Source organism: Protopterus annectens, chromosome 2.part1 (assembly GCF_019279795.1).
Source record: "Protopterus annectens isolate FY-2018-M chromosome 2.part1, PAN1.0, whole genome shotgun sequence".
NCBI lineage: Eukaryota > Metazoa > Chordata > Ceratodontiformes > Protopteridae > Protopterus > Protopterus annectens.
In genome coordinates, this window is record NC_056729.1 from 1,784,834,819 (window position 1) to 1,784,906,907 (window position 72,089).

Here is a 72,089-nt window from a genome sequence, read left to right on the forward strand (position 1 = left end):
ATGGTATAACCCACACAGTACATGATTCTCACACGCGCACACACACACACACACACACACACACACACACAGTTGCCAATATTGGGATGAGAACTCCTGCCTATCTAGTTATGTCTACTATAGTGTTATGCAGTTACTGCACACACTACAGAGCTTACTGGGCTTACAACTGGCCAATGGTGCTGATAACTGCACAGTTGAGTATTATAGGTGGCAATACGTCTGCCTTCATTTTCTACTATACATCTTGCTAGTTCTTTCTGTCTTGCACCTCAGATAGCATTCTAGCTTTGCACTTCAACAGGTTCTAGTATCAATAAGTGTATCACACCTGGGAGCCATCAGCAGTACTCATTCATCATGGAATTAGCCCCAGTACTTACTACTTATGACCACCCCTCCTGGCATGATTGAAGTGTGGTATTCTGTGCTTCCACCCATTAACCTGTGCAATTGTCCATTCCAAGGCACTGTTGCAACTGCCTCATGTACACAGATAACCCTCTCCTCTAAACTCCAAACACTCAGGCCAGTGATAGTTACCCCTATTTCACCAAATGTGGAAATATGCACTCTCCAGCAAAGAATGGACTAGCTGGTCAAGAGGATGAAATCAACACCTGCACCACACCAAGTGGACCACATAGCTCGCCACAACACCCACTATGACAGCCCAGACATACACCGAAAAGCCACACACCCACCTTCACAGAGGCACTCAATGGACCTTTACACAAACAGCACAGACCAACAATACAGACACCATGACAAAGCATATGCCAAAGGACACATATGTCACCTACACAGTGTGCCCCTCAGCCTAAGATCCTACGGCTGACGACCTTGCACAACACAGTGATCATGGGTGACTCAGTACTGTGGCACACATATGTCTCACTCACTATGTTGATTATGGAGGAGGTAACAGCCAATTGTGTATCACATGCCAGCAACCAGCACATGACACACCCAGTCAGGCCACTCCACAACAACAAGTATCACTCTGTCATCATCCATGTGGGTGTGAATGACTTGAGACACACCTCCCTGGGCTACATGATAAGAGACATGGTTGAACACTTGGATTATGTGGTCCAGGCAGTTGTGACAGTAGCCCTGAGCAGTATACTGCCATCGCCCAGAATTATGCTGCAGTACTATCAACAGATAATTGACTGCAACATCGTCTTATGTGCTGTGTGTCATTCTCAGGGAATCCAGTATCTCTCTGCTTGGGATAACATGATTGACAGACCTCAATGCCTTGCCAGAGATGTCTTACATCTGTCAGCCTTGGATTCTAGGTACAAGGTAAGTGTGTTGCTACCCCTATAATGCCTTATTAGGCAGTGTTCCAAATCAAATAACCACCATAATAGCTAGATATGTATGCAATCTGAGGGTCATCCTGCTCAACAGTAGACATTTAACTGTCAAGATGCAGTCACTCAAAGCACTCCTCAAAGTGGAGGACATTGACAGTTGTGCTGTAATGGACAGATGATTCACAGCAGCAGACAGCAGCCATGCACTAACAAGCTATGATGCATTCCACAGCTGTCAGCACCAAAAGATGGACCACACCTCCACAGGTGGTGTTGTCTCCATATCCATAATAGATATGCACAGCTCCAGACTAGTATCCCAGCATAATGCATCAGAGGTACTTCCTGTAAAACTGACTTTGAGGAATAGTGCAATCCACATCATAGCCTGCTATCAGCCCCCAGCTATGTCCCTGGACTGTCAATGCACATTCCTCAACACCCTGGCATCTATGAAGGTCCAACCCAAGACTGACATAGTAGGAGACTGCAACTACCCCACCATCACCTGGGGAAAGTAGTCAAGCACCAGTACACTGGCCCAGCACTTCATGGAATTCATCAGTTCCAATGGACTGAACCAACTCATACTGACCTCCAGTAGAGGATGCAACAACATTGACCTGTATTGATTACTTACATATGGGACTGTTGCTCGACTACAGTTGTCAATCCCTACCTGGTCAGATCCAAACATGATGTAATCATCATGGAGCTCAGCATCTCACCCACTCCACCCACAAAGGTAACCACCTTGCAAAACCTCTCCAATGCTGGCATTGCAGTCATACAAACAGGTATGGATGACTTCACTGCACCCATGCCAATGGGATATAGCTGCATGAATGTCGTATCATCCATATATGCACTGCACAAACATGTACATGGATGCATGGTAATAGCCATAGCCAACAGAACACAGACACTGTCCTCCAAACACTGGAAGCCATTGTGATGGTCCCCTATTATTACTAAAGTGTACAACAGAAGGAGGGCACTGCGAAAGAAAATGGTGGTGTCGCAAGACTGGTGAACCCCCTTATTAGCCTCAAACACAACTTGAGATCCTTCATGGAATCACCCATAGGCAGCTATGAAGGCAGATTTGCAGCAGATATTGATGACAATCACAAAAGCCTTTGATAGTTATACCAACAACCTCAACACCAATAACCACAAGTGCTGTGAGTTACCGCACAATGCTGATTCCTATCCTGACACAATAGATATTGGCCACAGTCTTGCCAACACAGTCAATGCCAGCTTTACCCCTCTCTCCCCCAAGGGGAAAATCAGAATGGCAGATGAATACGAGGCACCCAGCATTACTGCAGGCCAGGTTAGACCTGCATTGTCCACAGGCAAGGATACAGCTTCCATGGGACCCCAGCATATGTGTGGCTGTGTTCTACATGACATACAAGGAGATCTGGCACCATATCTGTGGGCCCTGGTCAGTCACAGCCTCACTTCAGGCTTTGTCCTTCCAAAATGGCACACTGCTACAGTCATCCCTCTCCATAAAGGGGTAGCATCTGCAGACCCTGGGGATTATTGGGCCCTTAGCCTGATGAGTCTACTATCTATGGGTATAGGCACATCATCAGCTGCCTGATTGACCAAGATATGGGTGACCTCATAACTCTGGACCCCACACAGTTTGGCTTTGTGAATGGCAGATCATGCCTGCTCAACCTGGTTGACATGTTTGAGTGAGTCACCAGGGCTGTGTATGACAGTAAGGCACTGCATACAGCCTACCTCAATCTGGCCAAGGCTTCTGATACCATTCCTCAGTCAGGGATTCTTGGTAAACCCAACAAACTAGGCATCCTCCCCTGTATCAATGGGTGGTTTGCATATTGGTTCACAGAACACACAGTGTGACAGTGGCAAACTCTAAGTCAGACTGGCAAGCAGTCACAAGTGGGGTCTCACAGGGATCAGTACTGGATAGTGTCCTGTCCACCATCTACTTCTCAGGAGTCCAGCCCAACACAGAGGAACATTGGCTGACCAAGTTCACAGAGGACTGCAAGCTGGGAGCTATCATGAACTCCATAAGTGATGCAGACATCCTACAGAAAGGCCTCACTGAGACCAATGAGTGGTATGGAAACCATGGCCAGAAGTTTAACACCACAGAATGCATCCTCATCATCCCCTTTGGTAAAACTCTCAGTTCCCATTAAGTTCCACATCAATAGGAGCCAAAAGAACACTGTATGCATTATAATAGACCTGGGGACACAGGTTAGCAGCAACTTCTCCTTCAAGCACCACATTGTCACCATGGTCAGGAAGTCCTTCTATATGTCACATTGCATTACCAAGGTCTTTGCATCCAGGAAGACAGAGGTAATGGTCTCTGTCTACTATTCCCTCATTAGGCCACTCCCCAAGTACTATGGCCCATTTGCCATGTACCTCACTAGACACCTGCTACAGCTGGGGAAGTTACAGAAGCTCCTTACAAATGGGTTTATAGGCATTAAACACATCCTACACAGACAAACTCATCAGACCCAAGCTATTCCCTGTGTCATATCATCTAATTAGCAGCTATATGTGCTTGACTTACAAAGCCATGTCTGACCCAGCTGGTTTAGAAATGCTACATAAAAATCCATCCACACCACACACTGTAGAAACCTCTACCTCAGTACCACAATCACCACAACATGCTGGTGGGACAGGTCCCTCACCAAGAGACTGCACATGCCCTGGAATACACTTCCCATACATGTCATGCAGAGCACCTAGCTGACCCTGTTCCAGAGAAATCTTGATGAGTGTATGAGTAATAGGCAGTTCAACCCAAGGATCACTGCAGTGGCTATATTTGGTACAGGCACTAGAAAGTAATATGGGGTGGCACAATGGCAGGGCCCTTCTATGTGCTAGGCATTTTAAGGCTCCTGGGCCATTACCTACTATACACTTGTAAACCTATAAAGGGAATGACATCAGCAGGACTGATAAAGTAGTGCAGTTTGTGTTTAACCTATCAAAATATTTTGTCCTACAAACAGACCCACATATACACACACACTTGCCACATATGAGAGTAGAACCCCTACCTAACTAGTGATTTGTACCATTGTGTTTTGCAGTTACCACACACACTACAGAGCTTACTGGGCTGAGAGTTGGCCAAAGGTGCTGATATGGGGAATGACATCGGCAGGACTGATAAAGTAGGGCAGTGGGTGGGAAACATATCAAAATACTTCTACTTACAAACATACATACCCACACACAATTGCTGGAAGAGTAGAACCCCTGCCAAACTAGTCATTTGTACTATAGTGTTAAGCATTTATCACATGCACTACTTAGCTTCACAGGGCTGACAGCTGGCCAAGGTTGCTGATAAGGGAATGACATCACCTGGACTGATAAGGTGGGGCACTTTGAAGTGTTGTGGGTGGTGATGGCATAAAACTGTTTCATCTCTAAACAAACACACGACTCCCTCAGTCTTGCACACACAACTGTCACACACACACACATACACACACACACACACACACACACACACACACACACACACACACACACACACACAAACTTCTACATTTGCCAGGACTGAGATTAGAACTCCTACCTAACTAGTTATTTGTACTATCATGTTATGCAGTTGTTGTGCACACCATAGAGCTTATGGGACTGAGGCCTGACAGAAGGCACTTCTAAGATTACTGATATCTGTAGGATTGCTAAAGTGGGGAAAGGGGTGGTATACTGGGTTTGAATGGACCCAAAAGCTTATAGTTGTGAATGCGCACACATACTTTTACCAGGACTGAGATTACAACTTCCTAACTAGTTATTTGTACTATCTTGTTATGCAGTTAAGAACTTCTACCTAACTAGTTATTTATACTATCTTTTTATGCAGTTATTGCACACACACACACACACACACACACACACACACACACACACACACACACACACACACACACACACACACACTTTTATATTTGCCTGGACTGAGATTAGAACTCCTACCTAATTAGTTGCCTGTACAATCTTGTTACAAAGTTATCACATGCACCACAGAGCTTATGGGGCTGAGGCCTGATGGAAGGCACTTCTAAGATGACTGATATCTGCAGGGCTGCTGAAGTAGAGAAAGGGGAAGTGCACTGAGTCTGAATGTACCCAAAAGCTTTTAGCGAACACACACACTTTTACATTTGTCAGGAATGAGATTAGAACTCCTACCTAACTAGTTATTTGTACTATCTTGTTATGCAGTTATCACATGCACTACAGAGCTCATGGGGCTGAGGCCTGATGGAAGGCACATCTAAGATGACTGATATCTGCAGGACTGCTAAAGTAGGGAAAGGGTAAATGCACTGGGTTTGAATGGACCCAAAAGCTTTTAGTTGTGAACACACACACATTTTTACATTGGCCAGGACTGAGATTAGAACTCTTACCTAACTAGTTGTACTATAGCGCTATGCAGTTTTTGCATGCGCCACAGAGATTATGGGGCTGAGCTTAACAAAAGTGACTTCTATGGTATCAGACATCTTCAGGACTGCTAAGGTGGGGCAATGGAAAGTTCACTGGGTGGGGAAGGCCTGTTCATTCCTAGATCCTACTGACATAGTTCTCTAAGTGTATGAGCATGCCCAGTGTGTCCTTCTGTAGTACATGTGAGACTCCATTCCATGGATTGTTGTACTCCAGTCTGGTTTGTTTTGTGCTATGGCCATACCTGACAACGTGTTGGTGCAGGATATCTGGAGATAGCCTATCAAAATGTGGAGACAGTGGGCCATACAATGATTGTAACAATTTCTCTCAGTAATGTATGGGTTTCAAGGGTTACAGGGATGGTTTTAGCAGACATCTGTCATATATGCCATTTGACACTGTCATGTACTGTTTCAATACCTGGTGACATACCTCCTCAGATCATGACAGTGATTTACCAGAGGAATACAGGATTGATTATGCACACACAAGGTTTATGGGTCAAATACTACTAATTCTTGCACTATCCAGCCTGTTGAGGGGTGTGCCTACAAGCAATTGACTGCTGGTGCTGTGGAAATGGTCCAGCACCTTGGTGATATATTACAATGGTGACATCTATGTGCATTTATGTTCTGGCCTGGTCTGATTTCCAGTCAACAGTTGGGTAATATAAGTCAGACAGGATCAGGGTGACAGGCAGAAACCAGATATATTTGTAGGGATAGGATATGTGGAGGGGTGTGTGTCCTGGGTAGATATGTTTGCATATTGCTACCAACACTTTGCATTGGGCTGTCCTCAATGGTTGACTGCATTTGGAGGGTCTTCTGTGTGTCAGACTGTTTGACCAGCCTGGAGGTGTGTGTTTGTCACACATATATGTATGGCCCACCTCATTTTGCTTGGATGGCCACATGTGTCGGTCAGGATGTTGCATAGGATGAATGATTAGGGACGGGTGTGTTACTCCCCATGGCTGTGGCCCAGGGTTCTGTGGGTACAGACATGTCACCATCTTTCAGGGTTAGGCCTGCCTGCAGTGGATGCATTCCCATGTTTAAAGTCCTAACTCTGCCTGTTGACTGTACAGAGTATCACAGAATGTCCACATCCATGACTCATATATCTTGTTGGTTACCTAAACAAGTGTGGTTTTACAGCAAACATGTTTTGCAAGTCACTCAGGGTTGAAGTCAGATATTGCAGACAGTCTACATTGCGGTTTTAGACTTCGTACCCATCAGACATTCCATGCTACTACAAATCATTCCATGAACTTTATAACATTATTAGAGCAGTATTTCACAGGTGCCCTTCTCTTTGGACCTTCATCACCCCCATTATTCATGGCTTTGTCCCACTTTCTGGCTCACTGAGGCTGGCAGGTTTGCTCCTAGTAGTTGTCAGCATGGCCTTTCTTTGCATTTTGTGGACTGTGTTATGTTGGTGTTGTGGACCCAATGACAATCCCTAAAGGGCACTGTGGGTTAGGCATAGGCATTTGCCAGAGGCCTGTAGGCCAGGTGTGACAGATGCAGGCCATCTGTAGCAGGGCAGTGCATTTTGACGATCATATGTTCCCAGGCTGCCAGCAGGAAATACCCCTGGGATGGCACCAGTAACTTGACTGTGGGTGTTACTGACAATTGCTTAATGTTACTATTGTGCCATCATTCTGGGTGACAGCTGGATGCTGTTTAAATCTAGGAACATCTTATTGCATTTCTATGGGACTATGGGGGGGTGACATGACTGTGCATGATACACATCTGCACAGACTGTCTTGATATTTGCTTAACATTTTGGTCCCATGTAGCATAGTGGTGTGCCCTATCTTTCAGACTACAGGCATAACAGCATCAACCACAGGTCAAATTGTTCTGGCATAGACATTTTCAGTTTCAGACTTCTTACCTTTTACAGCCATACTGCCACTGCTAGACCTGCTGTGATATCACTGTGTAAAACTCTGTGGGTGGGGATTTCAGGGATGCCACCATGTGGGGGCCTTTGCCAAGCATTTCTATATGGTTGTCTACAGCTGATCTGCTGTGTGGAGTTGGTGGTGGGTATGGGACCCCCACTTTGACATCCTTGCATGTGACCTATGATCCCCCCAGTTATTTGGCTCACCACATATACTGCAGTGGAATTTGTCAGCTATGGTGGTACTGCATGGTATGGGTAGAGCAGTACTGGAGATACACTTCCTGCTGTCCCATGTCAGTTGTCTGCTGCTATCCCAGTTAGCCACCCCATTACCTTACATGTTTGATCAATACCATAGATATGCTATCAGGAAATTCCACCCCATTATTTTAATTTGTTATGGTGACTGGATTACCTTGTGCCTGCAGCTGTTGTGAGGGTGGTGCTTGAGGACTGACTATGTCGGATGCACACAATACACTGCCAATACATGGTCAGGCATCCATTTTACTGTGTGTGTGTGTGTGTGTGTGTGTGTGTGTGTGTGTGCGTGTGTGTGTGTGTGTGTGTGTGTGTGTGTGTGTGTGTGTGTGTGTGTGTGAGTCAGAGAGAGAGAGAGAGAGAGAGAGATTGGTCTCTGTGGCTGTAGTGTCAGTGTATGTGCTATGCATTAAGGAGGTAAAAAAAAATGATCCCAACAGTCAACCAGGAACACACCAACTTTATTGACCACAAGAAGTTCCTGAGACTAAGCGCTTTCGCCAGTAATTGGCTTCATCAGAGTCAAAGAAAACATAATGATACAATAATATAAGTAGTTAAAACCATCAAACAATCAAATAATCAACCAATCATTAGCAGTATAATACATTGCAGTAACCAGCAACTATAAAGTGCCTAGTGCAAATCACTTCATGTATTTAGCAAATAAAAAAGCATTTTACAATGTGTGTAATGCCTAGTGTGATGTTGACATTTTCACAAGGTATCATAACAATGCAATTAGTTAAAAATATTGAATGAACATGTTTTAATGCTTAAAAAGAAGCTTCCTAAAAGTTAAAATTACTTTAATGTGGAAAATAAATGAATAACAATGAAGACAAGAAATGCGACTACACTTCATCAAACTAAAAAGATTTTTTTCCAGATAAACTCATAAACAATTTTAACAGCCCATTATTTCCAAACTAGATATTCACAAGGTTCCCACAAGGTACCAAACCTGATTCAAGTGTACAATAGACATCCTAGCCAATAACCTAAGTAAATTAAATTACATTAGATCTCTGCTTTAAAACAGGCATAAGAGAAATGCCTTCATTTAGTCCCGGTGGTTGCATGGCATTAAGCCTCAATTGTCACCTAAGTTCCTTGTTTTCAACCAGGAGCCTATCATCACCACCCCTATAGCTTGGTACCACATGATCAATAACAAAGAAAATAAATTTCATAAAGTCGGGACAGCCGACAGCTATGATTAAATAGTGCATTGTGTCCATCTTTCCTTCTAATGGCCCTTAGATGTTCCCCAATCCTGTCCTTTAACTTCCAGACAGTTTTTCCCACGTAGAAGCTGACACATGAGGCTACATAAATCAACATCGTGGTGTTGCAGCTACATCTACCCGGACATGACAAGGCATATTCATATCCATGAATCGCCACATACGGCCCATCGTTGATGTAGTGACAGAATTTGCATGTCCCACACTTGATCATCAATGATTTGTACCATCTGTGTTTCTTATCTTCAAAGATGTTTTTAATGTTTTTTCCCCTACTAAACTTTGTCTTGGTGTGCTCATCAAAGCATACCTGCCATAATTTACTAGTCGCTTCAATAAGTGGAGTACTCAAAGGATTGCATTTCAAAACAAATACATCAGAATTATCCCTGCTACAGCCACTCACAATTTTGGTACCTGATATTAAAATGGGAGAGAAAGACATAGACCTTTTAAACACCACTTCACGTTTTATAGATGAAACCAGCTTCAGTGGGTACCCTCTTTCCAGAAACATCCTTACTAGGGTATACATTTCATTCAGAAAAGTTTCGTCATCACTAACCAATCTTGACAACCTCACCATCTGACCTTTAATTATGCTTTTTCTCTGGTGATATGGATGACAACTATTAAAGTGTAAAAGAGATGGGTTTTATTCCTGTGTATGTTACTTTGCAACCCCATATCAGTGGTCTTAAGGTGAATGTCAAGATAATCAATTTCAGACCGGTGCCAGGTATACGTAAATTCAAGAAAGGTAGTGGTGTGGTTCAAATAGTCTACAAATGTTTTAGCATCTTCCTCACTGCCTTTCCACAAAATCAGGATATCATCAAGAAAATGATTGTACATCAAAATGTTTTGCATAAAATTTGTGGGAAAAATACAAGATCTTTCCCAATGCAACAAAACTAAATTGGCATACACAGGGCCACATTTGGCACCCCTGGCTACCCTAGCAATCTGATGAAATAATTCACCTTCAGACGTTAAATAGATGTTTCTGAGAACCAATTCCATAAGTTCCACCAATACATCAATCTTGTTTTTGTCTATCTTATCACATGTAAGCAATGATTCTCTAAACCATTGTAATCCCTCTTCATGAGGAATAACTGTGAATAAATTCACCACATCAACAGTAAGGAAAGAGTATCGAGTAGAGCTATTAATATGTCTCAAACATTCCAAACAATGCCATGCATCTTTAAGGATATGTTCAATGCCATTGACCACACATTGGGACCCTGCATCCACAAACGCCACCAGGAGTTCAGTCTTTGAGCCCCTGGCTGCCACTATAGGTATAAAAGGTGGGTTGTTGACATTTTTGTGGATTTTAGGAATCCCAAAAATGACCAGTGTGGTTGGATGTCAAAAATTTGATTTCATTCTCATCTAAGACACCTTGGTATAAAGCATCCATTAAGTACACCTCAACACCAGTGTAAGCTCTGTTAATTTCATTTCTAGATACTCTGTCATGTGTACTGGTGTCATTCAAAATTTCATGCATCCTAGATAAATAATCTATATGACCCATAATGACAGCCCCCCCCCACCCTTATCTGGCTTCATAATCCTAATATCCTTGTTTTTTGCTAAGTTAAATAAAGTTAATCTTTCCTCATGACTGAGGTTATCATGTTGTGTGAAAAGATTTGTGTTTTTATTCTGAATTATTTTTCTAAATTCTCTTTCACACATCCTTTCAAAAATGAGGACCTCCATGTGATTTGAGGGGAATAAACATACTTTTTCTTTTTAAAACACCAATATAATTATTGGTAGCATTATTTTGTTCAGAAAAAAACATCCTAAGGTTTAATTGTCAGGTGTAGAGTTTCAAACTGGTAAGAACATCTGCTACGTCAAGGTTAAACACTGGAACAAATGTAGCCCCCTTACTGATCAATTTAAAGTGTGCCTCGTTAATGTTCAAATTACTGAAGTTGTAAATACTAAAACCATTGTTCACAACAATTTCAGCCTTCATACCCTCAGAGTGCTTGTATGAGTTAACAAAATCAAAATTCTCATAGTTGTCCATAAAACTACAGTCAAACCCGTCAGACCAAGGGCAAAAATCTAAATTGTATGAATCTTCTAGCATCTGCTGTTCATTTGTCTTTGATGATTTTTGCTGTAGTAATTCCCGCGCTGATTGTGACCATTGTGTTGGTTTCAAGAATGCCCCTGTCTCTGATTCTTTATCCTCTCCGACCTCCTCAAGGGGGGTGTGGTTGGTTCAAAAAATGGTCACGGTCAGAACTGACATTGTTCAAAAAGTAACCCTCCACATTATCGCCAGTTTGTTCATAGTTGTTAACATTTTCACTAGAATGAATAGGCCTAAATCCCTCACTGGATAGGCACATTTATTTTTGTAGTCAGCTTGATCCCTTGCTAATTTCTTGCATTTCATGTTAATATTATTTTTGACAAAATCATCCACATTTTTAAGCAATTTCTGATAGTAGTGTATTGCGGAAACAGCAAGTCATTGACAATGCTAGTGTGTAAAACATTAATTTATTTTTACAACGCCGCCAACTTACTATGATTATTTCTAATGACAATGTCTAAAAATGCCAAACCTGTTTTGTCAAACAGCTTGACTAATACCCCAAATGCGCTGGAGTCGTAATCAATGCCAAATGGAAGCTTCCACAGCCTCAGACCTTTGGGCACTTGCTAAAGCACCAACGATTTATTTAAAAAGGTGTTGTCCAACTGAAGTGCTCTAAATTTCTTGCAAACCGTCTCGAAGTTGGAAAGTTGTTTTTGCAGTGTAGGTTTATCCTCCAACCTGACATTGCCTTCTGAGAAACCAAGCTCCAGCGTTCTGAACCATTCCAAAAGGTCACACCCTCGTAGTTCATCCCGAGTAGTTCCTGAAGTAGTCTGATTGGACCCACTTGCCACCAGTGAATGTAGCGTGAATAATTCGGCCTGCATGCTGGTTAACGTAGGTATAGAATGCTCACCAATCTCCTGACAGGTGAGTAAGGCAGTAAGCCTCTGTACAGAAGTAGTAAGTTCAACAATAGCTGCCTCCATGGGTAAATAAACAGCCGAGGTGCCCTGGGCTAAGCAGGATACTCTACGAAAAACAACAAAGAACAATTCCCAACAGGGAAAATAACTAAGAAGGTAAAAAAAAACGATCCCAACAGTCGACCAGGAACACACCAACTTTATTGACCACAAGAAGTTCCGGAGACTAAGTGCTTTTGCCAGTAATTGGCTTCATCAGAGTCAAAGTAAACATAATGATACAATAATATAAATAGTTAAAACCATCAAACAATCAAATAATCAACCAATCATCAGCAGTTTAATACATTGCAGCAACCAGCAACTAAAAAGTGCCTAGTGCAAATCACTTCATGTTCAGCAAATAAAAACGCATTTTACAATGTTTGTAATACCTAGTGTGATGTTGACATTTTCACAAGGTATCATAACCATGCAATTAGTTAAAAATATTGAATGAACATGTTGTAATGCTTAAAAAGAAGCTCCCTAAAAGTTAAAATTATCTTCTTAGTTATTTTCCCTGTTGGGAATTGTTCTTTGTTATGTGCTATGCATTGCCTGTTTGCCAAGGCCAGGGCATGCTGGGCACGCCTTCATCTGCCTACAGGGGCAGGCTCAGGATGTTCCTCCTCTGAGTCACTCTGTGGCTATGGAGGCCTTAGCAATGGTGGGGGGCTGTGTGGCCCTTCCCCATTTTGTTCCTGCTGCAGCTGTTTCCGCAGGATCTATTGTGTAGCATGGCACATACTATGACCATGTATGCACATGTGGCTGGAGAGTACTGCAAGGCTCCACTGGATATGTCAAGGCAGCGGAACTGTGACTTGAGCATCCCAAACACACACTCTACAATGATCCTGGTTTGTGCATGTGCCTCATTATGGTGTTCTTGTGTGGGTGCATGTGCATTTCTGATGGGTGTCATCATCCACGGCTCCAGTGCGTAGCCAGCAACCCCCACTAAATGGCCATATGGGATGTCCCCCCTGGCAAACTACTGATACAGCTGTAAAGAATGCTAGATGTGAGTGTCGTGATAACTTCCAGGGCAGCCAGCACACGCATTCATGATAATGCCCTGGTCCTCACACATGACCTGGCAGTTGACAGAGTGGACCCCTTGCAGCTTATGTAGACCCTACCCCAGTCACCAGTTGGTGCTTTGATGTGGATGTGCATGCAGTCTATGGCACCCAGTACATCCAGATAGTCTGCTACATGGTGGAAGAGGTGCATATTGCCAGTCAGCTCCTCACGGGTGCTGGGGAATTTAATGTGCTCCTTGGCATGTGGTCGCATGGCATCTAGGAACTGGAGGAGTATCCTGGATGCAGATGCCTGTGAGACCCCCATGATATCCCCAGTTGGTCTTTGGAACGTACCTGTAGCTAGTATTCTTAGAGCTACAAATACCTTGGTATCCACTGGGATGGGTTCCACTCTGTTTGCTCTGGATATGAGGCGAGGCCGGCACAGCTCCACAATTTGCTGCAGTATGTCCCTGTCCACCTTGTAGCACTCTACTATCTCCAGATCATGGAGCCCCTGGTAGGTTAGCCTGGGTCTGAACACTCTTCTCCTCCTCTTCATAAGTCTGGGGAGGTTATTAGCATTGTCCTCTTCACCACCCTCAGCCTCTTGCACATACTGATGTATGAGAGCAACAGCAGCCCCTAACATTTTGTTAGCTTTGTCAGGTAAAAATTCCCCATCTGTGTAGACCAGTGGTGTAGAGTTTGCGGGAAAAAACAGACTGAAAGGTGTTTGCATAGTTTATAGTGGTGTGCTGCAGATGCTGCCTGTGTGATTGGCTGAGTATGATACATTCCACCTGCCAGCTCTATTACTTGTATTTGAGTGCCTCTATTCTGCTATTTCCCTTTTTTTTCTTGTTCCACTTGCCATTTCCTGTATTTTTTTTATTTTTGTGGTTTAAATCCCAGTGCGTGCTGCGCACACCTGTTTAGGCAAGGTGAACAAGGCTATACAGCCTTGGACACACCCCCTTGCTTACATATACACAGTGCTACCATTTCCTGTGTTTTTTTTTTGTTTGTTTTGTTTTGTTTAAGTCCTAGTGTGCACCACGCAAACCTGTTTAGCTAAGTTAAACAGGTTTTAGCAGAAATGTCCCTCCCTGGACACGAACATGCTCTTCATTTCATGGTGTAAGACATTACAGCCTCAGACACACCCCCTTGCTTAGCTGTGCTTAGCTAAGCGCAATCCCAGGCAATAGTGCTCCAATGTGCTTACAGCAGGCATGACACACCCCCTTTTGATGTCATTTACCTCTCATGTTTATACGGCCATATTAGAGCACCTACATGGTTAGGTGCAGTCTGACACTTAGAAGAAATTTGTGATTCAGTAAGATTCCTCTCATTTGCATACCCCACTGCCTTACTCCATAGTTACTGCACTCACACTGAGCCTTTCCCCTTAGCAACTACTGTTCCCTGGTATTGTTTTCATTCAGCATGCCATTGACTATAATGGCAAAATGCAGATTTCCCTGAAAATTGCTTTTTCACATTTTTTTTTTATTTTCGGCATGATCCCATTTGTACTCCACTGCCCTACCCATCACCAGATCGGCCAAAAATAATAAAATTTTATTTTATAAAAATTTAATTATTTTTCATGACAATGGACATATAGTTGGCCATTAGGCATGCCTACTAACGATAATACATGCTTTCTTTCGAGCTGTCATGCCTTTTTTAATTTTCAGAAATGTATTCAGCTACTAGCTGAATATATTTCTGCTTTGTAGACTGTTAAGGTACTTACAACTGCCTGCTTCCTGGATTTCACCAGCAAATGAGGTAATTAGCATAAAGTAGTGGTGTCCATGCTGGGATAGTGTAGGAGCGCTCGTGCACATCCTGGGAACTCGGTCCTGGATTGCTCGGCGGCCATATTGCATGCAGCAGCTCCTGCACTATTCTGACACTCTGTGTAGGGCCTCATGAATCCAGGGGATAGTTTTATATTTCTTCTATTGCTGTTCTGCAGATCTTGGTGCCATAAATAAGGAATATTTATTTGGCATCTTTCCTTTCTGATAATAAAGCTATTAAGCATTAATATTAATGACATACACAAGATTGTCTATGTACATTGGACAGATAGCTCCAGATATTGCAATGCTCCAGCAGACTCAGCATTCTCATCTCTAATATAATAAACTTTCTCATTATTGATACACTATTATAGCATCTTCATTTCACACTTCTAATCAATCTGAAGATGTCTACAGCATTTGAAAATATATTAGTAGACAAATGCACTTGCCTTTCACTTTAGTAGCTGAATAACATTTATCTTTATTTCATCTAAACTGTGTTTTTATTAAAGTTTACTTGTTCAGTGATATAGACAATTATCAGTTGTTTTTCTGTTTTCTTCTTTACGGAAACGTTAGACAGCCACATTTCTTTATCGGGCCATCATATCATTAGGAAAATGATACATTTGCTACAAATGGCAGAATGCACAAATGAAAATATGATAAAAACTTCTGTTGCCTTTTTGTAAACTTATTTATGAACTATATTCAGAAACACTAACGCCCTGTACAGGCATAACATTACTTGTAAGGAAGCAGACTTTAAGTTTTGGAGTTCTTGTACAGGTTATACCTCATGAAAGAGGAGGTGAATAGAAGAGTAAACTGGAATACCGTAAACCTATTTGGCAGCTGTGGTTAGACGCCTACATAACCCTGGATTAAATGACCATCTATGCTAATCCCTGCCATTAAAATAAGAGCATTGAAATACTAATTCCTTACCCAAAGGTTTCTTTATGTGTTTCCTGATGTGTTTTTTAATGTAGTTCATAGATAAGTTTACAAAATGGTAACAAAAGATTTTATCATATTTTTATCATATTTTATTTTGAATTTTTAACAGATATCTATTGATAAACACAAGTTTATTACATTTAGAAGGTGGTAGATAGGAAAGTTGGAAAAAAGGGAGAAAATACACAAGGAAACCACAGATGGTTGTGATGGAGGAGATGGGAAAGGCTGGTACTTTTTGTTGGGTGCAGAACAACTTTTTCTGAAGTATATGGGGAAAGATGGGGACGGATAAAGAGTAGTAAGGGAAGGAATGATAGGTTGATAAGGGATAAGGGTATTGACAATAAACATAACTAGGCAGAAAAGACAGTCTGGAGTGGGTAATCAGCCAATAGGTTTGGTTCACAAATGGAAGAGAAGACAAACACAGGACTGACATATGGTGATAAGGATGGAATTGTAGAGTTGCTCTAATATGTATATTGTGCAACACTGTGCATACACAAATAATATGTGCAGGGCGGCATGGGAACTGCTACAGCTATCATTCTGTTCTTGAGAACCTCATTCACAGCATTGTTAAAGGGTGTAGGAAAGGGAGAACCTTATATTGAGGGGGTAGTGTCTGGTGGACTGATGGTTGGAACTTGCCAGGATATCGAGTCTTGCACCTATTGCAGGAGATATCTGTACAACCCTCTCAACTGCATTTTACATCACAGCCTGCAGCTACGGCTGCCCCAATTGATTACTGTTATGCTTGGGTCTGCCCCCAGGAAAGGAGTCATTTCTTATGCTTGGCAAAGCAAGCCCAGGAAGTGCTATTACTTGTAAGGCAAAGCAAGGTCAGGAAGTGCTAATATGTGTGAGGCAAAGCAAGCTCAGGAAGTGCTAATACATGTGTGGCAAAGCAAGCCCAGGAAGTGCAAATATGTGTGAGGCAAAGCAAGCCTAGAAAGTGCTAATACATGTGAGGCAAAGGAAGGCCAGGAACTGTTAATACGTGTGAGGTAAAGCAAGGGTAAGAAGTGTTAATATGTGTGAGGCAAGCAAGCCCAGGAAGCACAAATATGTGTAAGGCAAAAGAAACCCAGGAAGTGCTAATATGTGTGAGGCAAAGCAAGCCCAGGAAGTGCAAATATGTGTGAGGCAAAGGAAACCCAGGTAGTGCTAATACATGTGAAGCAAAACGAGCCAAGGAAATGCTAATACATGTGATATCAAATCAAGTTAGGAGTGCTAATACACATGAGGCAAAGCAAGACCAGGAAGTGCTAATACATGTGATATCAAATCAAGTTAGGAGTGCTAATACACATGAGGCAAAGCAAGACCAGGAAGTGCTAATACATGTGATATCAAATCAAGTTAGGAGTGCTAATACACATGAGGCAAAGCAAGACCAGGAAGTGCTAATACATGTGATATCAAATCAAGTTAGGAGTGCTAATACACATGAGGCAAAGCAAGACCAGGAAGTGCTAATACATGTAAGGCAAAGAAAACCCAGGACTGCTAAAATGTGTGAGGCAAAGCAAGCGCAGCAAGTGATAATACTTATCCCTGGCAAAGCAAGCCCAAGACTGCTGAGTGTGAGGCAAAATATAACCAGGAAGTGTTAATATGTGTGAGGCAATGCAAGCCCAGGAAGTGCTAATAAGTGTGAGACAAAGCAAGCCCAGCAAGTGCTAATACATGTGAGGTAAAGCAAGCCTAGGAGTTCTAATACTTATCCCTGGCAAAGCAAGCCTGGAAAGTGTTGATACTTATCCCTGGCAAAGAAAGACCAGGATGTGTTAACATGTGTGAGGCAAAGCAAGCCCAGGATGTGTTAATATGTGTGAGGCAGGCAAAGCAAGGCCAGGAAGTGTTAATATGTGTGAGGCAAAGCAAACCCAGGAAGTGCTAATATGTTTGAGGCAAAGCAAGCCCAGGAAGTGCTAGAAAACAAAATGTTAAAAGAGATATTATATTATTAGCAACATCTTAATACTAAGCAGTTGTGCAGTGCATGGAGTGCCATGATTACAGTCAAAAATGGTTAAATTACATCTTGGTTAAGCAGTACTCTAGTGCAAAACCCAATCTTAACAATGCTTAGAGGGTGTTTAACAATTGTTAAGCACCCTTTACACACTAAAAGAAACTGCACTAAAATCAGACAGCACCAGCCAGAAAATAGCAACAGCAGGACATGAAACAGCTTTCTTTCAACTCCTGTTTCTGCCTGCTGCCTGCTACATTACAACCACGATTTTGACTCAGACTGCTTCCCATAGACAGGGAATACATAAGCATGTTAACCACTTCCCACTGTTATACCAGCAGAAGACATTGCATTTTCTTTTTTTAATTTTGTTTTGAATGACTAGTAGTACATGCAGCAGATAAATCTTTATGCACTATAAAGAATTATGATTGGGTCTCTGATCATAAAGGATTATTATTTGTTCTCAACATGGATAAAACTGCGGTGGTGGTGCTGCGGTAGCATTGTCGCCTCATAGCAAGACGTTGTCCCATTCGATTCTCAGCTAGAGCGTCTTCTGTGTGGAGGCATACGTGAATGGGGCGTGCCTTCGTTGAAGGTTGTGCGTCAGGGCTGGTAACCCGGTACGTAAAAATCCACTACCAATCATTAGCGGACCGGAGTTCCGCTGTGGCCACCCCTAACTGGGAAAAGCCAAAAGACACAAACATTTGTTCTCCACATGGATATGAAGATTCACCTGTCAAGCTTTACTCGAGGTGAATTTCTTGGCATCCATGTGTTGAACGTCTAAGAATCTTGTTACAATCAGAGACCCCATCATGGTCCTCTTTATTTGCTGCAATAGACGCAGTCCTGCCAGGATACTTATTGATATTAGATAACTGTAAAAAATGGTGCAAACCATCACAGTATGCCTATAGCCCATGCCTAATTGTGAGAATACCCTTAACACTATGTTTAACATTTTAAACCATAGACATGTATACTTCTAAGTTAAATAAATAACTCTTACCAAAAGACAACTTATAACTAAACTATGTGAGGGGCTACGCCTCCTACACACCCCAATGTGGTGGGCTGTGCCCCTCACACCCCCCTTACTTTATATTCTAACTCCAGGATCGCACTACAGTGGGGAAATGGCTATATATAACTTTCGACGAAATGAGTTTCAACCAAATGAGTTTTCAGCGAAGTGAGCTTTCAGTCAAGTGTGCTTAGTAAAGTCAGTTTCGACCAAATGTGCTTTCGACCAAAGTAGACCCATTTATATATATATATATATATATATATATATATATATATATATATATATATAGATATATATATACAGACACACACACACACACACATATACATATGTGTGTGTATATATATATATATATATATATATATATATATATATATATATATATATATATATATATATATATATATATATATATATATATAATATATATATATTTTATATATACATATATACACACACACACACACACACACACACGCACACACACACACACACACAAACACAAGTAATTTTGATAATGAAATGAAACACATTTCTTATATTAGTGAGTACGCTATTTCCAAACCACATTTTCTACCACATATACAAGTTACACTTATTTGCTGTTGAAAAACTAGCATTTCATTTAGAAAAGAGCTTCAGAAATGTTTAGCAGAATCAGTGTTATGAGGAAAGGTATTTTCTACTTAACTAGCTCTCTGCACCATGCTCTTGACCCCTGCTGTTCTTAAGAAATTTCAGCTACCGCTGATAGTCATTGAATCCCTGCAGGGCTTATGTGCAGAACAACGAGACAAGCCAGGATTAGATAATTACATTTCTCCTCTTTTTTAAACTGCACATCAGCAGTTTTCACACTACACTTACATGCTTTTCACCAAGTGAAAGACACTACAAAAACAGTACACTCATCATATGTAAGGAGACAATTAAATTACACAATTACCCAAGCATTTATCATAATATACAACAAGGTTCTCTTTTCTGTAAATCACTATCACAAATTCTACTACTGTACCTGTTATAGTATGGCTAACAGTAAAATACCAAACATGTGGCCAATTTATAAACCAGTTAAATTAAATACTCTGTTGCTGTAAACTCTGAAGTATTAGTGACTTGATTTTTGTGTCAAGGTTAAAGCCTTTCAATTTTCTGGACTTTTGACTAGGCCTGTAGATGTCTGAAGACTGATTTTCCAATACTTACCTATGAACCTATAATATGAAAAAAATATTACCAGAATGTTATTGAAAGATTTTATTTTAAAGTTTACACAATAGGCAACACAACTACACTGATATTTGACCACTGTCTAATGCTGTTACAAATATATTAATTGTTGTTAATACATTATTTGTTTATATTGTTATAGTTTTCTTATTATCTAAATACCTCAACAAGCAAACAATAGCTCAGATGGTGTAGAGGTACATTGCTGTGATTATAGTGCACAGGGTCCTGGGTTCAAGTTTTGGTAGTGATAACTTTCCGGGGGTCCATTGAAAACAGGCTCTTCTTGGCCCAATGGACTATCCCAGTAAACAAACTAAAAATAAATAAAACAAGTAAGACAGACAGAACTGCATATCCTCATATGAAAGCTCACAGATTGTCATGTTAAATGCTGCTGTCAGTATGTGTGTAGCTATGGTAGTTAATGAGGAAACTTCTCTGTATTGAAGATTCCCTAGAGTTCAGGCACCTAATCAAAATTTAGGTGCCTGAAATCTAGATAATCTTAGATCTTGAACACAGAGAAGTTTCTACATGACTTGTTTTTGGACCCAGTATATTGACATACTGGGTTTGTAAGACTTCGAGGAACACCATTGAGACTGTTATTTTCGCTGCAGTAGTTACTGATATATTTTAAGTTGTTTATACATTATTACAAAATTAATATCTACATATGTATTATTAGTTTAAAAATCCAGTTTAATACCTATAATCTAATTAACCCTACCATTGTAAAGAGTTGTTTGTGCTAGACATTTTGCAATTTAAATTTCTTTACTAATCCTTACCCCTCCTTATATGTGAACATTTGTTTGAAGGCATATCTTCATAGGTTCATAGGTTCATAGGTTTATACTAGGCTATCTGCCCTAAGGCATTTATAAGCCTAGCCCAAATTATTGTGGCTTACGCCACCCCTTATATGAAAAAATACTGTGCCCATTAGTTTGTTGTGCCTCTGTCCAGCAGTGACCCATCTTGATGGCATATCTTGATTTTGTCAAATACCTCATGATGTAATCATTGGGAGTTAAGAGTACAAGGCTACAGAGCTCCCCTGGAGTGAATGAGTTAAAGTATACATTTCAATGTGGCCTTAACATTTCTAATTTTCAAGCTGTACAAGCACAGACACACACAAAATAAATTATGGCTGTAAGACTCATTTGTTAATATACAGTCATCCTAAGCCTTCTAACTACTGTGATATCATGAATGCAGGTTTGATCTTTGGTGTATTCATCCTTTTTATAACTATTCAGTTTCTTCTGTTTCTGTTTTATGCATTAGATTCAAGTAATCACTAATGTCTGATGATCATTCCATACCCACAGAGGTAAAATATTTCTACTAATGGTTTCCATATAATACACTGATATAGATTTCCACCATCTCAATGTCCACCTTGTAAAAAAAAAGGCAACTAGATACTTCTGCAGGGTAACCTACCCTGCACTCTAATTTATATACACTAACGTCACTGTAACATAAATGTAGTGAAAAGAGAAAACTGCTTTTTATATAACATTACAGCTTTGCACAAACAGCCATCATAAAAACAATGCTTAACCATACGTCTGCATGTACAAACACACACACGCACACACACACACACACACACACACACACACACACACACACACACACACACACACAAGCAAAAAAGAAAGAGAAATTTTGACAAGCAGACACCTCAATACCTACAACTTCATAACAAGACAAAAACAGTAAGATGGACCAAAAAAGCACAATAAATAATACAAATTAGACATGCAAAACAAAAATAAAGAAATTTTGACAGACACCTCAACACCTACAACTTCATAATAAAAGTTAAAAACAGTAACATGAACTAAAAATCAAACTAAATAATACAATTAGATGCTAAACGTGTAACTAAACATTATGAGAAAAAAAAACAAAGAAAATAAAAGATTCACTCTGAGAAAAATCAGTCCTTGCCCTAACAAATTTGGCCTAAAGTAACACAACCCTGCAAACATTCAGCAACCCATGACAATTGTGTAATTATTTTTACATACCTCTTCTTGCATGTGTCCATTTCCATGAGTGCATGTTTGTGTGTGTGTGTGTGTGTGTGTGTTTGTGTGTGTGTGTGTGTGTGTGTGTGTGTGTGTGTGTGTGTGTGTGTGTGTGTGTGTGTGTGTGTGTTTCTATGTGTATTCTTCATCTCAGGATATAATTGATCACTTCTTCCCATCAGTATATGCATGTTTTATATGTTTATATATACATGTGTAGTATAACTACACAATAGTACAGATATACTCAGGGTTCAGTGGGCATTTTTACATTTGTGAGACCAAAACTGGTGACATTATTCATTTTGGCACAATGGGTCTAATTGTTATAAATATTTCATTTACAGTTGTTTTTCTATTTTTTGAGCTGTTCTGTTCCTTTTTTCTTTAGCATATATTTACTAAATGAAATGCAGTTAGACAGGACTAGCACTGGCACAGAAGGTGTACTGTAAAATTGCATCTACTGACTTACAGTCAGAAATTATTTGTCATACCATTGCAAAAACTCAGTATTTTCTGCATTTACAAATCCTGGTTGTTTGTTTTTGCTTTTTGAAGTCCAAATAATGAGCCTTCAGTAAATCCAAATGACTTCACCATGACATTGTGAAGTTATTTGAATGAGCAATTGAATGAGACATTTATACTCTTTATGAAACAGGAAGAATGAGAAGTTTCATAATTTTTCTAAGAATGAATATATAGCTATGAACAACCTTGTTAACAATCAAAAATAGTAATCAAGCCAGCTGACAAGGGAGAAGGCATTGTGATAATGGACACTTCCTATTATTAAGAGGTTATGTTCAATAGGTTCATAGGTAGGTACTAGGCTATCTGCCCGAAGGCATTTATAAGCCTAGCCAAAGTGTGTCGGCTTTCGTCGCCCCATTGATTAATTAACTGAGCCTCTGTCAAGCAGAGCCAATGAAGTGATCCCAGGGGTGTATTTTCTGTTACCCATCCACTCGTCAAGGTTTCTCTTGAAGAGTGTTAGTGAGGGGCTCTGCCTAATGTAGTTAGGAATTTTGTTCCAAAGCATGGGGAGTCTCTGTGACATGAATCTATCCCTCCAGCATGTTCTATTTATTGTTGTGGTGAGGTTTAGCTCACTAGAGCGCGTGGCTCGCAGTGACTTGGATTTCTTTAGGTGGAGCATGTTTATCAATTCTGAGTTGGACATGGCTTTGTAAGTCGGGCAGAGATCATCTCTGAGTAAGCGATATGCCACTGAGTACAGCCGGAGTTTTTTCAGTCGGGCTGCATAGGACATATGTTTGAGGCCAGCAATCCTCTTGGTGGGGTGCTTTTGTGGTCTTTCCAGCTGTTGGAAGTGTCTTGTGAGGTACATCTCAATATGCTTTTAACACAAGATTATGCACCAATCATTATACATGATCAGAATATTGTTATTAAAGAAGTAAAACATAATTTATAAGAACTATATGATAATTAAATATCGGATGATTTATATAATTATTTAATGGTTAAACATCTGAAGGCTCCAATGATTGATAGTGTGCACAAAATCCATAAATCTATCACTGCACCACCAATGAGACCAATTGTCTCTGGCCATGGGTGGGTGACCAAACTTTTATCTAAATTTCTAGATTTTCAGTTGAAAGTGAACTTTGAGAAAACAACTATATTATGTGATACAAATGAATTTCTGAATAGCCTATATGTATGGTCTATCAACAAAAATTTAAATGATTGCTATGTAGTTACACTAGATTTAGAGTCTTTGTTCACAGTGATTCCTATTGAACTTGCAATACAACCAGTAAAGGAATTTCTAGAATTTACAGAATATGAACAATGTTACATAACCACCCTATGTAAATTATTATGATGTGAGCTTACTCATAATGTATTTTTATTTCAACACAAACTTGTATAGACAGATACAAGGTGTAGCAATGGGTACTCCAGTAGCTAACACGTTCTCCAACATAGTAATGTATATTTGGGAATGTGATTATATATTGTCATGTAACATTGTTCATATTCTGTAAATTCTAGACATTCCTTTACTGTTTGTATTGCATCGTGTTTTATTGTCATTTTCTGGATGACCAATTTCTAATTCGGAGAGGAGACAAAATTACTTTAGAGATTTTTTTGATTATATCAATAACACATATGACTTCTTAAGGTTTAAAACATCTGTTTCCACCCAAAAAATGGATTTTCTTGACATTACTATTGTTAAGAATTCAAATGTTTTTTTAGTTACATCTTTATATAAGAAACCAGTCAAGAAGAATAATTTACTACACAGAAACCACATGTATCCTTCCTTTATATTTAGAAATGTTTTCAGGAATCAGTTTCTCAGAACAGCAAAATTAAATACTATTAAGTCAAGTATGTTAAAACAAATGGACTATGTTATTGTAGAAAGAGGATATAGTCATATAGAAGTGAAAGCTGCATGTGATACCCTAGCAAAACTTTACTTTTCATTACAACAAACACATGATCAATGAATAAATAACCATAAAAGTAAAAAGAATAATATGAGATGCATTTTAACACATATGAACACTTTGACAGTCAAGCAGATATCTAAACATTGGCATATATTACAGGATATACTAGCACATAGGACTTATATTACTGATCGACCATTATTTTCTTATAAGAGGCATACTAATTTAAAAAAATATTTTATGTTACAAAGAACAACAAAAATAATGGTTTAATAATAGACAAAGTAAAAGTACATATAAATGTGGTAACTGCAAATTCGGCATATATACTGATATAAGGAGTAGCTTTTACCATCCAGTGTTTAAGAAAAAAGTACAACTGAGAGCATATGGAAATTGTAGTAGTTTGAATGTTGTCTATCATGTTGTGAATTATGTGATGCATTTTATACTGGGAAAACCAGTCAGAGACTTAAAGATCATATATGTACTCACATATCTGATATAAACAAAAAAGTACCAAATGCATTTTTTAAACACAAGAATGATAAAGGTGAAAACTATCATTTTAAATTTGTTAGGTGGGAGGTTGGTGTAATGGCTAAGGTGTTTACCTTACAGACAAAAGTTGCAGGGTTTGATTCTCACATGTGGTAATTGGCTAGGCTTAAAATGGTCCACAAGGGCAGTTAGCTTAGTACTAATCTATAAAATCTATGACTCTATAAGATAATATAAGAGGGGAAAGATATTCTACTTAAAACAGAACTAGCAGAATTAAAATGGATATTACGGCTTAAAGATCACATTACACTAGGACATAATGGTCCTGTCTCTTTAAAATCTATTCTGAAAGAAAAACATAATTGTGTTTGAACCAGGTTGTTTTAATTGTTTAATTGGACTTGAGTCTATATTTAAAGAGTATGATTTAGTGTTTTAATGTTGATTGTACATGTGGGCGTGAATGACCCGAGACGTACCGCTCTGGACTACATGAAAAAGAGACATGGAGGTGTTCTTGGATTATGTAGCCCAGGCGGGTATCACCCTAGTCCTGAGCAGCATCCTACCATCACCCAGAATGATACTACACTACAAGCAGAAAATGATTGATTTCAACAATTGGCTAAATTTCTGGTGTCATTCTAAGGAGATCCAATATCTGTCTGGCTCGGATGGCATGATTGACAGACCTCGATGCTTTGCCAGAGATGGCCTGCATCTGTCACCCCTGGGCATCTGGATACTGGCCAAGGTTCTTGCCACCCCTATAGTGCCTTTTTAGGAGGTGTTCCAAAGACCAAATTACAAGCATAACAGCTACAAACAAATGCAATCTGAGCGTCATGCTGCTCAATGCTAGAAGTTTAAATCTCAAAATGCACTCGCTCAAAGCACTCCTTAAAATGGAGAACATCAACATTTGTGCTGTAACAGAGACCTGGTTCAAGGCAGCAGAAAGTACCCCTGCACTATGAGGCTATAACTCATTCCACACCTTTTGGCCCCAGAACTTGGTCCGAAGCTCCAAAGGCAGTGGTGTTTCCATATTCGTAAAAGATGAGCACACCTCCAGACTGGTGGCCCAACATAACACATCAGAGATATCTGAGGTGCAGCTAACACTGGGTAAGACAGCGATTCAGGTTGTAGCCTGCTATAGGTCCCCAACCATGTCCTAAGACTCACACTCCATGTTCCTAAACACCCTGGAGAATATTAGGGTGCAACCTAACAATCTCATACTGGGCGACTTCAACTACCCCTCCATTAACTGGGAAAACTGCTCATGTACCAATACACTTACCCAACATTTCCTGGAATTCATTAATTCCAATGCCCTGGACCAGCTCATTCTTACCCCCACTAGAGGTAGCAATATCCTTGACCTGGTCTTTACTAACATGGGTGACCATTGCTCTACACCAATAGTCAACTCCTCCCTGTTTAGATCCGACCACAAACTAATCACCTTGGAAATGAAATCCACATCCCTCCCCACAAAGGTAACCATCATGAAAAACTTCTCCAAAGCTAACTTTGGGCTCCTAAAAGCAAGGTGGCTAACTTCACAGCACCCATGCAAATGGAGAATAGTTGCATGACCGCCGAATCATACACCAATGCACTGTATGAGCATGTATGCAAATGCATGGATCTCGCCATACCCAATAGAACCAAGACGCTCTCCCCCCAAAAAAAAGGAAGCCAATCTGGTGGTCCCCTGCCATAAACAAACTCTACAACAGAAGGAAGAAACTGATGCAGAATAAGGTGAAGTCCCAAGACTGGAAAAACTCCCTTATCAGCCTCAACAAAATGTTGAGATTCCTCATCAAATCCTCCAAAGCTAGCTATGAAAACAGAACTGCAGCAGATAGTAAAGACTACCACAAGGCCTTCTATAGTTATGTAAAGAATCTCCATTGCAAAACCCAGATTTTCTCTGAGCTACTGCACAAAGGTACCTCCTATACCGAGCCAACATATATTGCCGATATACTGATCGATAGATTCAGTGCCAACTTTACTCCTCTCCCGCCCAAAAGACCAATCACAATACCAGTAGATTGCCAGGCACTCAGTATTACTGCTGCACAGGTTAGAAAAGCACTGTCCAAGGCCAAGAATACAGCTTATATGGACCTGACAATATCCCTGGCTGTGTTCTACATGAACTACAGAGTAAACTGGCACCTCATGTGTGTGCCCTGTTCAATCACAGCCTCACCTCAGGCTTTGTCCCTACTGAATGGCACACTGCTAAAGTCATCCCTCTCCACAAAGGAGGAGTGACTACAGACCCTGGGAACTATCACTCCATTAACCTGATGAGTCTGATATGCAAAGCTATGGAACACATCATCATGGACCTAATAAACAAGGATATAGGAATCTCCAAACTCGGAATCTTACACAGTTTGGTTTTGTGAAGGGTAGATCATGCCTGCTCAACTTGGTCGACTTCTTTGAGCCAGTCACCAGAGCTGTGGATGAAGGCAAGGTGGTTCATACAGCCTGCCTTGATGTGGCCAAAGCTTTTGATACTATTCCCCACTCAGGAATCATAGAAAAACTCACTAAGCTAAGCATCAACCCCTATATCACCAGGTGGGTTGCAAACTGGCTCACAGATAAAACCCAGTGTGAAAGTAGCTGGATCCAAGTCAGACTGCCAACCAGTCATGAGCAGAGTCCCACAGGGTTCAGTCATGGGTCATGTTCAGTTTGGTATCTACTTCTCTGAAATCCAGGCCAACACGAAATGACTCTGGGTGACAGAGTTCATAGACGATTGCAAGTTGGGAGCTATGATTAACTACCCAAGTGGTGTTTACATCCTACAGAAAGGTCTCACTGAGACCAATGACTGGTGTCAGAACCATGGCCTTAAGCTCAATGCCAAAAAATGTGTCATCATCTCCTTTGGGAAAAACCCAGTTCCCATGAATTACCACATCAATGTTAGTTCACCTAGCACAGAATGCATTGTGAGAGATCTGGGAACATAGGTTGACAGCAACCTCTCTTTTGACCATCACATTGCCACTGTGGTCAGAAAGTCCTTCTATGTGGCACATCTCATTACTAAGGGTTTTGCATCCAGGAAGAAAGAGGTCATTGTCTCCCTCTACTCTTCCCACATTAGGCCAATCATCGAGTACAATGCCCCATTTGGCATGTACCTCACTAGACATCTGCAACAACTGGAGAGGCAGCAAAAGTACATCACAAAGAGGATCCTAAGCCTTAAACACTTGTCCTGTATGGACAGACTCAAAAAACTCCAACTATTCTGTCTCATATTGCTTACTAAGAGGCAACCACTGCTTGACTTACAAAACCATATCTGACCCAGCTCTGTTAGAAATACTACATCTAAAGAAATCCCAATCCCTCCACACCACACTATCCAGAACCTCAGCCTCATTACCACAATCAACATAATGTGCTGGAGGGACAGATTCATAACACAGAGACTGCCCATGTTATGGAAAAGACTTCCCATACATGTCAAACAGAGCACCTCACTGGCCCTCTTCAAGAGAAATCTTGATGAGTGGATGGGAAATAGAAAATTCATCCCGGGGATCAGTCCAGTGGCTCTACTCAACAGAGGTATTGGGAACTAAGGTCAGGTGGCACGATGCCAGGGTAATCCTATGGGCTAGGCTTTTAAAGGCTCCAGGGCTATTAGCCTAGAACACACCTATGAACCTATGCCTGAAGAAGCCCATTATGGTGAAAGTTTTAACTTGTACACTTTTATTTGGTTTTATTGTTTTAATAAAGTTTACTGCACATCCCTATCTACATGGTTCCAGTGGCTCTTGTGATATATGTTTTTGTTTTTTGATGACCAGGCTGTCCATCTTACAGTAAGCTTGTGAAGAAAAGTTCAACTATCTAGGAAACAGAATAGACTACAGAATATGCATATTATATAATAGTAGACATTACTTTGTAAGATAAGATTTAGAAGCAGTGGTACGGCTATAATGCTACAGACAGATCGATAAAAGAATGATTATCCTACATAACTAAACATAGAAAATATGAAACACAAACAGCAATTTATGTATTTGTTTGTTTATGTGTGCATTTATGTATTGAAATTAGTTTTTTGGTTAAAGTCAGGCAGAGCCCTTATCATAATAGACACTTTTCAGCTCTTCCAGATCATTACAGAAACCATTTTGAAGAATAGACAAATACAAGTAACTTAAAATGTCAACAAAATTAAATATTTAAAAAATTTAGTAATAGTAAATTGTTAAAAAAAAACAATTAAAAGAAAGCAAGCATTTGTTAACATCATTGTAGGATTGAGTTTATCTGCACTTCACCAACAGCAACCAGGATGACAGAACAGCAGATTTATTAAAATAAACACAACTTTACCAGAAAATATTAACACTTTTTTTCTTACAATTAAGACGTCTTCAGATATATACAACAGAACAAGTACTCAGCTTAAAAAGACCAGTAAAGTCACATGGTACAGAAAAGACAATGAACTAATAAGAAGGAAAGGAGAGGCAAAGCAAATTAAAGTGACAGGCAGTAATTGCAATGGAATTGCACAGAATACCTGCACAAACCATGAAACTGACACAAAGTGTAGCAGAAAAAAATACTTTAAATAATTCTTAAAAAAATATAAAAAAACAATAGTCAAGATTAATCAAAAATATTTCAGAATATATCACTATCTGTCCATCGCTGTCCTTTTTAGAGAGCAGTTGATACTAATAACATCATTCAAAGCCGGTGGCACAGATGATTTAAAATATCTGCCACCACAGCTGCCTCTCATCCAACAATAGGGACCAAGGGTCACACCTACGGTGATTTAAAAATATCTGCCACCACAGCTGCCTCTCATCCAACAGTAGGGACCAAAGGTCACACCTACAGTCTGATCTCACCTGTTCCAAGACCCAGAAATGAAATTTGTGCTCTGGAAATAATGTAATGTGTCTAAAAGGGCACTGGTTTCCTTACATTTCTGGCTGTCATAAAGGTGCTCATAGATATGTTCTTTTAAAGTTGTACTTTATTCTTGCAACATTGATGCTAGATTGCATATACCCACTCTCCTAAAAACCTGTATATCTTCATGCCTGACACTGTCTTTTTGCATATTAAATAGCATACCTATTTGATGCTAGAATTGTCTTATCTGCATTTTAACTTACATATCTATCTCACATCTGTGCTGTTGAACTGCCTGAAATACTACTGCATTGGCTGTGCTCAGTACTAAAGTGTGTTTGCCTGTTACATTAATATACAGTGAATTTTGTTCTTGTACTATATTGTTTGCCTGCTACACAAATATATAGTGCACAGTGTTCTAGTACTGTACTGTATTGACTTGGATAGTTTGCCTTGTTCAGTTAACTATTTAATCCTTTACCACTCCTTCTATACCCCACCTATTCCTAACTTATTCCCCACCCCTTTTGTTTTTCTCTGTGTTACTTCTTCTTCCCCTAATTACCCCTTCACTGTACTCCTCGAGTGCTGAAACACTTCTCCTTTATATCTGTATCTCTGGGTTACTCATATTTGTCCTTTCCCTCTTTCTTTTTCCTAGGTTGTAAGTCCAGTCTGTTCCTTACTGCAACTACTAGCTACCTCCCCCACCTTTCACCAGCCTAAACGACATCAGCATAACTGGAAAGCATCTGCTCCACTCTTTTCCACCTTTTAGTGAAGTATGTGTAGTTTATAAAAGTTCCCAGCTGTATTTATTTTACTGTTCCTTGTAAGGCCACCTGCACACCTCTGTACCAGACCTCTGCCTGGCCCCCCTCTCCTAAGATACTCCAGTGACTTCACTAGCTTCTATTATTGTTTCTCCACTCCCTCATTCCTGTATCTCTTCTGCCCTCACCTCCCAATCTTTCCAATTCTCAGTTTGCTTCCTTATGCCCACAGATGTGTTCTCACCTTAAACTAGCTCTGATCTCCTGACTCTGCCTGCTTTCACACTCACCCTCGCACTCTCCTCTTCTGTACTTTGCAACAGCCTTTTCAGCCTTCATGGCTGAACAACACATTGTCTTTCTTATCACCTGCTGCTAGCCGTTCCCTGGGTCAACCTGCTCCATTCTCCCTCACTGCGCTCAGGCTCACGCCACTCCCCTACCCTACCCATATTCCCATGCACCCCCATATCAGTTTCCCTTATAGCTAACCTCCACTTCCCCACCCCTTCCAAACCCTCACTTCTTGCATATTCTATCCTATCAGACTCTTTCCCTCCTTCCAGAATCCCTCCCTCTCCTACACATCCACATCTCTCCATCCTTCCAACGTTCACTACCCCTCATAGCCTTAACCTATCATTTCCCCTCCCACCCAACACCTCCTCCTGCCCTACAAGCCCACAGAACAACCTGCAGTCTTACTCTCCTCCTCCCCACCCCTCTCACATATAAGTGCACTCCCTCTTTCATCCATCACCATAACTCTATTATTTCCTGCCTCAATCACAGCACACCCACCACAATGCTCTATACCTCTCCCTCCTCCTCACTTCCCCCTCATCATTTCCTCCCTTCTACTACTGACCTCTTACCTAACCTCTTTTCACACTCATCTAATTCTGCATGCTAACTCTCCAATTTCCTCTTACTACCCTACACTCTCTTTCTCACAGTACTACTTTCCAATAACATTCTCACTAGTTTCCTCTCTTGACTTCTATGTCCCCAAAATCAAACTTCATTTCACAATTCAGCCACCCATCAGAATAAAACATAAACTCATCACCCCTACCCAGTTATATTTCTTCTCCCCATTCACTAAACACTCTCCTACTCTTCATTGGCATTCACCATAACCCCGACCCACCAATTATGTAAACGACCTCCTCCACTACTCCACAAATTCCCCTGGACAGTCCTAACCCTCCTCCCAAATGTCTCTTCTTCTACTGTATCAGCATTCACAGCATCCTAAAAAAATAAAATAATATCACTCCTGGATAGCTCAACACTCTGCTAACATAGTTACTCTCACAGAGACCTAGCTAAAGGCTCAGAATACAGACAAAGAAATCCTCCTACCAGGATACAACATTCTACACCTAGATAGACTCCACAAGAAAGCAGGTGGTGTTGCTGTTTTATATTCTAACCTCATGACCCTAACCCCCCTCCAAATCCTCCTCAGTCCTTCCACCCAGCTGAGCTCCTGATAGCCAATCTTAAACTCAACAATCACAAAACCATATCAATAGCTGCCATCTACATTCCACCAGGTGATAACATATCCCTATTAGAACAGATTCTCAACTGGCTATCTGACCATATCCCCAATTAAACTATTATACTGGGTGATGTACATATCAATTGGCTTACCCTTACCACTAACACCCCTACCACCAGCATTAATCTCTATGGTTTCACCCAACTCATCTCCTTTCCCACATTCCACAACAAATTCATCAATTCCAGCTCCATCATTGACTACATTCTTGTAACCAATCCCAACCTATAACTTCAAACTGAAACTCTACCCGACTCCATCAACGATCACTGTCCAGTACATACCCTCTAACTGTCCCCCCACATACCCAAATCTCACAAATTCAAAGACCTCACTCCAGAAATTATCCACTTTCAGCCCTGATACATTCAGTAACTCTCTCTCTCTGAAATAGACTGGTACACCTTCTTAACTCTACCTCTTGATGATGCTGTTTCATACTTTAACTTCACCTTCCTTAATATACTCAACTCCCTTTCCCTACCACATATTGTTAAAGTCAACTCCCACAACTTCCTCTGGCTCGCACACTCAACTCAGATACTTATTCAAAAAAGAGACTCTGCTTTGAAACTTTATTCCAATACTAAATCACCCTCCCACTTCTAAACCTATAGGGAACTCTGTAACATCACTAAAAACACATTAACCATGATAAAAAGAGTTTCTTCCATCAACCCCAGACCACTCATTCCAGAAACTGTAAAAAGTTCTGGAACACTATCAACCAAATCCTCCACCCAGGAAATCCATCCTCACCCAACCCCTGAACCAACAACTCACTTCTCAAAACCGCAACCATTTTTAACTCCTACTTTAATGACACCATAAGTAAGCTTACACAGACTTCTCTCCCTCCCCTACCCTCACCACCTACAACTCCCCCTCATAACTCCTCTCTCTCTAAAACCTGTCTCTACAAGCTACATTAAAAAACTCCTCCTCAAGCTCAAACCTTGCTCCCCATCAGCAGACAACCTGCCATCTCTCTTCCTAAAGCTCGCTGCTACATATGGAGCATACCCAGTTTCCATCCTAATAAACCACTTCATTGCCGAATCAACTGTCCCAAATCTTTGGAAAAAATTTTACACCATACCCATACTCAAAGGTGGAAATACCTTAAAACTCTACCTTTCAACCAATTGCAATACTTTCTCCCCTCTCCAAAATTTGAACACTGTGTACACAAACAAATCATGGCCACCTCTTACAAGATAACCTGATCACCCCCACCCATCACGGCTTTCGCCCACACCACAGCACCTCCACTGCTCTCATCTCCTTTACCAATATCATTTCCTGAGCCATAGACAACAACAAACTCATATTCGGTCTATTCTTAAATCTGTCCAAAGCCTTTGACACTGTCTCACACTCTATCTTCCTCTCAAATCTCTCTCAACTTAATATTTCCACATCTACTACATCCTGGTTTAGTAGCTACCTCTTTGACTGGCACCAATCTGTCAAATGGTTATCTGCTGTCTCCTCCTTTCTCCCCATCAAAACAGGTGTCTCACAAGGGTCCATCCTTGGACCCCTCCTCTTTAATATCTTAACAATAAACTCCACGCATCCTGTCCCCAGTCATCCCTCATACAGTACGCCGACGACTCCACCATTATCTCTATATCCGATAACCCAACCGACCTTCTAACCCTTGTACAAACATCATTGAACCACACAGAATCCTAGCTAACAAAACACCAATTCATACTCGACCCCAAAAAAACAAAACTCCTCCCAAAATCACTCAACCCTCTTAAATCCTCTTTCTCCATCTCTTCTGTTAGCAACATCATACTAGCCCGAGAAACTCTAACTAAGCTCCTCAGAATAATCATAGATGACCAGCTGAAATATGACCTACACATCCATCACAGCATTAAGAAAACCTATCAAAAGCTAGGTCTCCTTTACTGAAACAAAAAATTACTCAACCCAGAATCTAGAATAACACTAGCCAATGCCTACCTCCTTCCCAACCTCCTCTATAGCTCGCAAATCTTTACTAACCTCCAATCTACTCTACTCTCCAAACTAGAATCCATCTATAAAAAGTGGGCAGATTTGTTGTCAATTTGCCAGCCAAAACTCACCACTGCCTGGTTTTCAAGTCAATTAACTGGCTTGAGTATCCGAACCACCTCAAACTTACCCAACTTCTCACAATGCACTCCATTATCAACAAACCCTCCTCCTGCCCAAGTATTTCCTCACTAGTCTCACTATATACACCCACCTGACCTCTCAGGAACTCTGATCAATGCCTAATACATATTCACAAACCTAATAAAGCTGCAGGACAAAATTTATACAGCTATTCTCCTGCCACCCTATGGAACAAGCTTCCTTTGACCCTTAGAAGCATACCCCAGACCTACAAATTTAAGAACGCACTCAAACAATACCTACTCTACCTCAGGATTTGCCCCTGTAATCTCACCCCTTGAACCACATCCTAAGCAAATCTAGCAGAAAGGGTTCTATGGTCTCTCTCCTCCTTTATGTCATACTATCATGTTTCTTGTTTTTTTGTCTTTTTTTTAATGTAGCATTGTATTCTTTGACAGACGTGTATCTACCTTTGTTAACTGAACCAAGATGCAATTTACATTTGTTTGTATATATTTATCAAGCAATCTAATTGTGTATGTATTTGGAGCTTTTCTCCTCGGGTCTCCACTGAAAATGGGCCATCGGCTCAGTTAGACCAACCTGGTTAACAGATGTCAAATAAATAAAATAAATAAATAAATGTAACTTTCTTTTGGTCTTGCCAACATAAAATGGTTGTCACAGGGGATATCCCTTGGATCCCATTGATTCTTTCATGGCCGAAGTGATGGACAAGAGATGGAAAGGGATTTACATCCCCCTTTTGATGTCCAATAAGGATGTATGTGGTTACCCCCACATAGAAAACAATTCTAGGCTGCTCAACCCATGTGGGGACATGTTGGTGGATGGCTTACCTGAGAAAGATGATTTGTTTCAATTTACTCATCCTTTGGTCACCACTTTCAATAGTGACATTAAATATATTGAATCTATTGTTTACAAAAAACTGGACTTACATTACACAGGATCGGGAATTGTTGGAGAAATTGGGGGCCCAGCCAAAGAGGACATACTTTAAAAACTATCTTGATAGCTCCAATATCAGCAGGTGTAAGCCTATGTCTGGCAATATGTTCAAATGTGGTGCATGTGGCCATTGCAGCCACATATTGGTCAGTGACTGTATTCAGATCAATATTAAAACTTTATTTATCAAAGGGACATTTAATTACCAGTCAAGTGGTGTGGTCTACATTGCAGGATGTGGGTCTTGTCCTGCTTTTTATGTTTGCAAGACCAAGAGAAAGTTAAAATCATGCATTTATAAGCACCTTTACAACATCCAGAAATGTAAGGAAATCAATGCACTTTTTAGACACATTACATTATTTCCAGAGCACAAATTTCATTTTGGGGTCTTAGAACTGGTGAAACCAGATCCCAGGGGTGGCCCTTGGTCCTTATTGTTGGACAAGAGGGAGCTATGGTGGCAGATATTTTTAAATCATTTGTGCCACCGGGTTTGAATGATGTTATTAATATCAAGTGCTCTCTAAAAAGGACAGCGATGGACAGATAGTGAAATATTCTGAAATATTTTTGATTAATCTTGAATATTGCTTTTTTTATAATTTTTTAAGAATTAAAGTATTTGTATTTCAGTTCTGCTACACTTTGTGTCAGTTTCATGATTTGTGCAGGTATTCTGTGCAATTCCTTTGCAATTACTGCCTGCTACTTTAAATTGCTTTGCCTCGCCTTTCCTTCTTATTAGTTCATTGTGTTTTCTGTGCCATGTGAGTTTAATGGTCTTTTTAAGCTGAGTACTTGTTTTGTTGTATATATCTGAAGAAATCTTAATTGTAAGACAAAAGCGCTAATATTTTCTGATAAAGTTGTGTTTATTTTAACCCAGTTGCTATTGGTGAAGTGCAGTTTGGCTGGTATTGTTTTTTCATTTTGCAAGACTGCATTTATATTGTCTTTTTCTAAGGCTAATAACAATATTAAAAGTTCAGGTCTATAGTCATAGGCGGTTACTAAGCTATCGACCTGGAGGTTCATAGGTTCATAGTTAGGTACTAGGCTATCAGCCCTAGGGCCTATACAAGCCCAGCCAAAAAGGTATCCTGGCTTTTGCCACCCAAGAAAATTATTTTCCTGCGCCACTGTCGAGCAGAGCCACAGAAGTGATCCCCAGGGTGAATTTCCTATTTCCCATCCAATCATCAAGATTTTCCTTGAAGAGTACTAATGAGTAGCTTTGTTTGATATAGATAGGTAGTTTATTCAAGAGTATGGAAAGTCTCTAGGACAGGAATCTATCCCTCCTACGGTTCTGCTTATTGTGGTGACAAGGTTTAGGTCCCTAGAGCGTCTAGCTCAGAGGGATTGGGACTTCGTTAAGTGGAGGATGTCCAACAGCTCTGGGCTTGACATAACTTTGTATGTTAGGCAGAGATCACCTCTGAGTAGGCGATATGCGACGGAGTAAAGCTGGAGACGGTCTGCGTAGGGCATCTGTTTGAGGCCGGTAATCCTCTTTGTGAGGTATTTCTGCGGCCTTTCCAATTGTTGTAGATGTCTTGTGAGGTACATACCAAAAGGGGTGTTATACTCTATAATGGGTCTAATGAGTGATAAGTAGAGGGATACAATGACCTCTTTTTTTCTGGATGAGAAACCTTTTGTGATGAGGTGTGCCACGTAGAAGGATTTCCTGACTACTGTGGCCATGTGATTACCAAAGGAGAGACTAATGTCCACCTGTGTCCCAAGGTCTCTTATCACACTTTTGGTGTTAAATATACTACCGCCTATGTTGTAGTTCATGGGTACAGAGTTTTTACCAAATGGGATGACAATGCACTTTTTGGCATTGAGCTTGAGGCCATGGCTTTGACACCAGGCATCTGTCTCAGTGAGGCACTTTTGTAGGATGTCCACATCGTTAGGAGTTTCAATTATGACTCCTAGTTTGCAGTCATCTGCGAACTTCATTAGCCAAAGATGTTCTGTGTTAGTCTGTACTTCACAGAAGTAGATACCAAACAGGAGAGGAACCAGGAGTGAACCCTGTGGTACTCCACTTGTCTCTGGTCTGAATTCGGATATGGAGTCTGCTACTTTCACAGTGTGGGTTCTGTCAGTGAGCCAGTTGGCAACCCATCTTTTGACATAGGGATTTATACCTAGTTTAGTGAGTTTATCTATAATTCCAGAGTGGAGGATAGTGTCGAAAGCCTTGGCAAGATCTAGATAGGCTGTGTGAACCGCCTTACCCTCGGCTACGGCTTTGGTGACTGCTTCAAAGAAGTCTATCAGGTTTAGGAGACATGATCTGCTTTTACAAACCCGAACTGGGTGGGGTCCAGAGTTTGGAGATTACCAGTGTCTTTGTTTGTAAGTTCCATGATGATACGTTCCATGGCCTTGCAGACCAGGCTCATCAGGCTAATGGGGTGGTAGTTCCTGGGGTCCATGGTGGCTCCCCCCTTGTGGAGTGGGATAACCGTTGCTGTGCACCATTCAGCGGGCACAAAGCCTGAGGTGAGGCTATGATTGAACATGGTACTTAGGTGGGGTGCCAGTTCGTTCTGTAGTTCATGTAGAATGCAGCCTGGGATGTTGTCTGGTCCCATTTATGTTGTGTTCTTGGCTTTGGAGAGTGTGGTTTTTACCTGTGCAGCTGTGATTACAGGAACTTTGCATTCTTCTGATATAGAGGTGGGCTCTTTAGGGGGTGTGAGGGGTAAAGTTAGCACTAAACCTATCTGCCAGGATGTTGGCAATATCAGTTGGGTCTGTATATTTAGTGCCATCGTGCTGTAACTCAGAGCAGATCTGAGTGTTGCCATTGAGATTCATGACATAGCTATAGAATGCTTTGTGTTTGTCTTTAGAATCAGTGGCAAATTTGTTTTCGTAACTAGCTTTGGAGGATTTTATCAGGGATCGCAGCTTCTTACTGAGGCTGACCAGGGAGCTCCTCCACTCATGGGATTTTACTCTCTTTTGCAACAGTTTCTTCCTTCTGTTGTACAGTTTGTTTATCGCAGGGGACCACCAGATTGGCTTCCTTTTTTTGGAGGATAGCGTCTTGGTTCTGTTTGGGATAGAATGATCCATGCACTCGTGTAAGTGCTTATAAAGTGCAATTGTGTAGGATTCAGTAGTCGTAACTGTATTGTCCATCTGCATGGGTATCATGAAGTTCACCGCTTTATTTATTTATTTATTTATTTATTTATTTATTTATTTATTTACATTAGTTGACCGGGAGTGTCCGACTGGACGTAGGTCCATTTTCAGCGGAAGCCCAGGGAGAAAAGCTCCACAGTTAAAATGAACATATAGTAGTTACATTGGATTACATAGCGATTAACAATTTAACATAGCAATTACTTGCAACATATTTACAGATGAAGAACATAGTACATCAGTAGACAACTAGAATCTTTATCTGTGAAGTACATAACAGACATTAACAAATGTTACAATAAGAAGTTCCTGCTGTATAATAAGTACTAGGCTTATGAACATCTGAGCTTGCTATAATCAAGGTAGTTAGTGGAGTGGAAAGAAAGGTAGTATTTTGATGGAGTGGGTAATATTAGAGTGGGAGTTGCAAGTGCATAGCCAGCATGTTTTTAGGTGCGCTTTTAGTAAAGTTTTGAAGTGGGTGCATGATGGTATGGAGGTAATTGTGGGTGGGAGGGAGTTCCATAATTTGGCTATGGTGCAAGAGAATAGTGCTTCACCAGCAGAGTTATTGGCTTTAGTGATCTGCAAGTGATTTTTGTTGTGGATCTTAGTGGTCTGGTGGTGCGATAGGGTTGGAGTAGATTCTGGAGGGATGGGACATTTAGTGGATGGTTTACTAGTTTGTGGGCGAGTGAGAGTTGATACCATTGAAGGAGGTGAGGGAGTTCAAGCCAGCCCAGTTCAGCAAGTGAGAGACAGTGGTGACTATGGTAGGATGCCCCTGTGGCGAATTTGGCGATTTTGTTGTAGCAAGTCTCTAGCTTGTTTAGATCTCATTGCCTTAGGTTGATATATATTGGAGAGGCATAAAGTAGGGTGGAGATAAGGTGGGAATTTGCTATTGAAATCTTTGCTGCTTTGGTAAGAAGTTGCTTATTTCTGTATAACGCTCCTAGTTTTTTGTGGACTTTTTTATGGTCATGGATATGTGCATGTCAATTTTTAGTTTATTGTCTATTTCCACTCCTAGCAATTTGGTGTGTTCAGTTGGTTATATAGTGGTGTTGTCTTTTGCTGTGATGTTAAAGTGAGAGTTGTTTTGAGTAAGTTTGGTGGGTTGGAAGATGAGTAGTTTAGTTTTGTTAGGGTTGAGTATTAATTGGGCATCGGATAACCAAGTTTCAACAGAGGAAAAGGCTTCCTGTGTGATGTTTTGCAGTTTGGGTAGGGACTGGGCTGAGCAGATGATGGTTGAGTCATCTGCGTATTGTATGAGTGTGCCATGTTTGGTGGCAGAGGCTAGATTATTGGTGAAAACAGAGAAGAGTAGGGGTCCAAAGATGGATCCTCGGGGAACCCCTATGGAGACAGGTAGTTGGGGAGATATGTCATTCTGCCATACAATGGATTGTTGGCAGTCAGACAGGTAACACTGAAACCAGTTGGTGACTGATTGAGAGAAGGATAGGTTATTGAGGACAGAGATAAGTTGTTTGTGTGGGACCATGTCAAATGCTTTAGATAGGTCTAGGAAAGTAGCAGAGGAGAGATAACCATTGTTTTTATGCTGAAGGATAGTGTTAGTAAAGGAGAGTAAGGCAGTGGTGGTGCTAGGGTTTGGTCGGAAACCATGCTGAGTACTGGAAAGGAGGTTGTTAGTAAGGAGGTAGTCTGAGGCCTGAGAGTGTCTGCATCTCTCTAGTATTTTGGAGAGTGGAGAGAAAATAGCTATGGGGTGGTAATTGGTTAGTTTTGTGGAGGGTCCGCCTTTGTGGAGGGGAATTATATGTGATACTTTCCACAGTGTGGGAATGTAACTTTCTGACAGAGATTGGTTAATCAAGATGGATACTGGGTAGGCCAGAGCATCAGCTGCGATTTGTAGGTATTCACTTGGGAGGTTGTCTGCTGCTAATTTGGTGGGTTTAAGTTTAGTTAAGAGTTTTTTATGTTGGAGGTAGGTAGAGGAGAAAAAGAGGAGGCAGTGGGGAGATTACTAGTTGAAGGTGTGGGTTGGAGGGGATGGGGGTTGTATTGTTTAGCTAGTGATAGTATGGTTTGTGTGAAGTGTGTGCTGAATGAGGTAGCAATATTTTCTGAGGAGTGAGGGATGCTAGGAGGAGGGGTACTGACTTTACCTGGGTGGAGGATGGGGTTTATGGAGGACCAGAATTGTTTAGGGCTGTATTGGAAGGAGCCTAGGGCAGACTGGTAGTATTGGAATTTGTCCTGTTTTATTAGCTTTTTGACTATATTGCGTAGTTCTAGGAATTTCTGTCTAGTTGAAGGGGTTTTGGTTTTGCATCAGTGCCACTTCTGTCCTAAGAAGCATGAAGTTGACTTTGGAGAAATGTTTTACCGTGGTTTCCTTAAAGGGGGGTGGGGGCAGGATGTGGATATCTAGGGTAATTAGCTTACAGTCGGATCAGACCAATGAGGCTTTGACTTTAGGTGTAGAACACCAGTCACTCATGTTGGTAATGACTAGATCTAGGATATTGTTGCCCCTGGTGAGGGTGTGGATAAGTTGATCCAGGGCATTGGAGTTTATGAATTCCAGAAAGCGTTGAGCAAAGGAGTTGGTACATGAGTAGTTTTCCCAGTTAATGGTGGGGTAGTTGAAATCGCCCATTATTAGAGTGTTTGGTTGAACCCTAATATTTTCCAGTACATCAAGAAAAGAGGAGTGGGAATCCTGGGGCATGTTGGGGGATCTGTAACAAGCTACAATTTGGATTGCAGTTTTGCCCAGAGTTAGTTGCACTTGGATAACCTTGGCTGCATTATGCTGAGCAACTAGCCTGGAGGTGTGGATATCCTTAATGAATATAGACACAGCTCCGCCTTTGGTGTTGTGGTCCAGGTTACATGGCCAAAAAGTGTGGTATGAGTTATAGCCTGGTAGTGCAGGGGTGCTCTCTGGAGCCTTGAACCAGGTCTCAGTCACTGCACATATATCGATGTTCTCCATTTTAAGGAATGCCTCGAGTAAGTGCATTTTGAGATTTAGACTTCTAGCATTGAGTAGCATCACGCTCAATTTTTGCTTGCCTGTTCCTGTTACAGTGGTGAATTTGTTATTTAAACCTTGCCTAAAAAGGCACTATAGGGGCTGCAAGAACCTTAGCCAGTATCCAGAATCCCAGGGGTGACAGGTGCAGGCCATCTCTGGCAAAGCATTGTGGTCTGTCGACCATGCCATCCCAAGCAGACAGATACTGGATCCCTTTAGAATGACAACAGAAGCTTAGCCAACTGTTGAAGTCAATCATTTTGTCCTTGTACTGCAGTATCATTCTGGGTGATGGCAGAATGCTACTCAGGGCTAGGGTCATACCTGCCTGGGCTACAAGATTGGAGAGCTATTCCATGTTTCTTTTCATGTATTCCAGGGAGGTACATCTCAGGTCATTCACACCAACATGGGCAATGACAGAGTCATATTTTTACTTGTTGTGGAGTGACCTGAGTGCGTCGGTTATGTGGTGGATCCTGGCACCCGGCAGGCAGCTGACAGTAACCTTCTCCTTGTTTAGCCTGGTGAGTGGGACATCAGTGTGCCTGACTATAGAGTCACCTATGACTAGTGTGTTGGGTACGTTGTTTTGCCTTATTGGCTGTGGTTGAGTGGCACACTGAGGCTGTGGGCTATGTGTCATTTGGATTGTGTTGGGGGATGGAGGTTGCTTGCATTTCTGCTTTGGAGGTCTCTGTTGCTTAGACAGATTATTATTGAGAGCCTCCGCGAATGTTTTTGTTTTACTATGTGTGGATTTTGATGGTGTAGATTTAGTGAGACTATGTGGTGAGTGTGGTATGGTGAAAATGTTTACCTTCTCCTCTTGACTGTCAAGTTCAGTCTTGGTTGGAGAGAGCTTTACCTCCAGTTTGGCTAGATAAGTGCATCTCTCACAGGTTGTAGTGTTGGGTGGTAGTAGGAGAGGGTTATCTGTGTACATGAGGCAATTTCTACATTGCTTCAGGATGCCCAGATTCATCAGATAGACAGAAGAGAACACTGGGAGCTGACCCTTGGACATGCCTGAATAAAAAACTATTTTCCTCTACATATGTGAGGAAAGTGAGTACAAGAGCTGTTTTTCTCTAAGCAAGTGAGGAAAGTAAGTACCAAAACTGTTTTCCTCTAGGTAATGAGGAAGGTTGAGTGCTGTAGTAATTAGTGGGTTATTTAGTGTTTACAACAAGTTCTGAACAAGTGCTGATCACGAATAAGCAAATTCACGTGCTAAAACTAAGAATCTGTATCTGGACTAAACTAGTTACAGGAAAGGGGGGAAACAAGTGCAAATGTGGGCTTTTACATCAGAAAGATGAGAGAGATGAAAAAACTGACCAAACGGCCAGTAACTACAACTTCTGGGCCAGAACCACTCCTTATGTGGTAGATAGGTTACCTAGTGCTTACCACTCCCACTGATAAGCTAGAAGGCTTCCCTCCAACACAGAAAGCTTGGGGGGGGGGGGTGGGGCTCAGAAGCTGACATACAGTCCTGGATACAGCAAATCTGAATCTGGACTAGTTACAGGAAAGGTAGGAAACAGGCTTAGATTATTATTTTTTTTTATACAGAAAAGTAGCTAAAACAGAAATAAAAACAACAAAAACAATTCAAATACAGTGCAAGCTAGAACACTTGAGTATGTAGCAATGTTAGACCAAACAGTTTAAAAAATGCAATTAAATTAAAAATGACTAAAAACTAGTGCAGAAGGAGTCTATTAGGTAGAATGAGGTAAAGAGATGGGACTGGGGGGAGTGTCCCAGATCAAATCTATAGTGGGGGTGGGCAACTGCAAAAGTCTCCAAATTTAAACAACAAGACAGGAATAGGGAAGGTGGGTACGGGAAAACCAACACCTTCAGCGGAGATCTGAAAAACTATACAGTGAAGCAAACATAACAGTGCACAACTCTGAAGTCAGCCAGCAATGATATAAAATTAGTCAGGCAACAATTAACAGGTCATTTCAAGCCTAGCCATTTCATCACAGTGTAATACAATAGATAATCTAGTCCATAACCTGGATTGTATTTATTAATGACTGCCCACGTCCAGAAGGGTTGTGGGTGCTATCCCTGGTAAGAATTTACTGTGTCACATCCACTTGTCCAAGTCCCTTTTGAACAGTGTTATAGAGGTGCTCTGCTTCACATGAACTGGCAGCCTACTATTTCAAAGATGTGGCAGTCACTGTGAGACACGTCTGTCCCTCCAGCACATCCTATTCAAGTCACAGGCCATATTTAGGTCCCTGGAATGGGTAGCTCTTGTCTCATTTGATTTACGGATGTGCATCAAATTCATTAGGTTTGGGTCAGAGATTGCTCTGTAAGCCAGGCATAAGTCTCCCCTCAAAAGTCTATACAATACTGAGTATAATGACAGAGACTTTAGTAGGTCTGTGTAAGGCACATGCTGGAGTCCCTTGATCTTCTCAGATAGAAACCTCTGAGGTATCTCCAATTGCTGCAGGAGCTTTGTATGGTACATGCAGAAAGGGGCATTATGCTCAATTATGGGCCTGATTCAAGTATAGGGGAGCTATAACCTGCTTTTCTCTATAGGTCATGCCTTTGCGAATCAAGTGTGCTACACAGAAAGCCTTTCTTACTACAGTAGACACATAGTGGTCAAATTTAAGATCGCAGTCTCCTTGTGATCCTCTTACCACATCGTAGATACATAGGGTATTATATTAAGGTTTGGTTTGGTTTGTTGTTAATTTGATAGTGTGAAGGGACATTGTTTTTACCAAACGGAATGATGATGCTTTTCTTTGCAGTCAGTTTGAGACCATGACTAAGACACCAGTCATTGGTCTGCATAAGACCCTCCTGAAGTATACTGACATCATTTGGGGATTCAGTAATTACATCCAGTTTGCAGTCATCCACAAACTTGCTCAGCCACAGACCCTTAGTTTTGGTCTAAACTTCTGAGAACTATATACCGAACAGTAAGGGGCCCATGACTGACCATTGTGGCACCCCACTGGTGACAGGTCTCCTGGTTGATGTGGAGTCACCCATTTTGATAGCGTGTGACCAGTTTGTTTCGTAGTTGGAAACCCATCTTACAACAAAGAGATTTACATTCAGTTTGCTAAGTTTATTGGTAATGCCTGAGTATGGGATTGTGTCCAAGGCCTTTGCCAAGACTTGGTATGCTGTGTGTACAGATTTGCCCTCGTCAATGGCCCTGGTCACATTTTCGTAGAAATCCACCAGGTTTAACGTGCAAGATCTGCCTTTGTTGAGGCCGAATTGGGTCAGATCCAGGGTTTGGAGTTTACCTATGAGGTCCATGATGATTCGTTCCATGGCTTTACAAATGAGGCTGGTCATACATACGGGTCTATAATTCCCTTGGTCTGTTGCTAACCCACCTTTGTGAAAGGGAATAACTTCTGTGGTTCTCCATTCCACTGGAGCAAAGCCAGTGGTTAGGCTATGATTGAATATGGTACTTAATGGTCATGCTAGTTTATATTTTGGTTTATTTAGAAGACAGCTTGGGATGCCGTCTGGTCCCATACAGGCTGTGTTTTTTTCCAAGGATTTACTGACCTGATTGTTAGATAGGTAGGGTGGGAGAAGATGGGGGCAATGTTTATGATATGTTTGGAGGGGCTAAGGAAGTGAAATTATTTGCCAAATCTGTCTCCTAGCAGGTTTGCTATCTCTGCGGGATCAGTTTGTGTGCGATACTGTTAGTCACAAGTTCAGCACATGCATGGGCCCTACCTTTTAAGCTATGTACATAGCTGTAAAAGGCCTTATGATTATCCTTGGCTGTGATGGGTACATTTTTTGCTCAAAATTACCCTTAGAGGATTTAGCATGTAGTCTTATTTGCCTGCTGAGGCTGAGGAGGGTGCATTTCCATTGTTGGGGCCTCGCCTTTATTTTCTTAAACAGCAACTTTTTGCATTTGTTGTAACGTTTGTTGATGTTGGATGTCCATCGGGGTGACTTTTTTTACTTGGGGCTCTGGCTTTGATTCTCTCTGGAACAGCCAAGTCTATACACTTATACAAGTGTTTGCACAGGGCTTTAGTGTAAGCTTTGGTGTAGTTACTACTTCCAGCTGGGGGTGGGGCTTGGTATGCATTTACACCTTCCAATAGGCGGGTATAGTTTACTTTGGTGACATTTTTTAGTCTGACTTCACCCTTTGTGAGTTCTGGTGTTAGTGCCAGTTGGAAGACGACAGATTTGGGGTCAGATTTAACTAATGAGGGTAGGACAGTTGCGGTAGTACATCTGTTGTCATTTTAATGAGGACCAGATATAGTATGTTTGTTCCTTTTTGTTGTGGTTTGAAGTTCCAGGGCATTTGAGTTAACAAAGTCAAGGAACTTTTGCACTAGTGAGTTAGGGCTAGAGTAGGTTTTCTAGTTGATGGTGGGATAACTGAAATCCCCCATGACCAGAGTGTTTGGCAATATTTGGATTGACTCCAGTTTGGTCAAGTAGGCCTCATACACATCATAATCCAGGGGAATCTATAACAAGCTATGACTTGAATGAGGGTCTTACTCACAGTAATCAGAACTTGGAGTAACTCCATGGAGTTGTCCAGTCTAACTAGTCAGGAGGTGAATTTATCTCTAATGTAGATAAAAACACTGCCTCCTTTGGTTCTCAAATGTTCATTTTGTGGTCTGAAGGTGTGGAAGGCATTGCAGCCTTGCAACAATGGGGTACTCTTTGAGGCCTTGAATCAGGTTTGTGTGACTGCACAGACATCTACATCCTTCAGTGATAGATGTGAGTCCAGGGTGTGTAGTGTTTGGTTTAAGCTCCTAGCATTTGCAGTTGGCAATTTTTATATCAACAATTTGTTTTGAGACCTTGTCTAAAAAAGGCACTATGGGGGGGCAAGATCCTTTGCGAGCAACCAAAAGCCTATTGGTGCCAAGTGCAAAACGTCTCTGGCAAAGCAGTAAGGTTTGTCGACCATGTCATCCCAGGCTGACAGAAACTGGATCCCCTTTGAATGACACCAAAAACTAAGCCAATTATGAAATTGATCATTTTTTGTTTATACTGTGGCATCATTCTAGGTGAGGGTAAGATGCAGTTCAAGGGAAGGGAAATACTTGCCTGGGACACATACTCAAAGAGCTCAATCATGTATCTCTTCATATAGTCCAGTGAGGTACATCTCAGGTCGTTCACACCAGCATGAGCTATGGCAGAGTCATAATGACACTTGTTGCCAAGAGACAGGAATGCATGCATGATCTGATGAATCCTGGCATTGGATAGGCAGCTGACCATGACTTTCTCCTTATCTAACCTGGTGAGTGGAGCATCTGTGTGCCTCCCTATGGAGTCTTCAATGACAAACAAATGTGTTTTTGGAGTGTTATGCCTTGAGGTCTTGGTAGATGAGACACTGATGTTGCTATCTGTCTCTGCCTTGGGTGCTGTGGAAACTGTTTTAGTTGTAGTAGTCTTTTGTTTTGGAGGTCTCTGGTGTTTTGGTAAGTTTTTTGAAAGAACCTCCAAGTATGTTGATTTTATGTGTTGATGTATACTATGTGTATGAGAAGTGGTACTATGTGCATGAATAGTGATGGGTGATTTGACAACCTCTTCAGTGTTACTGTTTGGAGTGCAAGAGAACAGGGATTCAAGAGTCTTTGTGTAGATACATCTCTCACACTCTGTACTAGAGTGAGTTATTAGCAGAGGTTTGTTAGTGTACATGAGGCATTTGCTACACTGCCTCAGGGGACCCAAGAAACAAAGGCAGTCCAACCATCCATAATACTAGGTTTGAACAACTGTTATTACAAAGGGGGTGCTTTCAGGACTGATCTGGGAGGTGCTCTGTAGATGGGCATTTCTGACAGGGTTTTTGGCTAGTGGTTTAATAGATTACAGCTCACTAGCAATACTTCTTAGATCGAAGATGTACTAAAGATGATGACTACACTAATGTACTACAGCTGTATCTAAGGGAAAAATTGTCAAAATTATCTATCTGGCTATGGCACACAATTGGGGAGCAGTGTGCAATGTTACATGATGCACAAACAAGCAGAAACCCACTCAAATGTGGGGATTAAATACAATTAGCTAAAAACGTAAATAAATTAAAAAAACTCAAAAGAACCAATAAGGGTGCTTACTCCAAGCTGTAGACCAATCACCCTTCACCAGGCAGGCTCCAGTCAGCACACTTTTCTCACAAGGGTACAGAAGGGCCCCTTCCAATCAAAGATGGCTTGGAGAATGTGTTCAGAATACAAGAGACTCTACAAACTGACCCAGATGTAGCAAACCTGTATCTGGACTATGCTACAGCTACTAACTACACTAATTTAGGTGGGAGGTACTAAAAATGTTTTAAACAGCAGAACAACAGCAGTGAGACACTAAAAATGTTTTAAACAGCAGAAAAACAGCAAGGAAACACTAAAGAATGTTTTAAACAGCAACCAAATCAAACACTGCTTGGTGAGAAAACAGAACAAACAGAACAGATGCTTTGCAAACAGTGAAAAGTAGCAACAATTACTTTGCAAACAGTGAAAATAGCGAAACAAGCTATGAAACAGGGAAAACAATAAAATATGATTTAACAGGCATAGTAAGGCACTCAATGCAGTACAAATAGTGCAGTTAAGTTTACAGTATTAAAATACAGTATTAAACATGACACAATAAAAAGTTCAGTACATAGTATAATCAAGCAAAAAACAAATAACGTATTGTTTTTCGGAAGCTCAGAAGCCTCTAGTCATCTGGTATCTCAGCTCAGAGTTATGGCTGGTAGCCCACTTTGGTTAAGCTTGGTTCAAACAAGCAGAAACCAGCTAAAACACAGTCTATTTGCTTCTTTAGGGTGAGAGTTCTATTGTCAATTAATTCCTTTAAGAGGAATAAATTAGTGAACTCAGGGTAGTACCATCATTTTCAAAGGGACCAGAGTTTTTGCTTTATGATGCAACATTCTCCACATGTCCTTAAATGTTAACAACACACATACTTTTTATTTCTGGTGTTATTAATTGAATGATTGATTATTACCTTGTGTTTATAATTACAATTTAGCTTAATTGGTTTGACTCTGAAGAAGCCAGTTCAAGTTTAAGGGAAAAGCGCTCAGTCTGTTGATGCTGTATTAAACTGTTTGCTATACCTTTACTGCCTTGGTAGCTCAATTTATTATTTTTTTTAGTGTTTTTCTTAGATTATGTCCTTAAATGTTCTTCCTAGAGGGCTCTCAGTGGATAAAGGTAAATAATGTCAATTGTTATAATGAGTAATATAATCTTACAGATAACCCTGCCTCCTGGAACAAGCAAATATTACATGTTTCTGCGGTCCTGCCTTGGAAATTGGTGCACATTTTGTGGCCTAGGCACATGCCTCTCCCCCAGAAGAAAGAGAGAGAGAGAGAGAGAGAGAGAAAGAGAGACAAGTGGAACCAGTACCTTCACTCCTCACCCTTTCCAACCATCTCCACTGCTTGAGCCACTAATGTAACTCAGGTCACCTGGGTCATAATCAGGACTGTACCCCTGTGTGCCAACATAGCTGACCAATCTTTGTAAGATATAAGGTGAGGGTAGGGAAGGATTTCACTCAGGAAACTTTCAAGAAAAAAAGGAGAGAGAACTGGATCACATGTAATTTGAAATAAATAGAGGTTGTAGTGAGAATGACACATACTAACACTTCATGACTTAAAGTGTAACAGGGTAGCCATTAAGCTAATAAGAGGGGGAGGTCTTGCAGTTCCCACTTCAAGAAGTTTAAAAAAGATAGTGAACTCAGTGAAGTGTTGATCTGGTGTCCCAACCTGAAGCTTCGACAGTCTGCAGGACAAAGTAGAAGATTAGGAATAAGGATAACTGTTCAGAATGTCAGATCCTGGTTCCAGCTAACATAAAAAAAATAAAGTAATTTTTCTATTGGAAAAAGCAATTGAGTTAAGGGTTTAAGCTGATCTTTATTCAATGATGGACAAGTATTCTTGTGTAAGCAGGCAAGCCTTAAAATAAATGTTGGAGAGGAACAGCCTAAGTCTGGAAAATGTATAAAGTATCAGTAGGAATGGGAATGAGTAACTTAACCAGATCAGTGAAAAAAGGCTTTCATGGGAGAAACAGGGAGCAAAGCAATGGATAAAGTTCAAGGAAGAGTGCTAGCCAGCCAGCTAGACAGACAGACAGACAAAGTGTTAGCAAAGATAGAAGGACATCTGTAGAGCTACATTGACCCAACTCTTTTCACTCCTCAGGTTGAAGTGATTCGATACTTGAGAAGAGAAAGAGGGCCCAGCTGTCAAGGATGTGTCCATGATGCAACTCCTTGTATGATGACCAGTTCATGGACATGCCTTCTGCTGCCCCAAGATCCTTTCATAAATGTACTTGGTATAGTTATGCATTTCAAAGTTCTTTAAAAATGGCTCCATTCTTGCCTTCTCAGAGAGATGGTTTTCAGCATTTTATTGTACTTAGCATGCCATGGAGGTACAAACATACAACAGCATGATTTATGAGGGAATCAGAGAAGCTGTGGTAGTGCTTACTTATATCTGTTGGTTTTCAGGTCCTGCTCTGACACCCTTACAAGACCAATAAAGCTCTGAGGGGCCTTGGGCCCCATATGGTGCTATAGTCTAGTGTATCAACCAAACATCAGGGATATGGAGGTAATTAGGAGATCACTGACACCAAAAACACTTTGTTGTTTGATATGCACACTACCACTGGCTATACTCCTGTATGGTTCCAGAGTACTGGCGGATGTAAGTCATAAAGTGAACCAGGAATTTAAAACAAAATATAACAGAATACTTCATATTATCATTGATCTACCATCTAGTATGCATTACTGTCATCTGAAAAAACTAAAGGTGGTGGATATGAATCGGGTACCAGTAGCTCCATTGTTTTCTAATGTTGCAAAAATGGTATGGGTATTTGTTGATGCTAAGTCTGTTGAGGAGCCAAGCCACTTCAACCTAAACCAAGGGTCTGTGCTAATGTTAGGAGGGGTCTGTCTATCCCTATTTGTCAGTGTGTGCCTGCCATAAAGTCCAACAGCCCTGAGTCAATAAGCTACTGCCCAGATGGTGTCAAGTACCCCAGCCTGGGATACCAGAGAAAGCTCAGATGAGCAAAAGCAGGACGTAAAACTGATCAACTTGAAGAAAAAGGAATAAAGGATCACTGCCTTGAAGACAGGTTCACTGACTTGATGCAGCTTGGAAGTGGATGACATGATGGTAAGAAGAAGGCTGGACATCCTGTGTATAAAGTAGACAAGGTTGAAGGCAGTGCAGACATTTCACTTGGTTGATGATTCAGAGTCTACTACTCAAGGGGAAGACAGGTTATAAATGGTGTGGGAATTGTGGTGACAGAGTCTTCTGAAGACAGTGAACCATGTCATTAGCATTATTGACAGACTCAAGTGGTCTAGTAAAGATAGGGCAGTATTCATGATCTCAGCCTATATCCCCCCCGCCACGGTTGTGATGACAATGAAGAGGGCATTCAGGCAATAAATTACATGACCTACTAGATAAAGAGGGGCAAAATGAGTTGGTGCTTATAATGGGGGACCTGAATGCTCATATGAGCAAACAGAACAGGATATGAGGACTTCCTAGGTCCCTGTCAGTGGACCATCAGGAAAAAGGAGATTCTATTCCAGCTTTTTGTTTGGCAAATTGTATTTGCTTAATGATATTTATTTATTCTTTGTCAGCCACTTTAGTTCCACTAGGCTAGAAGCCTCTTTTCATGGTGGTATTTATACTTCTAGGGAAAATTTGGCCAGGTCATTGGTAAAGTTCCCCTATACTTTACTGTAGATGCCATGGAATTCTTTTAAATCTACCTGAGCTTCCACAAACTTTTTTAGATGGGACCTCAGTTTAGTATCTAATTTGAAAGCTTACATACTCAGAAATACAACATCCCTCCTATGCTGCACTGCAGTGTCAGCAACCCATTGACCTGGTGTGGGAATAGAACCCACAGTCTTCTGCATCTGTTGTGCCATTGACACTGCAGCATAATAGTTCCTATTCATAAAAAATGAACTAGTCATAGGTGACTCGATAGTGAGGCACACTGATGTCCCACTCACTAGGTTGAATAAGGAGAAAGTAACAGTCAGCCGCCTGTCAGGCGCCAGAATCCACCACATAACGAATGCATTCAGGTCCCTCAACAAGAGGTACAAATATGACTCTTTCATTGTACATGTGGGTGTGAATGACCTGAGATGTACCTCCCTGGACTACAAGAAAAAAGAGACATGGAGGAGCTCTCGGATTATGTAGCCCAGGCAGTTATGACCCAAGCCCTGAGCAGCATCCTACCATCACCCAAAATGATACCACAGTACAAGCAGAAAATGATTGATTTCAACAATTGGCTAAGTTTCTGGTGTCATTCTAAGAGGATCCAGTATCAGTCTGCCTGGGATGACATGACTGACAGACCTCAATGCTTTGCAGGAGATGGCCTGCATCTGTCACCCCTGAGCTTCCGGATATTGGCCAAAGATCTTGCCACCCCTATAGTGCCTTTTTTAGGTGGTGTTCCAAAGACCAAATTGCCACCGTAACAGCTACAAACAAATGCAACATGAGGGTCATGCTGCTCAGCGCTAGAAGTCTAAATCTCAAAATGCACTCACTCAAAGCACTCCTTAAAATGGAGAACATCAACATTTGTGCTGTAACAGAGACCTGGTTCAATGCAGCAGAAAGCATTCCTGCACTACCAGACTATAATTCATTCCGCACCTTTTAGACCGAGAACTTGGACCGAAACTCCAAAGCCAGTGGTGTATCCATATTCATAAAGGATGCACACACCTCTAGACTGGTAGCCCAACATAATGCATCTGAGATACTTCAGATGCAACTAACATTGGTTAAGACAGTGATTCAGGTTGTAGCCTGCTATAGGTCCCCACCATGTCCCGAGAATCACACTCCACATTCCTAAGCACCCTGGAGAATATTAGGGTCTAGCCTAACAGTATCATACAGGGTGACTTCAACTACTTCTCCATTAACTGGGAAAACTACTCCTGTACCAATACACTTGCCTAGTTTTTCCTGGAATTCATTCATTCCAATCCTCTGGACCAGGGCATTCTTCCCCCTACTAAAGGTAGCAACATCCTTGACCTGTTCATTACTAACATTGTCGACCGTTGCTCTACACCAATAGTCAACTCCTCCTTGGTTAGATCCGACCACAGACTAATCCCCTTGGAAATCCACATCCCTCCAACCCCCCGCAAAGGTAACCACCATGAAAAACTTCTCCAAAGCTAACTTTGGGCTCTTAAAAACAGAGGTGGCTAACTTCACGGCACCCATGCAAATGGAGAATAGTTGCATGACCACTGAATCATACACCAATGCACTGTACAAACATGTACACAAATGCATGGATCTCGCCATACCCAATAAAACCAAGACACTCTCCTCCAAAAAAAGGAAGCCAATCTGGTGGTCCCCTGCCATAGACAAACTCCAAAACAGAAGAAGGAAACTGATGTGGAATAAGGTAAAGTCCCAAGATTGGAAAAACTCCCTTATCAGCTTCAACAAATAGTTGAGATCCCTCATCAAATCCTCTAAAGCTAGCTATAAAAACAGAATTGAAGCAGATAATAAAGAGAACCACAAGGCCTTCTATACTTATGTAAAGAATCTCCACAGCAATACCCAGATTTGCGCTGAGCTACTGCACAATAGTACCTCCTATATAGAGCCAACAGATATTGCCAATATACTGGTTGACAGATTCAGTGCTAACCTTACCCCTCTATCCCCCAAAAGGACCACTCACAATACCAGTAGGTTGCCAGGCACCTAGTTTTATTGCTGCACAGTTTAAAACAGCACTGTCCAAGGCCAAGAATATAGCTTCTATGGAACAAGACAATATCCCTGGCTGTGTTCTACATGAACTACAGAGTGAAATGGCACCACACTTGTGTGCCCTCTTCAATCACAGCCTCAACTCAGGCTTTGTCCCTACCAAATGGTGCACAGCTACAGTCATCCCTCTCCACAAAGGAAGAGCGACTACAGACCCTGGGAAATATCACCCCATTAGCCTGATGAGTCTGATATGCAAAGCTATGGAACACATCATCATATTTATTTATTTATTTAACATTTGTTAACCGGGCTAGTCTAGCTGGATATATGTCCATTTTCTGTAGAGGCCCGGGAAGAAAAGCTCCACAAAGAACAGTCAATTTAAAACAAATCAAAGTTTTTGGGTATGTATAGACAAAAAGACATAGATAATAGTTTACAAGTGACAACAACACAGCAAAAATAAAAAGAAAAAAAACACAAACTTTTTTTTTTTTTTTAGGAAAGTACAAGGAGTAGGGAGGGGAGTAATAGTGGAAGAAAAGACACAAGGAAAGTGGGGAGAGAAATGTAGAGAGGTTTGGAAAAAGTAAGGTAGAAAGGAGAAGTAATATCTTATATGAGGAGCTTGGAGAAGGTACTTCATAGTAAGATTTTAAGTGACCGAAGGAATGAGAAGAGAGTAAGGAGGATGTGCTTAGGACGCGAGAAATAGTGATAGAAAGGATGAGAGATTTTAGTCTGGGCTGCTGCATGGGCAGACCAGTGGTTAGTGAGATGAAGAGTGAGGAAGAGGAGATCATAGTGAGGTCCTTAGGAAGAAGGTTCCAACTTTTCCCCACTGTGTAGGAGAAAAGTGAGTCACCTGCTTTGTTATTAGATTTGTGTATGGATACTAAAAGTTTGTGTGAAGAGCGAAGGTTAGAAAGATTTTTATAGGGACTAATAAGTTTGGTAAGGATAGGTGTTTTTTCAGGGAAGTAAAGGATTTTTTGGGTGATTATAAGTTGCTGAGATAAAAGCTGATTATCAAGTTCAAGGCAGCCAAGTTGTTTTAAATTTAGGCAATGGTGAGATCTAAAAGGCGAGCTGGTAGCAAATCTGGCTATATTATTGTAGGCGGTAGTTAATTTGTTCAGGTTAGTTTTAGATAGGTTTGTGAATAAAGGTGATGCATACAGGAGAGTAGAGATAAGATGGGTGTGAGCAATGGTAATTCTGGCTGTAGGAGTAAGGAAAGGCTTGATTTTGTAGAGAGAGCCAAGCTTTTTGTTAGTAGATTTAATGGTGGTATTAATATGTGTCATAGTTTAGGTAATGATCGATAGTAACACCTAAAAGTTTGGTTGTTGTGTCAGGAGATATGACTGTGCTGTTTTTAGATATGATGGAGAAGTGGAGTGGTGGAGATTTTTGTGTGGGTGTGAACAACAAAAGTTTAGTTTTTTTAGGGTTAAGGAGGAGACATTGCTGTAAAAAACACTCTTCCACAAGCTGAAATACATTTTGGGTGAGATTGAAGTTCAGATGGGTTAGAGGCTGAGGAGACTAAGGTGGAGTCATCTGCATACTGAATGGTTACAGCTTGGGGGATGCTAGAAGCAAGATCATTGATAAATATGGAAAATAAAAGGGGACCTAAGATAGATCCTTGGGGGACTCCAAGGGAGACAGGAAGAGGGGAGGATAGAGTGTTTTCCCAGAGGACTGCCTGTTTTCGATTGTCTAGGTAAGACTTAAACCATTGTAGTGCCAGAGCGTCAAGTGAGAGTGATTTCAGAAGATTCAAGAGTATTTGATGATTAACCATGTCAAATGCTTTGGAGAGATCTATAAAGACAGCAGAAGAGAGGATATTATTGTTGCGTTTTTTATTTATGTGATCAGTAAAGGAAAGAAGGGCAGTAGTAGTGCTATGGGAGGGATGAAATCCATGCTGGGAGGGAGCCAGTAGTCCATTAAGAAGGAGGTGGTCGAGCATTTTTAGGTGAATACATTTTTCCATGATTTTAGCTAAGGGAGAAAGTAGGGCAATTGGATGGAAGTTTGAAAGTTCTGACGAGGTTCCACCCTTATGAAGGGGAATAATATGGGAGATCTTCCAGATGGAAGGGATAGTGTCTTCTTTGATGGTTCTGTTTATAAGAATAGAGACAGGGTAGGCGATTGCTTTGGCTGCAGTTTGTAGATATTGAGCAGGTAATAAGTCAGCAGAGGGGGTTGAGGGTCTGAGTTTTAGAAGGAGGGTACAGATGAGGGATGTAGAGACAGGTTGTAGATGGAAAGTGGGAGGAGTTGGAAAGGAGGAGAGTGGTGAAAGAGATGCCACGGGAGGAAGGGAGTTAGCAAGTGACTGGATAGCTCCAGTAAAGAAGTCGTTAAAGGAGTCAGCTATCTGTTTAGGAGTGTTTTCAGTAGTAGTGGCAGGGGTGGGTGTCTTAGTTGTGCCAGGGTGAAGTAAAGTATTGATACCTGTCCAGAATTTCTTAGGGTTTTGGTGGTTATTTTGTTGGAGGTGAAGGAAAAAGTTTTTTTTGTCAAGTTGTACAGATGATTTAGTGGAGTTTCTAAACTGTTTAAATTTAGTGTGATCAGAAGGGTCTTTAGAAGCACGCCATTTTGACCAGAGTTTGTTTCTTAGCAACATTTTGCGCTTAGTTTCTTTTGTAAGCCAGGGTGCAATTTTTGCTCTATTTTTAAGAATGCGGATAGGGCGTGGAGGTTAAGAATTTCAAGGAATTTTGAATTAAAGTAGGCTACTGCTTCATCAAGTTGTAGGTATTTTAGGGGTGACCAGTTACAGAGTCTAAGTTCATTTTGGAAGCATTCAGGGTTAAAGTTTTTGTTGGAGCGTATGGTTTTGAGACTTATAGGTCTAACTATATTGGACTTATGTCGAAGTAAGTAAGTTAGAAAGTGATCACTCATATCTTCTGGGAGGGTGCCTACTGAGTAGAATGTGGGGGAGGTATTTATTAGAATACAGTCAAGGATGGATTCTTTTTTGGTGGGTTTGTGGATGCGAGTGGGTGAGGAGACAATTTGAGTAAAGCCATGCAGATTAATGTGGTTAGAAGGGGCACTGTCATTACAGATATTCCAGTCAATGTTATAGTCGCCAAGTACTATGGTTTCTTGTGGATATGAAGTGGATAGCCAGCTAAGGATATTTTCAAGGAGGTTGATGTTGTTGCCAGGTGGAATGTAAGAGCACAGAATAGACCTAATAAATAAGGATATAGGGAATCTCCAAACTCTGGATCCTACATAGTTTGATTTTGTGAAGGGTAGAATATGCCTGCTCAACTTAGTTGACTTCTTTGAGTCAGTCACCAGAGATGTGGATAAAGGAAAGGTGGTTCATACAGCCTACCATGATCTGGCCAAGGCTTTTGATACCATTCCCCACTCAGGAATCATAGGAAAACATAATAAGCTAGGCATCAACCCCTATAATTCAAAGTGGGCTGCAAACTGGCCCACAGATAGAACCCACAGTGTGAAAGTAGCTGACTCCAAATCAGACTGCAGACCAGTCATGAGAGGAGTCCCACAGGGTTTAGTCCTGGGTCCTCTCCTGTTTGGTATCTACTCCTCTAAGTCCAGGCCAACACGAAGGGATTCTGGCTGACAAAGTTTGCAGATGATTGCAAGTTGGGAGCTATTATTAACTCCCCAAGTGATGTTGACATCCTACAGAAAAGCTTCACTGAGACCAAAAACTGTTGTCAGGACCATGATCTTAAGTTCAATGCCAAAAAATGTGTCATCATCTCTCTTGCGAAAAACCCAGTTCCCTTGAATTACCAAACTGATGGTAGTCCACTGAACACAGAAGGTGTTATAAGAGATTTGGGAACACAGGTTGACAGCAGCCTCTCTTTTGACCACCACATTGCCACTCTGGTCAGAAAGTCCTTCTATGTGGTACATCTCATTACTAATGGTTTTGCATCCAGGAAGAAAGAGATCATTGTCTCCCTCTACTCTTCCCTCATTAGGCCAATCATTGGCCTCATTTGGCATGTACCTCACTAGACACCTGCAACAACTAGAGAGGCTACAAAAGTACCTCACAAAGAGGATCCTAGGCCTTAAACACTTGTCTTATATGGGCAGACTCAAAAAAATCCAACTATTCTATGTCTCATATCGCCTAATTAAGAGGCGATCTCTGCTTGACTTACAAAGCCATGTCTGACCCAGCTCTGTAAGAAATGCTACATTGAAAGAAATCCCAATCCCTCTGCACCACATGCTCCAGAGACCTCAACCTCATTACCACAATCAACAGAACATGCTGGAGGGACAGTTCATAACCCAGAGACTGCCTAAGCTCTGGAATAGATTTCCCATACATTTCAAGCAGAGCACCTCACTGGCCCTCTTCAAGAGAAATCTTGATGTGTGAATGGGAAATAGAAAATTCACCCCGGGGATTACCTCAGTGGCTCTACTCGACAAGGGCATTGGGAACTAAGGGCGGGTGGCACGATGCCAGGGTAATCCTATGGGCTAGGCTTGTAAAGGCTCCAGGGCCATTAGCCTAGTACACACCTATGAACCTATAAATAGAGCTGCATATTTATCAATTTATACAATTGCTGGATCCTTCACTCAGACTATTTATTGTTGTTGTAATGCAACAACTAAAAGAAGAACTAAGTAAAGTAGCATATCTCCGATATCAATTTTGCCCATGTAAATTATAGATCATAGGTTAGTACTAAGCTAACTGCCCTTACAAGCCTAGCTAATTATCTCTTGTGAGACTCAAACCCTGCACCTTATATTTGTAAGGCAAATAACTTAACCATTAGGCCACCATCCCAACACCCTATCAACACACACAGATTAGCAACCTAAACAGGTTTCTTAGTTGATTTTTTAATATAAAAATATGTCAGGCTTAGAAATCAAGGATTATTTGCAGCTTTTGTGAACTTGGAAGCCACCTCTGATAACATGAAAGCAAGGTGTGATGGGATATAATCAGAAAGAAGTGTTTTCTCCAGTCTTGATAGTAGTGATATTAGCTATAGGACAGTAAGACTGCTCATGTATGAATAACTAAAACAGCTCATTATTTATTTATTTATTTTACATGTGTTTACCAGGAAAGTCCGACTGGATATATGTCCATTTTCAGCAGAGGCCCGGGGAGAAAAGCTCCAGTAAGCAGAGTACAATTACACTAGGAACAATAGAAACATTTAGAGATAAGTATAATTTGCAGTTTTCAGTATGGTTACAAACATAGATAAAACATAGTTGACTAAATCAGATCAGGCAAGTTTCAGACAATAATACACTCAGTTATGGGCTATGATTGAAATGCTTAGGGAGAGTTTGCAGGATCAACGGGTGGTGATTAGTCAGGGTTTAAGCAGGGGCATTACCAATGCTGCTGGAAGTGTAATTTGAGGCTTTTTTTGAACTAGGTTAAAGAGGATTGGTAAGTAAGTTCGGCAGGTAGCCTATTCCAAGTTTTGCCTACTGAGTTGGAGAATAGAGAGTCCACAGCCACATTTATGGTCTTACTTGTTTGTACCAGCAGTTTGTCAGCAGGGAGTAGTGACCTCAGGTTGCTGTATGGTTTGATGATCTTATTTAGTGCTCGTGTTTTTTCAGGTTGGTATAGGATTTTGTGGGTTATTATCAGTAGGTTGTATTGGAGAAGACTGTGCCATTCAAGCCATCCTAGTTGAGTTAAGTTGATACAATGTTGGGTCTTAGAGGTAGTACCTGTAGCAAATCTAGCAATAAGGTTGCAACAGCTAGCAGGTTTGGTAAGGGTGGCTTGATACAGGTTAGTGAGGAGGGGGAGGGGGAGGCATAGAAGAGGGTAGATAATAGGTGGGACTGAGCAATAGTAGTTCTTGCAAAAAGAGTAAGGAAAGGTTTGATCCTGTATAAGGAGCCCAGTTTTTTGTTGACAGATTTGATGATTTGATTGACATGGATATCATATTTTAGGGCGTTATCGACTGTGACGCCTAGGAGTTTTGTGGGAGTATCTGGGGATATAATTGTGCCATTGCTGGAACTTATAGTAAAGAATGGTGAGGAGGATTTGCAGGTGGGGAAAAGATGAGCAGTTTAGTTTTGTTGGGGTTTAATAGAAGCTGATGGTTTACAAACCATTTTTCTACATCACTGAAAGTATTCTGGGTTAGGGTCATAAGCTCAGTTAAGGAGGAGGCGGTACAGATTAAAGTTGAGTCATCCACGTATTGGATGCAGGTGGCCTTGGGAGTGATGGTGGGTAGGTCATTGATAAAGACTGAGAAGAGCAGTGGCCCTATTATGGAGTCTTGAGGGACTCCTAGAGTAATGGGTAGATGACTGGATAGGGTATTCTGCCATAAAACTTCTTGTTGTCTATCAGACAGGTAATATTGGAACCATTTAATTGAGCTGCTGTTCAGTGACAGTTCCCTCAGGGTAAGGAGAAGCAGTTGGTGACTGACCATATCAAAGGCCTTTGAGAGACCTAGGAAGAGAGCTGAGAGTTAGAAAAGTATAGTAGGGCTGATGTGGTGCTATGGTGTGGCCTAAAACCATGTTGAGAGTTGTCCAATAGTTTATTTTGGGTGAGATAGTGCATTAATTGCTTGTGGACGGATTTTTCCATAATTTTGGCCAGTGGTGATAGTATGGCTATTGGTCAGAAGTTTGAGAGGTTTAAAGAATTCCCTCCTTTATGAAGGGGAATGACATGGGAAACCTTCCAGAGAGAGGTGATTGTAGCTTCAGTCAAGGTGCAGTTTATTTTGATCAAGACAGGGTATGCAATGGCATCTGCCTCTTTTTGTAGATATTCTGCTGGGAAAAGGTCAGCTGCTAGGGTAGTGGGCTTTAGTTTGTTAATTAGAGATTAGATGGTAGATGTAGATACAGGCTGGAAGATAAAAGGGAATGGGGTAGTGGTTGTGGAGGAATTATGAAAGGAGCTGGTGGGGGTAGTTGGCTAGCTAGTGATTGGATGGTTTTGGTAAAAAAAAATTGTTAATGATGTTTTCAGTTTCCTCTGGAGTTTTAAGGTTACAAGTTGAGGGGGTGGGTTGGTTTGGCCAGGGTGGAGCAGTTTGTTTATACCTGCCCCAAATTTTTGGGGTTTATTCTGGTGTGCTGAAGGTGTTGATAGAAGTTTTTTTGTCTAACAATGTGGCTTTCTTGGTATCATTCTTTAGAATTTAATATGGTCGAGTGGGTCTTTGGAGGTACGCCATTTGTCCTATGCTTTGTTTCTTGCTATAATTTTGGTTTTGGTTACTTTAAAGACCCAGAGAGTGGTGATAGTTTTGGCTCTGAGGGTGTGGATAGGAGCATGGGAATCTAGAATGGAGAGGAATTTAGAATTAAAATAGGCTACAACATCATCTAGCGAAGTTCTTTTAGTATGGCCCAATTGCATGCTCTGAGTTCATTCTGAAAGTCAGTGGAGTTAAAGTTCTTGTTGTTTCTGATAGATTTATAGAGAACTTGGTGGTGGTTATCTACTTTGTGTTTAATGATGTAAGTGAGTAGGTGGTCACTTACATCATCTGGGAGGGTACCCGTGTTATACAGGTCTGGGTGATTGTTGATAGGAATCCAGTCCAGGATACTGCCTTTGTAGCTGGATTTATTTATTCTGGTGGGTGAGGATACAAGTAGGGTATAGCCGTGAAGGTTTATGTGGGTGGTGGGAGATTCAGATGAACAATTGTTCCAGTCAATATTAACATCTCCTAACACCATACTTTCATGGGAGTATATGTTGGAAAGCCATTGAAGGAAGTCCTCTAGGGTATTTGCATTGTTGCCTGGGGGGGATATAAATGCAGGCAATGATTATAGATTTATTTTTGTTAAGCTGTTGTTTGCTAACTAGAGCTTCTGCATTACTGAACAAGGGGGTTGTTGTCGAGCTAGAGTGACATCTATTGTGTTTTTAAATAGAACTGCTACTCCTCCACCTTTCCTAGTGTTACAGTCTAGTCTAAGTATGTTGTACCCTGGTGGGATAACCTCATCATTTCTAGTTCCTGGTTTTAGCCAGGTTTCTCTAAGACATAGCACATCAGGTGAGTAGGTAGCTAGGAGGGCATAAAGATTATAGACGTTTTTGTCAATACTCCTGATGTTTAGGTGATAGGTCAGGAGAGAGTTAGGAGACCTTGTATTTCGCCATATGCTGAAAGTGGTAGTGGGCTGGGAGCTTGTGTGAAGGGTGGGTCCAGGGTTAGGGTGGATGTCCCCATCCCCCATCAGAGTGAGTTGTAGAGTGATTATTAGGTTTAGGACGTTACTTATTATTTTATGATAATATCTAGATTTGGGGGAGATGAACCATGGTCTAGTTAGTTGATGGTTGTTAAAAATGGAGAAGATAGGTTTGTAGTAAGCTAGGGGTTGATCTGATTCATTCAAGGTGGGAGCAGAGATGGTTAGAGATAAGGGGTGGTGAAAGCCAAGATAGGGCTGATTTCCATTACATCATTGGGTAGAGATTAAAAATAGATTAAGACAAGCATGGTTGTTGGCACCATGGTTATTCTTAATATACATTGATAAGGGTTTGATAAGATGCTGTAACAAACTATTATGTCAGGACAGAAGACACAGGAGAAGTGAGTAAGGTTGAGTTAATGAGCAGCACTGTGCAGATGATAAGAAAGGGATGTACAAAATTACAGAGAAAAGCTAGTAAACCAGTGGAAGTAGAAAATCAAAAACAAAAATTGGGGTAGAAAAATAAAGATAGGAATACAAAGAGACCTGAGCCTGCCTTCACTAGATTTGCTGAAGGAGAGAGGAGACTAAGGGAGTTGTGTATTGAACAATATGAATTATTTTATCTCTATATTTCATCTAATATCTCATAAACTCTCCACATTTTAATCAGACCATTCTAAATCCTATTTATTTATATATTATTCCTCATGATTTCCTTTTCCATCCCATTTTTGTATTCATTTATTTACCAACATTAAACCTGTACATTGTTTTAATGTCAATGGATAAAAGGTCACTTTCAGTCCTGCATTACACATATAATTTACTTGGATAATTAAAATCTGGAATAACAATGTCTATGACTAACTTACCATAATGTGATATAAATGTATAATTTCTATGTTACTCTATTCCCTTTAAAGATTCACAAATTAAATTTTCTTGTCCACTTTAATAAATTCCCTGAATTTTGATTTACATATTCGTCTTGTGATTGCCTTATTTTCTTCTTTGCTAAGTAGTCCATACAAATATTTGAATATCTTGTTCTTGCATTAAAATCTCCACAGATAACCAGGTTTGCTTTTTGGGTTTCTCTTTCAAGACATATTAAAATATTTTCAATTTCTTCACACATTTCATCCGTTTTAACATCATTTATCTCACTTGGAATATCTCTCTCTCTCTCTCTATATATATATATATATATATATATATATATAAATGGATCTACTTATCTTTGTCAAAATTTCATTACTTCGAAAAAGAAAAGTAGATGCCCACTTCAATGAAAGTGCATTGCACCAAAAGTGCACTTTCGCTGAAGTCTAGTTGCTGGATCGGCTGACTAAAAAAAAAACAAACACAAAAAAAATCTTTTGCAAGAGGGCAAGCCCCTCTGCACCCCAGCCCCCCACACCCCCTCTACTTAAATATACCAACTCCGAGATCGCACTACAGCAAGGAAAAGGGAATATTCCCATTCCAAGCTGTATTGTGATCTCATAGTACAGGGTTTTCAAATTGTCAGTACTTCGAACAAGTGGTCTCGCAGAAGTGAGTTTCAAAGTACTAAAACTTCAACCAACTGAAGTAGACCCATATATATAATGATCTATTGATCTATGATATTTAATTAAACAGTCAAATGTTTGAAAATGCAAAACTTCAAAACCAATAGATGAAACATCAAATTATCAAAAAAAAAAAACATATTTTATGCCCACCAACAAATATACCTGCTTTTGTCTATCTGTCTATCTATCTATCTATCTATCTATCTATCTATCTATCTATCTATCTGTCTATCTATCTATCTATCTATCTATCCCTCTATCTATCTGTATATCTATCTATCTATCTATACCAATGCTGAAATATCACAACAAGGAAAAGACAAATCCTTACCCCTACTGTACCATGATCGCCTACATACGGGCATTCTTATTTTTTTAGGATTTGTTTGTCATTCCAAATGTTCAATCAAATGAATATTTGAACAAATGAATGGCTCCTCTCTCTCTCTCTCTCTCTCTCTCTCTCTCTCTCTCTCATATATATGTATCAAACTGTACTTCCTATTCTCATACTCAGCATCTACTTTTCTCTCATTTATAAACAAGTTTTAAATCTATTGATATTTTTATAAATCATCATCCCACCTTTTGCTCCTCCAAAGATTTTTCTAGCTTCTTCATACCTCTCATCTTCTTAGTGCAAGAATTCTGGACAAAGCCAAAAATAATGGGTTGGACAAAGCCCAAAAATTATCCAAATAGAATATATACATAGTAATAAAAGACTTGAATGAACATTCCAAAGCAAAACTTTTTTCCTAGTACTACATGATCATATTTGTATACACTAGTGTACATTTTGCAAGCATTGTCACACCTTTGTTTCTCGTGGAATTATTCAACTTCAAAGATCATAAAATTGTTGACCAAAATAAGATCCTTTGCATCATGAAGTAAATCAATCTCATCTGACATAAGGGTTGTGTTATTAGAAATGGCCTCATAGAACCACTCTAAACCAGTTTTGTGTGGAATCCCTAGAAAAGGTCTTTAACATCAGCAATGAAAAAAACATCCATCATTCACTACAACACCTGCCAGTCATTCCAAGATCTGCCAAAAGTCCATTAAAACATGAGTTTTGTAATTAAACATTTTTTCAGTTTTAAATCAATCCATGTTGCTAAACCCTCAGTCTTGGAACCGTGTGATGAAACAATCTGTAAGGCAGGTTACTTTACCTTTGTGAATCTTAGGGATTCCAAATAATGCATGTAGCACAAGGGATTCAACTATCAAAAAATCAAATAATGTCTTATCTATAAAACTTTTTGAAAACAAAATTTTAAGCCACATGTCCATCTTTCAATAGGCAGTATTAATATGATTTCTAAAGGTTGGTTTGAATGCTTCATCATTCAGCAATATGCTTGAAACATTTGAAACCTAATTATTATAATCAACCACAACCTGCTCCCTGCATTTGTCCAGTTTCCAAATCCAGACATTCTTATCTTATAATGCAGAATTAAGAAATTGCTTGTCATGGTATCTCAATTTAAAACCAGAATACGTACTATTTATGTATAACTTCCTAATGTCTTTCTCACACAGTTGCTCAAAGATAGCAAGGACAGGATTCAATGGTTGGTTAATTATACTTTTAAGTTTAGAAACTGTGTTAGAAAAAGATAAACTGGTTCTTCTATGAAACATCGGTTTGAGGTTTAACTTCCATACAAAACATTTAAGTTCAATCAAAAAGTTTTATTTGTTGGCAGCAATGAATTAATAATCAAAAAATAGTTGATAGTCAGGAAATAAAAAGCAAATATAAACGTTCATCTTCAGATTGGCTGATTCTTCAAAGTGTTATGATATAGTCACAAGATCTATGAAGAATAATAAATAATTCTCCATTTAAAATCAGACCTAAATTTATAAAATATTTAGATGAAATCGTATATGATAACAATAATTGGAAGAACATAACCTCGAAATTATACAAATTATTAATAAACTATAAAATTAAAACTCAGCAAAACTATCACCAAAGGACATTCAATAAATCTAGCCAAGGAAAGCAAAACAAATCTATTGTATTCTATCAAATTAACATCTAACACAATATTGGAGAATATACAAGTGGAAATTTCTGCATAGATCATTTTATACACCCAATAAACTAGCCAAATTTGGCTCTTCTAACAATGTTATCTGTTGGAGATGCTTACAAGCATGCACGGCAGACTGTGTACACATATTTTATTATTGTATTAAAGTAAAAAAATATTGGGAAGATATTGGCAACTTTTTACAAGCCATATTCAGTCTTTAATTTTATTGAATATTAATGAAAAAAACTGAAATTAATAATAAAGATTTATGTTTATTATAGACTATACTAACAGCTGCTAGGAAGTACATCACTAGAAAGTGGAAATCCACTTCTGTACCTTCATTTGAAGAATTTTTAAAACTACTGAATGAAACTGCAACAGTGAAAGTCAAAGAATTAAGGATTACTCCTAAAACATGGACCAACAACCCTTGGAAGAAGATACTATCCCTTATCGAGATATTAAAAAAGAACTCAGACTCAAAAGAAGAAATAGAGGAAGACAAATATTTGTTCAAATATCATACTAAATGGACTCATTGATTCATTTTATAATCCAGCTTCAGGCCAAATGTAAATAATGTATATAGTTTGTTAATCTGTTTGAACTAGTAGATAAATACCAATTATGCCATTTATTACATTTTGAAGAAAATCAATACAAATATTTTGAGTAAAAAAAACATTTAAGTCCATTTAGTATATCTGTTATTATTGATAGAGTCATTATAATAAAAGTAAATAGTGTGGGAAGAAATAGCCAGGTAATTGTTATGGCTAGGCTTGTATAGGCCCTAGGGCCGATAGTCTAGTACCAACCTATGAACCTATGAACCTATGAAAAGCAAGCCCCTTTGATAATATTCCTTTTCAGACAGATATGGTCATAAGAAACCCTAATACTTATGTCAACAATTCTCAGTGTCTTTCATTTTCTCTCTCTCTCTCTCTCTCTCTCTCTCTCTCTCTCTCACACTCAATAATCATGTTTCTACCATAGTCAAGAAATCCTTCTATCTGTCCCAGTTTATTTTAAAGAGAATATATTCAGGATGTAATAAGTCATTATCTCTTGTCAAACTCATCATCAAATACAATGCCCCCTTTTGTATGTACACATCACATCATATTGGTTAACTGGAAAGGTCCCAGAGATTTCTAAGTATAAAAATGAAAGGTCGTAAACACTTCAACTATCCTGAAGTTAGTAGCCTGCTAGCTCTTCCAAGGGGATCTATGTCTTGCTTTCTGAGACAAGAAAGACCTATGCCTACTTGGCCTCTTTGCAAACCTAGTAACTCTGCAAACACATGCACTTGGGATCTACATCTGCAACAACCAATAAGATCCACTAGATGGACAGTTTCCTGACTCAGTGTATTCCCAATCTGTGGAATAAGTTATCACTACAAATCAAGCCAAGTAAATTTTATCTAACTTTAAGACAAATCTTCATGATTTGATAGGTAGACACAATTTTACTCGAGGGTTATCCTGTATGGCTCTGCTTGATTTGGGAGGTGAGCACCATTAAGTGCTTGAAAAGTGTGGTGAAAACTTTTAATGTGTCTACTTAAAACTGTACAGAGCTGGACATTCCATCCAAAAAGGTTTATGTTGATAGGGAGGCTTAGAAATAGATAAGTTTCATGAATGTTTGGATTACAATGTCGATATAGCATATATATTGGAGGTACAGAACATATTTTCTTTGAGAAAGAATATTTTGAAGTAGAAGTTTGGACATTGTTATAATAATTGTTTAGAAAAAAGGAAAAATAAATGATAGTCCATTGTTTTAACAAAAAATAAAGCATGACCGATGATATATGGCTGTTTTACTGAAGAGGAATAGAAACTGATTTGAATTTGGAAGTGGTGTGGAAAATTTTCATCTATATCTAAGGAAGTTCTTATCCCTCTATATTCCACATTGGTCAGACTTGTTATAGAACACAATGTCCTTTTTGGGATGTATTTTACGAAGCATATCAAGCAACTGGAAAGATTCCAGTGGTTTCTAACTAAAAAGATCACAGGTAAAAAAGACACGGATACCAGGATTTTAAAGTTATTGAGTGTCTTACAGACTCCTTAGGGATTACTAAGGATCCATGTACATGAGCATTTAATTCCTGAGACAGTGGAAGAAATGTCTTATTAATATATTTCAGGGATATTTAGGGAAAAAGGTTAAGCTTTCTAAAAGGAGAATACTAGGAAAACTTTGATTCAGGAGTTATTTGTAATTCTGAGGCTTGTTTTTTTTTTTTTCTTTTCTGTGGTTGTGTCTTTTCAGTCACTACTGAGATGAAATTATTGAGCTGGGAAAATTTTCTCAGTGGAAAAATAAAGATATTCAGACATGGTACAATAAAAAGAGTGGAAATCAGTAGGGCTGATGTTAAAATACTGGAACTTACAAGGAAAATACAAGAGAGGTTAGAATTAAATTAAAGAAGATAATTATAAATAAGAAAGGATTTAATAGGATATTTGAAGCAGAAAAGTGTAGTCTGTGTATATTACATACAGATTTTATAAAGAAAAAGGATTGAACAAATGTAGTGGAAGAAATTCAAACACTGTACAAAGGCAGCTACCAAGAATTTTGTATTAACGTTTTTTTTATTTCTTTTGGAGACTGAAATGTTTGAAAACATGAAATAATGCTTGTGTGAAGTATTAAGAATTTGAAAAAACGTTTTTGTGATTTTAAGACTATGTAAATGTTAGTCTGTACTAGGACCCACATGTCCCATGTTTGATTAATGGTATGGTCTCTGTAGAGTGTGTGGGGGGGGTAAGAGTGAGCAATCTATATTGCCTCACCCATCCTGAAAGGAGGGAGTTAGTCTACAGGCTTGCTGCAGTGTATAGCACTATAAAGAACCTGGCAAACTCTGCACTGAAAAGTAACAGTACCACTTCAAAAGTTAACAGTTAGTTACTAGGTATACAGCCACAGAGACAATCAAGGAGCCTAGCCCAATATCTCAATTGCCACATAGCACTGTCTAGTTAAGATCCCATAGTAGGAATCAAACCCTGGGCCACAGGAAGTAGCTTGTTAACAGCTCCATGCTAACCATCAGACAGTGCTTAGTTGGTGGTTGAGCATGCATGTCCGCTATCATCCACCTGCTGAGGCAGCACCTTAAGTGGCTCTGCAGGGCTGCCATTGGGTGAGGGTTTAGAAAATATTCCTCAGCTGCATCATTGTCCTCGCTCGACTCACTGTCCCCAGTCAGGGGTCACCTTGAGTTCTGAAAGAGTCTAAGGCAGGTCCAGTGCAGCCAGCAAATGAAGACAGGATCTGGTAGCAGCTGCTGGTCAACTGTAGGAAGAGAGTAAGAAAAAAATAAAAGAATATGAAAATTCTTTAGAAACATTAGAACATTTCTTTCTTTAATTATTTAGAACATGAAAATCATTGTTAGAAGTATATAGATAAATGGGATTGGATGGCCATTAATTAAATGTTAATGTTATTATAAAATTAATTTTCTAAAACAGTACAGTCACTCTAATGTAGATCAGACTGCATACATCAAAGAACATATGAATTTAAGAAATTCTACTATTTCCTTAAAGTTCTTCAGTTACTTTTTATTTTACTTTAAACATTTTTATTTTGAAACTTTATGCCTCCTTTGTCACCAGTGTCCTAATTGCATATATGTCTTAACAGTTCAGTATCACTCATTTGTTCAAGTAATATTCTCATCAATAAGCACCAAAAGTATTTATTTTAGGTCACTTATCTTCCATCACAAACCACACTGTGCAGATCACATTCTTTGATATTAATGGGCATAAACTAGTCATAATAATACTGTTGTCATACAAGATCAAAGACTGACATAATTCACTGATAAGAAAATCATTAAACATATAGTAAGCATTAACACATCTCTTAGAAAGGGTTACCATCTCACAAAAAAAAAAAAAAAAACAGCCACCAGCAGAAGGGAAAAGGTGGTGCCATATAATTCTGAGAATATATAATTTTCATAATTAGTTACTTTTGCAGAAAATACTAAGGTAGTAGCAAAAACTAAAGGTGCCTACACTTCATAAGGAACTGAACTCAATCATCGCTATCCCCTTTGCTCTGCTTGAAGAAGTAAAATGCATATAGGACCCAAAAAATAAAATATAATAAAAACTCATCGACTGTTTCACACATCCTAATAAATGTAAATAGAAATCTATATGATAAGACATAGGTTCATAGGTAGGTACTAGGCTATTTGCCCAAGGGCATTTATAAGCCTAGCCAGAGTGTGCCGGCTTTTGCCGCCCCATTGATTAATTAACTGATCCTCTGTCAAGCAGAGCCAATGAAGTGATCCCAGGGGTGTATTTTCTGTTACCCATCCACTCATCTAGGTTTCTCTTGAAGAGTGTTAGTGAGGGGCTCTGCCTGATGTTGTTTGGAATTTTGTTCCAAAGCATGAGGAGTCTCTGATAGGAATCTATCCCTCTAGCATATTCTATTTATTGTTGTGGCGAGGTTTAGCATGGCTCACAGTGACTTGGAGTTCTTTAGGTGGAGCATGTCCATCAATTCTGAGTTGGACATGGCTTTGTAAGTCAGGCAGAGATCGCCTCTGAGTAAGCAATATGCCACTGAGTACAGCCAGAGATCTTTCAGTCGGCTGCATAGGACACATGTTTGAGGCCAGTAATCCTCTTGGTGAGGTACTTTTGTGGTCTTTCCAGCTGTTGGAAGTGTCTTGTGAGGTACATCCCAAATTGGGCATCATACTCTATGATGGGTCTAATGAGTGACGAGTAGAGGGGCACTATAACCTCTTTATTTCTAGATGCGAACCCTTCAGTAATTGGATGGGCCACATAGAAGGATTTCCTAACTACTTTGGCAATATGATTGTCAAAGGAGAGATTACTATCTGCCTGGGTCCCCAGATCTCTTATTACTTCTTCTGTATTAAGGGGGCTGCGACTTATGTGGTAATTCATGGGTGTTTTGTTTTTCCCAAATGGGATGACAATGCATTTTTTGGCATTTAGCTTGAGGCCATGACTTTGACACCAGGTGTCCATCTCAGTAAGGCCCTTTTGGAGGATGTCTATGTCAGACTTAGAGTCAATTATGGCTCCCAGTTTGCAGTCATCAGTGAAATTGGTTAGCCATAGTCTTCTTGTGTTTGCCTGTATGTCTGAGAAGTATATGCCAAACAGCAGGGGTCCCAGGACACCACTTGTGACTGGCTTAGAGGTGGACCTGGAGCCTGCAATTCTTACCATGTGAGTTCTGTCTGTAAGCCAGTTGGCAACCCATCTCATGATGCAGGGATTTATGTTCAGGATGGTGAGTTTTTCTGTAATACCTGAGTGGGGAATGGTCTTGAAAGCCTTGGCGAGGTCAAGGTAGGCTGTGTGAACCACCTTTCTCTCATCTATGGCCTTGGTAACTGTCTCAAAGAAGTCAACCAGGTATAGTAGGCATGATCTGCCCTTAACAAAGCTGAACTGGGTCTGGTCAAGTGTTTGGAGGTTCCCAATGTCTTTGTTAATGAGTTCCATGATGATGCGCTCCATAGCAGACCAGGCTAGTAAGGCTTATGGGGTGGTAGTTACCAGGGTCAGTTGTCACCCCTCCTTTGTGGAGAGGAATAACTGTTGCTGTGCACCATTCTATGGCCATGTAGCCTGTGGAGAGGCTGAGGTTGAATAGCATGTTTAGGTGGGGGGTTAGTTCGTTCTGTAGTTTGTGCAAGACACAGCCTGGGACACCATTTGGTCCCATTGATGCTGTGTTTTTGGCTTATGAAAGGGCTGTTTTCACCTGTGTGTCTGTGATTTTTGGGACACTACACTTTTCCGGTATTGCTGTGGGCCCTTTTGGAAGTGAGAGGGGGGTGAAGTTTGCACTGAATCTATCTGCCAGGATGTTGGCAATATCAGTAGGTTCAGTATATTTTGTGCTATTTTGCACTAGTTCAGTGCATATCTGCGAGTTGCCACTTCGATTTTTAACAAAGATAAAGAAGGCTTTGTGGCTATCTTTTGAATCCTTGGCTATTTTTCATTCAAAGTTAGCCTTGGATGATTTCATGAGGGACCTTAGTTTCTTACTGATACTGATCAGGGATGTCTTTCCTTCTTGGGATTTGCTTTTTTTCTGAACTAGTTTCCTCCTTCTGTTGTATAGCCTGTTTATTGCAGGCATCCACCAAACTGGTTTCCTTCTCTTAGAGAAGTGAGTCTTGGTTTTGCTAGGGATGGCATGATCCATACATCCTTGTAGGTGCTCATAGAGTGCATTTGTAAAGGTTCCTGCATCTTGGGCAGCATTATCCTTTAGCATGGGGGCTGTGAAACTTACCACCTCTGTCTTAAGTAAGGTGAAGTTTGCTTTAGAAAAGTTTTTTACTGTGGTTTCCTTAGTTAGGGGTGGTGG